General features: G+C 42.1%; 4 protein-coding genes across 11 annotated transcripts; 2 read left to right on the top strand and 2 right to left on the bottom strand.

Annotated features, from left to right (window-relative positions):
- Positions 1-10376: 10376 nt before the first annotated feature.
- Positions 10377-40746, bottom strand: ADNP (activity dependent neuroprotector homeobox). Of its 3 annotated transcripts, none has more exons than XM_081256899.1 (4): positions 40694-40746; positions 18767-18879; positions 16790-16882; positions 10377-14562 (listed from the first exon to the last, which is right to left on the bottom strand). In XM_081256899.1, the coding sequence occupies exons 2-4, from the start codon at positions 18872-18874 to the stop codon at positions 11455-11457; spliced, it is 3309 nt and encodes a 1102-aa protein (XP_081113025.1). In that variant the 5' UTR covers positions 18875-18879; positions 40694-40746; the 3' UTR covers positions 10377-11454. The 3 variants fall into 3 exon arrangements, with proteins under 3 accessions (XP_081113025.1, XP_081113024.1, XP_081113026.1); XM_081256898.1 differs by lacking the exon at positions 40694-40746 and adding an exon at positions 38499-38662; XM_081256900.1 differs by lacking the exon at positions 40694-40746 and adding an exon at positions 19187-19242.
- Positions 40450-55830, top strand: LOC308629280 (uncharacterized protein). Of its 5 annotated transcripts, none has more exons than XR_014017647.1 (3): positions 40450-40593; positions 41289-41366; positions 55286-55826. XR_014017647.1 is itself a non-coding variant. In XM_081256907.1 (3 exons), exons 1-3 carry the CDS (start codon positions 40757-40759, stop codon positions 55449-55451), a joined length of 450 nt encoding a protein of 149 aa, XP_081113033.1. In that variant the 5' UTR covers positions 40753-40756; the 3' UTR covers positions 55452-55830. The 5 variants fall into 5 exon arrangements, 3 of the variants coding, with proteins under 3 accessions (XP_081113033.1, XP_081113032.1, XP_081113031.1); XR_014017648.1 differs by having other exon boundaries at positions 40454-40593; positions 41292-41366; XM_081256907.1 differs by lacking the exon at positions 40450-40593 and adding an exon at positions 40753-40965 and having other exon boundaries at positions 41292-41366; positions 55286-55830.
- DPM1 (dolichyl-phosphate mannosyltransferase subunit 1, catalytic) lies at positions 41843-64515 on the bottom strand. Of its 2 annotated transcripts, XM_081256903.1 has the most exons (9): positions 64313-64514; positions 61288-61387; positions 55854-55887; positions 53655-53731; positions 53545-53570; positions 51657-51752; positions 48299-48367; positions 45522-45636; positions 41898-44632 (listed from the first exon to the last, which is right to left on the bottom strand). In XM_081256903.1, the coding sequence occupies exons 1-9, from the start codon at positions 64471-64473 to the stop codon at positions 44528-44530; spliced, it is 783 nt and encodes a 260-aa protein (XP_081113029.1). In that variant the 5' UTR covers positions 64474-64514; the 3' UTR covers positions 41898-44527. The 2 variants fall into 2 exon arrangements, with proteins under 2 accessions (XP_081113030.1, XP_081113029.1); XM_081256904.1 differs by lacking the exon at positions 48299-48367 and having other exon boundaries at positions 41843-44632; positions 64313-64515.
- Positions 64516-64758: 243 nt separating this feature from the next.
- On the top strand, positions 64759-66503 carry MOCS3 (molybdenum cofactor synthesis 3). The gene has a single exon (XM_081256901.1). The coding sequence runs from the start codon at positions 64795-64797 to the stop codon at positions 66160-66162; it is 1368 nt and encodes a 455-aa protein (XP_081113027.1). The 5' UTR covers positions 64759-64794; the 3' UTR covers positions 66163-66503.
- Positions 66504-71014: the final 4511 nt, after the last annotated feature.

Below are 71014 nucleotides of genomic sequence, written 5' to 3'. Positions count from 1 at the left end.
GCGTGGGCTTCTCATTACGGTGGCTTCTCTCACTGCAGAACACGGGCTCTAGGCGTGCGGGCCTCAGTAGTTGTGGCGTGCGGGCTCAGTAGTTGTGGCACGTGGGCTCTAGAGCACAGGCTCAGTAGTTGTGGCGCACGGGCTTAGTTGCTCCGCGGCATGTGGGATCTTCCCGGACCAGGGCTGGAACCCGTGTCCCCTGCATTGGCAAGCGGATTCTTCTTTTTTTATAAGCAAATCACTTGGCTTTCTTTTCTTTTTTTAAAAATTTTTATTTATTTTATTTTTGGCTGTGTTGTGTCTTTGTTGCTGCACGCGGGCTTTTCTCTGGATGTGGCGAGCAGGGGCTACTCTTCATTGAGGTGCACAGGCTTCTCATTGTGGTGGCTTCTCTTGTTGCAGAGCACGGGCTCTGGCCGCGCGGGCTTCAGTAGCCGTGGCACACAGCCTCAGTAGTTGTGGCACGTGGGCTCAGTAGTTGTGGCTCGCAGGCTCTAGAGCACAGGCTCAGTAGCTGTGGCGCACGGGCTTAGTTGCTCCGCGGCATGTGGGATCTTCCCGGACCAGGGCTCGAGCCCGTGTCTCCTGCATTGGTGGGCGGATTCATAACCACTGCGCCACCAGGGCAGTCCCTTAGGACAATTTTTTGAACTAAAAGATATAAGTGAACCCCTTGTTTCAAGTACAGCCAGCGTTTTGTGGAGATAATTGTTGCAAACATAATTCTTTATTTAAAAATGTCAAGACGTTATTTTAAATTATTGAAGTAAAATTTACAGACGGAAAGGTGCACCTAAGTGTATGGGTCACTGAATTTTCACACACTGAACACATCTGCTTAACCCTCACCCTGATCTAGAAACACACAAGCATCATCAGCACCCAGAAGCCCCCTCGTGCTCCCTTCCAGCCAGTGCCCCACCCCCATCCAAGCTAACACTACGCTGACATCGCGCAGCGTAGACGGTGCTGGTGTCGCTGGCTTCTGTACCTTGTAACTGGAGGCGGAGTGGCGTGTGTATACTCAGCGTGTCGGCTTTGTCCCTGGCTCCCCCGGCAGACACTGAGCCTGTGGCGGCATCCCAGTGACTGCTGACCGTTCATTGTCATGGCCGTGTTGTATTGATAGGGACTGTTTTTAACGAAGGAAGCTTAGATCTTCCCCGTGCCCTGGTCTGCTCAGGGAGGGCAGAGATTCAATGGAAAGTTCCTTTTTCAGACAAGTGGTGAGGACAGCAATTTCTGGAAAACCGGGTATATGTCGATTGCTGAAGATGCCCAGGCTTCTTTCTCCTTCCAGAGGCCGGACCAAGGGTCCAGCCGAGGTGAACGGGAATGTCACAGGATTAAGCCACAGCAAGAGAGGTGTCCTAAAATAGAGACCCACAGGACAGTGACTAAGAACTTATAGGCTGTGAGGTCAGCCTGCCTGGGTGGCGCCATCATCTCCTGCACATCTCAGCTGTGTGGCCCTGGGTTAGTTGCTTACCTTCTCTGAGACCAGCCTCAGTAAGATCTTCCACAGTAAGATACAGAGAATAATGGCACCTGCCTGTTGGGGTGTACTGGGGAGGAAATGAGATGACCTGTGTCAGGGCCCGGCGATGGGCACTGGGTAACAGGTGGCTGTGATGGTGACCAGGGTGGGTGGGGGAAAGGCCCACTGTCCTGCGTTTCTCAGTTGGCTCGTGGCATCCAAGAGCCTCAGCAGTGAGTGGCTTAGGAGCTGCCTTACATTTCAGAGTAAGAACGAGTCACGGGAGAGCGAGAGCTGCCAGAGTCGAACTCGCACTCTCTGGTTTTACTGTCCTGGGACTCTTTTGGGGACACCCCCCAACAAGGCAGCGAGGAGGGGTAAGGTTGTATGACAGCGTCTATGGGGAAAAGGTGACTAATGAGCTAGAACTGGCCTTTCCAAGTTTCCTGGAGTTTCAGTGCCAAACAATGAACTTTCAGGGACACTTGGAGCCACTTAAGGGGAGGGAAAGCCAGGACACAGAGCCTGCCAGGAATTCCTGACCTCAGTCCTCTGAGCTGCTGGTGTTCTGTCCTGGTGCCAGGTGACCTGATGGGCGTCCCCCTTTAGAGCAAGTGTCGGATGTGTCTCCTAGCAAGTCAGCGAAAGCCTTGATGCTGACTTGAGAGGGTCAAACCCAAAGCCCACTTTGCAGCCTACGAAAGGGTGATCGTTTTCTTTCTGTTTTTCTTTCATTGGTGGCTGTTTTGGGACAGGGGCGCCCGGGTATAGGCCATTGCAATTCTTCATAAGAGCAAGGCCCTTTGGTCGATCATTCCCACTTTCCCTGTGGATGTGAACTTCACGTCTGTTCAAAGTAAGAGGTTTCAAGACGGTGGCCCACACGTTGGCAGAACCGTATGGTTTGCCCTGAACTGTTTTAAAATTGTTTTCATGTTGAGACAACTGGGTAACCATCTGGAAAAAATAAAGTGAGTTCCATACCTCATTCTGTACACCAGGAACGGTTCCAAAATTCCAAATGGATTAAGGAGGAGTTAAATGTGTAAAATGAATTTATAGAATAAGGAGGCAGAAACATTGGAGAGTCATAAAAAAATCCAGAAGCCATAAAAGTTGAAGAATTGGATTATATTAGAAAATTTAAAATCCTCTGCATGGCAAAAACAAACAGAAAATTCAACCGAAAAAAAAAAAATCTTAGAACGACAAAATCCTAAGCAAATTCAAAAGACAAATGACCAAAAAGACAAAGGACAAACTGGGAAAATATATTTGCAGCTTGTATTACAAAGGGATAATCTCCCTAATATATAAACATCTCCTACAAATAAATAAGAGGAAACCCCCCAGAAAAATGGCAAAGGTTATGAATAGGTATTTCACAGAAAAGAAAATGCAAAAGTCATTTTAAAGATATGAAAAGATATTCAACCTCAATCTGTAAGTCTAAAGAATATTGAAATTAGTTTTCACTTATGCAGGCAAAAATAAAACGTTTTTGATGACACTGTTGGTGAAATTTTGAAGAAATGTGCATTCTCATATGTTGGTGGTGGGACATGATTCTCATGGAGGTCCATGGGCAGTACCCATCAAAATTAGAAATGTATATACCCTTAGACCCCTAGGGCCCAATTCCGCCCCTAGGGATCTAGCCTCCCAATATATACACACAAGAGAAACAATAAATGCAAAAGTTTATTCACTGCTCATTGAAATAGCAAAAGATTGGAAAGAACCTAAGTATCCATCAATTAGGGACTGGTTCAGTTACAGTACCTCCATACACGCAGGAATGGGTGGAATCCTATGAAGACGTAAAAATGGATTCGGAGTTCTTTATGACTTGGTGTGGAGATATCACAAAAGCCAAAGTGGAGGAAAAGGTACCTGATATGCTACCATCTGTGTGAGAAAGAAAAGCATTCAAGTCCTCTGGGAAGATAAACAAATATTTGAGAATGGTGAATATCTATTGTGGGTGAGCAGTGGACTTTCCATTTTATTTTAAACTTTTGATATTTTGGTGTTTCCCTATTCAAAAAATTCAATTAAAATCAGTTGCCAGCAATTAAAAATCAGGACAGTTCACATTAAGAACTGGATTTCCAGCTTCTCTTCAAAAACTAAAATAAGGCAATATGGGGCTCATTATCTTGCAAGACAACAACAAGCCAAAGCTGAGTCCCTTTAGCAGGGCCGCACTCTCTGGGTCTCTCTTGTATCTAAGTTATCTCACTGACTTCTTTACTGCCTGACCCCACAGGTATTTGCATTTGCAGAAGTCCTCAACAAAATAGCAGCAGACTGAATCCAGAAATATATAAAAAGGATTACACACCATGACCAGTGGGCTCTCTCCTAGGAATACAAGGTTGGTTTAACACCTTAAAATCAATCAGTGCAACACACTTGGATTAATAAAAGTAAAAAAACCCCACATGGTCATCTCAAGAGATGCAGAAAAAAGCACTTGACAAAATCCAACATCCATTCATGATAAAAGCTCTCCTTCTTGGGGTGGAAAGGAGAGTTCTCAGAGAAGAGGTTAGAAGCTAGGCAGACACCCCCAAAGGGGTCTTGTTCCAGGATTACCAGTTCTCTCGAGATGACCTGTTGACCCAGGCACCTGGAGGCATCAAGGCATTTCCTTCCCATCTTAAAGCAAAATCCTGCTTTGTCTTTTTTTAAAATAAATTTATTTATTTTTATTTTTGGCTGTGTTGGTTCTCCATCGCTGCACACGGGCTTTCTCTGGTTGTAGCGAGTGGGGGCTCCTCTTTACGCGGGCTTCAGTAGTTGCAGCACGCAGGCTCAGTAGTTGTGGCTCGCGGGCTCTAGAGCGCAGGCTCAGTAGTTGTGGTGCACGGGCTTAGTTGCTCCGTGGCATGTGAGATCTTCCCTGACCGGGGCTCGAACCCGTGTCCCCTGCATTGGCAGGTGGATTCTTAACCACTGCACCACCAGGGAAGCCCCCCGCTTTGTCTTATGGTCAAAAGCACAGCCATCTTTGGCTTTGAAAGAATTCAAAGCAATTCTGACTCGGAGCAGCTGTCACAGAATTTCCTCTGTGAGGCCTGTGTGCTCGCTGTGGATTTAAGAGCATCAAAATTCTTATCGGTAAGCACCAGCTGGATGCATTTTAGGCTTGCAAGCCGCTGGGGAGGGGCAGTGGTCTGAGGCTTATTTCTGCCTTCTTTGCGGGGACTTCTGGCGAGTGTGCTTTGCTGGCTGCCTGGGCTGCTGAGGTGGAGGAAGGAGTACGGAGCTGACTGCAGTGGGCAGGTGCACTTGGTCTGGATAATCACATGATTTCCTCAGAGAACCAAACCAGGCAAACGTGACTCTGCTGGAGGTCGACCCCTCAACCGGAAGGACTTTCTCACTGGGTCTTCCAGGGAGCAGTCCCATCATAAATGTAGCATTCGGCATTTCGCCAGCGAGGCTCTTCTTGGGGAGCCACGCCCGAGGCGCAGGAGAGGGAGGAGACCTGGGGGAGCGCCCTGGACGATGAGGTTTGTGCTTTTCCTTTTTTTTTTTTTTTTTTTTTTTGCGGTACGCGGGCCTCTCACTGTTGTGGCCTCTCCCGTTGCGGAGCACAGGCTCCGGACGCGCAGGCTCAGCGGCCGTGGCTCACGGGCCCAGCCGCTCCGTGGCATGTGGGATCCTCCCGGACCGGGGCACAAACCCGCGTCCCCCACATCGGCAGGCGGACTCTCAACCACTGCGCCACCAGGGAAGCCCTTGTGCTTTTCCTTTGTTGGCACCAGGACTGGGACTGTTTGCAGCGGTGACCCCGCTAGGGTGACCCGTGTAGGCCTGTGGTCTCATCATTGCTCCTGGGGAACCGGCGAGACATCAGGGCATTAGCTTACACGGGTAACATTGTTTTCTACACACAAGTTGCTTCTCTGGGTGTAGAAATGGGGGTTCTTAGGCTGTCCGGCAAGTGTGCGTGTTTGTTGAATGGAGAGAAATAGAATAAATGGTCTTAAACAGGAGACCACTGGCAGCAAGTACATGAATCAGGGGAAGGCTCACTCTGTAGCCTTGGTCGCTTGTGTCTTTAGAACGGTGGTTCTCAGGTTTGCCTGGGAACCACATTGGCGTCACCTGGGCCACAGCTCAGGCCAGTTGCATCAGAATCTCTGGGGGAGGGTCCCCGGCATCTTTAAGTGTTAAAAATCCGCAGGTGATTTCAAGATGCAGCCAGGTCTGGGAATCCGTGCTTTGGAAGAATAGCAGTTAAGAGATTTTTCAGAGAGGTTTCCTTTGAAGAATGTAGAGGCCCCAGTATCCGTCTCACACCCTCCTGAGTGTAGTGGGTAGAATCGGGTTTGAGTTGGTTTCTGGTTTGGGTTGAATTGATTGCACCCCAGCTCCAGCGATGGGTATTGCCTGATCTAAGCCCATCGAGGTAATCCTAGCTCACAGTGACTCACCGAGGCTTAGGTCTGGCCTAAGCCTACCAGCCACAGAAACTGGTTCTGGAGTGGTCCAATTAGCTCCAAGTTCAGGACTCTCCCTCTGTGGTAAGAGAGGGGAAACCCTCTCTCAGGGCAGGTGAATGGGAAGCAACACAAACACCAGGGTCCCTGCTTAGGATGAAGGTGACCGTGTGGGTGGCAGGATGGAAGCACAGAGGACCCGACACCCTGCTGACATCACTGAGCACCCCGCCCTCCTCGGCCACAGCTGTTACCTGTGTGCCCCCTTTATTAAGCCCCATCTGAGTTGGAGTTCCCGTTACTGCCAGTGAGAACCCTATTTCATAAAAAGGAGTCTAAAGCCAGGTAAGAGCTGGGTAATGACTGGGCAAAGGCTTCCCTGGGAAGCACTCTGAGCCAGAGCCATCTCTTGACAAATGGTTTGGTGCCACCTGGCATGCATCAGGTAACACGAGTCCATGGAGACACATCCAGTTCTTCCAGTCTCGTCTGGGCCAAGGAAAAAGCCTCATCTTGGTGCTAGCGTGCCCTGGGCCCCTCTGATTTTCCTTTTTAACAAACAGAGCAAGTCTCAGGCTCACAGCCCTCAGCAAGCAATGACAGGTGGCACATTTTTAGTCTAACGTTTTGTCTTGTATGTGTTTTTAGGGATGCTTTCATTAATGGCAAATTATGCTGGTTGTCCTTTTTTTGTAGAGATACAGTTTTCCCTTCCAAAAAGGGGAGGTGAAGCATACTAAGTATGTAAAGCAGCTGTTAGGCAGATGTGGCAAAAGTGACAAAATGGCAATGTGAACGAGTATAGTTTGGGAAACGCTGTGCCAGGGAAACTATGATGTGTTGGTTTAGAAACCAAGGCTCACATGTCTTTGCATTCATAGCAGGGAAAGCCTTTCTTAAGAGGGTAGTCTTCAGCCAAGATCAAGGCTGGATGGTGTGGCTGGGCATTCCAGGGGCTGTGGGCTCAGATCTCCTGGGTCCAAGTCAGCATCTCCCCTCTGCCAGCTGGAACCTTGGGACAAATTGGCTTCTCTGAAACTTCATGTCCTGAAACCCAAAACCTAGTACTAATACTCCCTTTAGAGGACTTTTTTTTTTTTTTTTTGGGGGGGGTGGTTTAGGGAATTGGGGCAGGACCGTTTTGAGGACTCAAATGATCTTGGAATCTAATGCCCTACAACTAGTCCCAGGAACACTTCTGTGATGTTTGGAAAGTTCTTGAGTAAATATGTACTCAGGATGTGTGCTGAGCTCCAGGCATTTTCAGGAACAGTGTTGAACTCCTAGGAAAGGTGTAATCTCACCCCTGGCCTGGAGGTCCCCTCCTTGGAGGGCTCTGTGTTTAAGCCTCTCTCGGAGTCCTCTTCCCAGGGAAGCCCGTAGAGCTGTGCCAGCAGTTGCAGCCACCAGCAAGTCGTGCAGTGATCTTTTCGCCAGTGGTCCCCAAGGCAAGGTCTTTTAATTTTTAGATTCCCAGATGGCTGCCCCACGTACACAGCTGTCACATTCTGCTCCAATCTAGATGGCAGCCAGTATGGCGCTGACATCAAATGCATTGGAAAAGCCCTTTTATTTCTAGGCTCCTGCTCTACCAGTTTCCAGAAGTTGAACAATTTACTTATTAGGCTATCCATTTTGCTTCACTTGGTAATAAGACATTCATAAAGGTACAGCAAGATTTTTATTGCAAAAACCAGTTTAGGTTTAAAATGGCCTTGCACCTTTCTAAGGTATACTGATAACATTGTACATAAGCTGGAACAAACCAGAGAATGTGTCCTGGAAATGACTATGGACTTTCCCTCCTGTGTCCTGTTAGCTGGAACACTTTGAAATCATGACTTAAGGATTTTCAGGATATATGCAGTTTTTACCTTATATGCCAGTTTTTGAACACAACTCCATTAAGCTGTAATTCCACTAGGATTTAAGTTATAGTGAATGTTAACTTTTTAAAGTGGAGTAAGTTGATGGGAAGTAGCAGGATGCAAAGAATTACCAAATGGTGATCCTCCTTTGGTGCAAGTTTGGATCCGTTTTTGAGCTAGACTTCTAGTAGTAGTTGGCAAAAAACACCTTTTTTTCTAACTTGCCTGTCTAGTTTCTCTCAGCTGAGTCTTTCCCTAGACCACGTTCGTCATGGTGGCCAGTTAATAACTGGTATGTTGGAATGCATTTCAGAATGGTGAGAGCAGCCTCTTCCTTTTGTTTTCAGTCCTCTGGGGGTTTAGGAGTTTGAAATGTTCCTACATGACACTTTGGTGAAACATGCGTGCAACTGGTGCCAGGCCAGTGACCTACAGGGTGGGTGGGCAGTTAGGGGTCACAGTGGGTTGAAAAGATCGTTGCCTAAGGGAGGGGCGGAATGCTGACCGGCTGCTCTGTGGAATCCAGATTCAGTATGCTCTACCTAATCTCGCTGGTGAAAAGTAGATCTTTCCATCACTCAAGCTAAGTGGTTCTCAAGCTCGCGTGGCACAGAATCACCTAGAGATGATTTGGGAGCCCCATCTCAAGGTTTGGGTGCTGGTAGCCCACAACGTGGGGAACCACCCCTCTATACGGCAGTACTCACTTGGCAAAAGCAAGTTGAATGGCCCCCAGGGAAGTGTTTCGGGCGGGCCATTCCCAGTCTCTGATAGAGCATTTTCAAATCTGGCACTTACTTTGTTCCCTCCTGAAGTACTGTGCGTCTTCACAAGTGGCTAGGCATTTCGAGTAGACACAAACACAGCCACAGGGGGGAAAAGGAGGCAGATCCTTTTTTGCTTGGAATTTAAGAGGGGACAAAGAGCTGTTTGCTGAAGACCCTGTACTCCTCAATGACAGGGAACCAAGGATGGGACAAGAAAATGCTTCAACGTGCTGAAAAGGGAGAGAAACCATAGTGCTACTCAATCTGAGTCTGAAACTCATGGCCACAGGAAATTTAAAGGGCAAAAAGTTCTCTGGAATTTTGTTTTTCCTTGTTAAAACAAAAGCAAATCTACAGGATTATTCAATCTACAGTTATAGACCTTCTCTAATTAGAAGATGGCAGAATGCCAGTTTTTATTTCCAGATTATTCCAAAAGCAAACAGTAGCAACAGCATTTTTTAAAAATGGCTTTTATTGAGACACTTTGAGGGCTTCTGCGACATTTCTACTTGGAAATCTTCTTTATTTCCAGTTCTTAGGTGGCTAAACTCTTCTCATATGCCAACAACGCCCACTCACACCACCTCAGCAAGAAAGCATACTCATCTATCTTTGTTCAAATGTCCAACCTGGAACGTCCTCCCACCCCGCCCCACTATTTTGCACAGGTCTCACTAGTACTCCATGTAGGCCTCATAAGCCCAGGCTAAATTCTTCCTACCTTTTAATTAGGCAGTCTAATTTCAAAACAAATGGGAGATGGCTTAAATGCAGCTGGTATTACTGTCCTCAAGGGAAAGAGACCTTCTCAATGCCAGTTTTTCTGATTGGGTAACCTGTAGCATCTTAACTTGGGGACATCCTGTCCTAAATGTTAGCTGGTGTCCACAGAATTTGTAATCTGTATAATGGATTTAAAGTAGCTCCATGCCAGCCCCGAACACCCTAAAGGTTCTAGTCTATTTTTGTGCTTTCTCCTGTATTGTTTTTGAGAGGCACGACTTTACATCTTAGGGGAACGTTGGTCAAACCTTTATTCCTGGGTAGCAAAAGCATTAACAAGGTGAACCTTCTGGGAAGAGTCTCAGCAATCATGGAAACTAGCCACTTCAGAACTCTTTAGGCCAATGTCCCTGAGAGGTGACTGACCAGCCTCTGCATGGGCTGGAGCATCCATCCCATCACTGTCCTAACTGCAAAAAACATCGGCCTAATTCTGCCTCTTTGTAACTTTCTGTTTAGTACGGGGTTGGCTCTTGGGAATCCATGCATAGTAAACACACCATACCAGCTCCTTGTATCTTGACAGCCCTCTGAACGTGTGATCTCCAAAGCCTTTTTCGTAACAGCAAGATGGTTGAGAGAATTATAACAAAAGCAGAGAATAGCTGACTGTTTAGTACAATTGTTCCCATTATAAGGTGAAAACTAACATTTACTTCATTTAGACAAAAGAACACCAGGGCATTAAGATTCTGCTTGCAAATGAATGCTAACTTATGTTTACATCCTTTTATCATCGATACATTTACATGTATAAGCAGGTTCTGCTCCTTAACAAAAGGGGAACTGAAGAAACTCCAGGACGTTTAGTTTAGCAAGGAAAAAGGGAAAAAGACAAAAACCAAACCAAAGAATTTGCAACAGGTGCCTTGAGAGAAAGCATTCTTTATGCCAACGGCAGCAAATCTTGGTCTTCCACAAGTTTCCTCAGTGGCTGTACCTCCATCTCTGATGAAAGAGAGCCATGGCATCAACTGGCACAAGACATAATGGACACACAGGACTGTAATGTGTAATAAAGCAAATATTTACATTAAGCACAATACAGCAATTTATTTAGATGCTTAAAATGAATACAAAGGGAAATAAAGATCACAAAATTATACATACTACAACAGTGTGTCATATATTAGATGGTATAAATGACTACACCAGGGTGGTGTTTAACTAAAGATAAAACTAAATATCCAAAAGACAGCAGTCATTGGTTTGCTGCTTCAACACAACACACTTTCATACAGATCTAAAAGGTGTCAAAATTAGTAGCTGCAAAGTCAATTCTTGCATGTGATTTTAGCTTAAAAGATTTCAGGAAACATCTGAAATACCAGTTTTTGTTTTTGTCAGCTGTAATGTCAAGGATATTCAGAACAAGAAAAATTCTATAATACAAGAGAGTCCAGATATATATCTTATGTGGCTGGCCTCTGTTGCGAGATTGTACAAGGTTATGTGCAAAAACTAAGTCTGTCCCGAAGTCCACACTAGCGTAGTTTCAGGCTTTTGCTAGGTCAACTAGATACAGCGCTTATTAACACAGCAAGGGCAACACTAAAAAAAGAAACAAATCTATGATGGGTACACAATAACAATATCATAAGCATCACTTGAATAGGTCTAAAAGACTGTACAAATATACATTTCAACTATTCAGAATGAATACATGAAAAAAAAAGTCAATTTCCCCAAAGTCTACTATACACATTGGACTGGTAGCTTGTATGTTGGCCCTACACTACCGTTTGAATCAAGAGAACGCTTCTCAAGGACATCCAACCAAACATTTTACAGAGGGAAAGAAATGTTGAGAAGGCAGATAAAATAAACCTCTGCTTTTTCTCGTGTGCGTTCGTGAGCCCCCAACTTACTGGTTTTTCACATTTAGTTACTGTGCCTGTCACAGCACGTTCTAAAGCAAGATCAGCCAATCATGTGTCACAGACTTAGAAAGAACCACGTGGATCGGAGTGGCCACATGTCCCCACAGCCTGATGACCCAGCACTCAGAAGGCAGTACCAGTTAGAATACAGCTTTGCAGTCATACTGAAAGGAGAACAGAGTTCCAGGCTGCAGCATCTGTCACCAATGCCAGAGAACCTGGCCCTCAGGCCTGCTGGCTGCTCAGTTTGACTCCGGTCAAGCTCCCGTGCATCGGCTCGGCTACTCCATCAGTCATGTTGTCAAACGGCTCCCCGTCCTCACTGTCAATCGTGCTATTCTGCCACTCAATCTGTGGGTTGGATAAGCGCTCATCATTTTCAGTTGCATTCTTCCATTGTGACTGGTCCTTGGACCAAAACCCTTCAACTTTTCCATAGGAACTATTCTTCCATTTCAACTGCTCTCTGTCACCTTGCACGGTAGCCTTTTTTTTGGCAGCTGGCTTACTGCTCCTTGCATCTTCACTCTGGGAAGACTCATCGGACCAGGTTCCTGTTTTCATCTCACATGTGTTGTCCTCGAAGTCTGACACTTGTTGGGAACCAGGGCCGCTCTCAGATGGAGAAGCACCATCCTTCCACTCAACAACATCATCTTGGTCCACCTCACTATCAGAGGCGTCATGCATTAGTTTGGTTGGTTCCTCAGTCAAATGAATAGTTCCGTATTTTGAACCATCCTCCTCTTTTTGGTCTAGCTTCTCAGACCCTAAAGCATCCTCAGAAATTACCTTCTGTACGTGTCCCTCTGGGTTATCATTAGGGATTTTAGGCTCAACTTCAAAAACAGGGTCAAAAGGGCTATCACTTCCATTGGATTCTTCTTCCAAATTTTCAAAACTGTCTGAGGAACTGTCATCTTCCTTCCCAAGGTTGAGCTTTTTGTCAGCAGTTTTACTAGCATTGACCCTGGAATCCTTCTCATCATGATTTTCAAATAGCCACTCAGCATCAAAATCCATCTCATGCTTAACTTTGTTTAGTTCCTTCATGTTGAAGCCCAGTAACACACCAGGCTTATACTTTTCACAGTCTCGGACACACTTCTTCCTCTTGTTACTAAAATGGGAAGCAATGTCACTCTTCCACAACCATAAACTGGCTGCCAGCTTCTCAATTTCTCTCCTGGTGGGATAGGGCTGCTTGTTGAAATATTTTGTTAGGAAGCTTTTCCTGGCTTCATAGGAATCATCTTCATGACCCTTGGGGTCCAAAGCTAAAACAACAGGCTCCTCAGGCTTCTCTTCAAAGAAGCTGGGCGAATCGCTGTCATCATCTAACTTCCGCTTTTTCAGCGAGGGAAATTCCATTTGCTCGTAAGTGCGCTTCACAGGGGCCAGGCCTGGTGACTGGTTAAGCCGAGAGGGTGCATTTGTCTTATCTTGGCCATTCTGGGTCTTTCCAACACCCCTGCAGTGGACCAGATGCAGAGTGATAGTCGAGGCGGTCATGTTGCTGGTATACACGCCAAGGCAGTGGATGCATTTGTAGGTGAGCTTTTTCTCCACTGGGTGAACCGTCTGAATAACCTGGTGCCTCTCTCTTAGGTGATGTGCAAGTGCATCAGATATGGGTCCTTTGAGGATTGAAAAGCAAAGAGGGCAAAGGGTTTTCCCGACATCCTTTTTATAGGGCACTGCAGCTTGAGGTGAACTTTTAACAGGAACATCTGCCTTTTCCTGAACTTTTGGCTGTGGCTTTGGAGGGACTGGAGGGTTATTTTGGGCATGGTAAGCAACAGATTCAGCAGGGGCATCCCTCAGGTTGTACGTAGTTACAAGGAGATGGATGTTAGTGTGACTGCCCTGCTGCAATGTCAAATCAAAACTCAGGGTCGAGTCTGTTTTAGGTCCCATCTCTTCGTCAATGTGAACCATCCGCATGTGTGCCGCCATCTTTTCCACATCATTGAAAGTTGAACGGCAATATGGACAAGACAGACCATGAATTAACATGTGGTTGAGCAGAGTGTCTGTGGGCAAATAGCGATTACAGTAGAGGCATTTGCTAGTAAAATTGTGTATTTTCATAATGTAGTTGGCTACTGCTGGGACTTTCTCAGCTTTATGTTCTTTTTCGAAGTGCACACTATAGACATTTTCAGGAAAAAGCTCATTACAGATTGTACATATTTTCCACTTCTGAGTTGAGGAAGTATTGGGTGGGGGAGGGCCAGTGGCAGCTGCCGTAGGTTTGGAACTGGACTGACCTAATACTCTGGATGCCTGTGACTGGGAGAGGGAAGGAGACTTTAACTGGCCCGATGAGAGAGATGAAGCATTTGGAGACTGCAGAGAGTATCTTGCTGGTGCCTGGGTCCTCTGCTCTGACCCAAGTCCATAAGATCTTCCATTTCCACTTGGAAGTAACTGCTTCACAGACTGAGACTGTTGAGGGATGGAAACTGGTGCGTTGCCACCTAGACCCAGTCTCATTGACTGACCAACGCCATAGCCCTGGCCTACAGATTTGACTCCATAGTTGTTCTGCTGTAGGTGAACATTGGACATCATGTTGACGCCTGTAGAATTTAAGTTAGGCTTTGGTATTGAGAGTCGATTCACCATCTGCTGTGATGGTAATGACCGGACGTTTCCAGAAGCGAGGGAACCAATTCTTGACTGGAGTCCCATGCCCTTCTTGTCTTGAGGTTTGGGAGCGATCAGCATCAAGGGTTTGGATCGGGGAACCACCACATTTGTGTGCCCAATCATGGCAGTGACCTGATAGCCTATGCGTTCATGGTCTTCAATGACATGCTGTACCAAAGCTTCGTAGGACTTTGGCATGAAAAGGCATCGCTTGCAGTGAATACTACTTTCTTCCCGGGCATTTGTGCCTAAGGGGACTGCACCATTGAGTGATTTTTCTCCTGCCTTTGCTATGTAAGGTGCTGCCACATGCTGAAAATGTTCCCTGTAAATGTGCTTCCTAACTATTTCATAAAGAGGATCTCGGTAAGTGCACTTCTTACAGTAATAAACAGCTTGCTCTACACTGTCAGCCTGCTTAGGTTTAAGGCCATCGCTTTTGCTTTTATCTTTGAAAGTGCTGAGGCTGCTACTTGGTGCGCTGGCGTTTGGAGCATGAAATATTTTAATGTGTGTTTCCAAAGTCTTTTTGTCTGCATTGAAGGTACAGTAGGGGCAATTAAGGAGAATCCTATTTTCAAAGTCTTCACTATGGACATTCCGGAAATGACTTTTGTAGGCAGAGAAAAATTTTGAAGAAAATGGGCAAGCACTGCAGCAAAAAGGTTTTGTCCGATAGTCCTAAAGAAAAGACAAAAACTGGAATCAGGATGCCACTTCAGATAAGCAGTAACAGGTTTCAGGCTTTTTCCCCCAGTCTTTTTGTACGCGGGCCTCTCACTGTTGTGGCCCCCCCTGCTGCGGAGCACAGGCTCCGGACACGCAGGCTCAGCGGCCATGGCTCACGGGCCCAGCCACTCCGCGGCATGCGGGATCCTCTCAGACTGGGGCACGAACCCACGTCCCCTGCATCGGCAGGCGGACTCTCAACCACTGCGCCACCAGGGAAGCCCCCCCAGACAGTCTTTAAGAGACATAATGCTATTTTTAGAACTGAAACTCTATAATGCACTGAGATTTGAGTATCATTTTTTCCTTTCGCAACATGCAAAATAAATTTATAAAATATTCAAATGAGAAAGCTGTTTTAAACTAAACGCTTGTTTTGGCATCACAGTGTAAATAAAAACTGCATTCAAAGTTCTTCCTCAGTGTTTTTAGAAAAGACCAGAGTCACATTTGCTCATTGGTTTTAGAGAAACCAAAGACAAATGGCTTCAAGATAAACATTTTAGTTAGAAAGGATAAGAATAAGCTAGATGAAATCACTACAATTACTCTGTGAACTGGTAAGTTGCTGAAGGCTTCAGATTCACTCTATAGTAAAACTCAGGGCCCAGAGTGTTGTAGTGCAATTAGGCAATATGATATAAAGACACACTTTCGATCCTCCCCATCATGGAAAAATTTTCATAGAGAAACAGGCTCATCTTCAAAAACCTCCAACATCTCCCCCCTCTGATCAAAGTAGAGTATAGTATTCAGGTTTCACTGAGATCACAAAACTAATGATTTGAAAAGTCGGCTTTCTTCTACAAGCCATGCTGTTCCTTCTTAAGCAAGAGCAGCTTCAAAGGAAGTAATGAAGTGACAGCTGCTTTGATTCGAATTAAATTAAAGACTGTGAGGAAAGCAAGGTGTTAAAAAGCCAAAAAAGAGTAAAGCATTGCAGAATATACCGGTATCAGGGCAACTTACAGCACCATATGCTCATTAACATCTGTGCAGTTGGTCCTTTGAAGACAGGTGAAACACAAGTGCGGTGAGAGGTGATCTGTTTTCCCCTAGAAACCTAAGAAACCTACCTTGTTTCAGATACCAACTCGAACCAAAATGAAATACTTCGTTTTTCCTTAAAGCTCAACCCTTCTTTGGTATTTGTAAAACTGAATTAACTAAGTGATGTGTCCCACTGGAAAGCTTTCATATTTTAAGACTGCTGGTTAATACCCTTTCTTGGGGTATTTCTAGGAAAGAAATAGATGACTATACTATCAATTTTTTCATCTTATTGGTGCTGAGAAGAAAAGGGATGAGAGTAGAGCCCAATTTTTTTCTTCCTGTTTGTCTTTCTGTCTTTGTTTTAAGTTTTGGTTCAGAAATAACTTCAAACTCACAGAAGAGTTGCAAGAATAAAGTGAGGTGGATTTTAAAAGTACTGATTCCCTGCCAACTATGTCCCAACAGATGAACAGATCAATAATCCAGAATTACTACAATCACTTGAAAGAAACAGTGGTACAGTTTGAATTGATAATCACTTCTCCCTGTGGGAAAAAACATCACCTATAACTCCATTTTTGTTGTATCATCACCTATTGATATTTGCCAGCATGGCTGGTACCCTTGATTACCTAATACTGTTTTTAATTCCAATGTGTGAAAATTAAGCTGCACCACTCTGCCATCCTGCAGAGCCACCTGTCCCATCCCCCACGTGCTGGCTTAGGCTACCCGGAGAGGTTGGGTGACAACACAGATGAGTAAGAAAACGTAAATGGAAGCAAGAGCCCTGTCTTCCCTCCTCTAGAAAAAACAAGGATTGCAACACAGAAAAATGATGGATACCCTAGATGAACAGAATGCTGGAGGGAACATTTTAGAATTAGAAGAACCAAAAAACTTCTGACAGGGGTTAGGGGAGGAGAGGGGAATGCTGGTATACAGTGGGCTCCGCAACTTTTAAGTAACAAACTTTCCTATTCTTCTTACACTTGAAGTTTCAGTACAATGACAAAAAAGACCAAAAGTTCTTCCTAATTTTCCCTACCTCTTAGGAAAATATGAAACAATCAGTTTCAACACTTCCCACGTTAGGTTGTTGCCTACAAACAATGCAATACCATGAAAGATGTAGAACTGAAAAGGGAGGATGCTGCCTTTTGGGGAAGTCTCCTGTGCCACTTACCTGGTTTTTTGTAAGTGAAGGGTCCCACAGTCCTACATCCTCCCATGTAGTGTTTTTCAAATAAAAGTCATTAGGTTCAAACTGTTTAAAATCCTAGAAAACAGTGAAAGAAGTTTCAAAAACATTGTATCAACTCTAGCTCAACTTTACATATAAATCCTATCTCTAACTAGGGTTGGGGAGATGCATAGGAAAATCGACACCACCGAGAACTAAACTAGTATCGATAAAGCTCTAGGAAATACAAAAGGCCACAAGGATGTTACATTGAACTTCTTATATCAACTAAGGAAAATCGACATCACCAAGAACTAAACTAGGATCGATAAAGCTCTAGGAAATACAAAAGGGCATATGGATGTTACATTGAACTTTTTATATCAACTAAACATTCCCCTAATGGTCACCAGGTTTCCAAAGAAACCACTGGAAGTTCTAACTAAGTGTAAAAAATTCAGCCACATATTAATACCAAAGCACCCTTCGTAAGAGTACTATAACTCATTAGTTGTAATATTAGAATGGAGTGTAAGAGAGCAACGTTCACTTATAGTGCTACAGATGAGATATTCTGGTTCTGTGCAAGAAAAGTCTTTTGTGGGAGATGGGGGTGGGGTGGGATTGGACTGGAATGAAAACTCAGGATTTCTGAACCCCAAAAGGAGGAAAGCTCTTCAAAGAAAGCAAGTAGTATTATGTTAAATTTACACTCTTGTGTAAAAATTTGATCCCCTCCACCCTGAGACAGGAACATAAAGAGTTTTATGGTAAAATTCCTCTTGTTCCTAAAAGGGTCACAGTTCAGTGTGGAAAATCAAGTACACATATATTCCAGAGTATGTAGTGGGTGCAGTAATGGGAGGAACAAATCAAATGCAGGATAGAAAAGGTACCTTTAACATTTGCATTATTTATTCTTGTGAAGATTACCCCACTGCATGGGAAGTAAATGGACTGTTTCATCAGGCAGATCTACCTGAACCTGAGGGACTGAACTGCCACACCAGGGACGACATAACTAGAGAAACCCAATTTTGAAAAGCTTCAGTCTTCATGATATACCCCTAAAGTAGATTTAATAGGAACCAGGAAAAGAAAACCTGTTGCATGAAGGAAATTGCTTTTTTACTTTCAATTCCATCCAAACATTTACTGAGTGCCTATTACGTGCCCAGCACTGTGCTAAGTGCTGAGGATACAAAGATGGACAAGGTAGTTAAGGTCCCTGGCCAGCTGGAACTTAAAAGGCTAGTGGGGAAAATAGCTTTAAACATTTCTTTCCAATCAGAGGTTGTTGATCAACTAACCACAAGACCTGGAGTAATGAGATCTAGAAGAGGAGACCACTGCACTGGCTATCCCACAGGGCTGTTAATAAAGCTCACAGAATAAAAAGGCTAGAAAAACAGTTTGTGAAGTCCAAACTGTTACCTAGGGGAAGATAATAGTCTACGATGGGTCAAAAGGGCCAACAAATGCTCAAATCCCAAGGAAAGAGACAACAAGCACCCAAACCACCACGCCTCAACAATCAGAAGATCAATCAGAACATTCAGTCATATCAGAATGAGAACAGGCTCTGGAGTCTCACAGACGGACCCTGCCACATGCTCAGCTGTGAGGTGGACCTATTTCTTTACTGGTTCCTTATCTGTAAATTGGAGATAAGAATTCCTATATCCCCCAGGGGTTGTTTTAAGGATTTGAATTTAAAGACCATTTTAAAGCCACCTAGTAAAAAATGACTGATGTGGTACGTTCTCAGTGGTAACTGCTTTTGCTCCAGGATGCAAAGATGAAAAAGCCCATTTTAGGGAGAAGGGAACAAGTTAGGCTATTTGAGAAAGCTCAGGCAAAGCTAACGCTGCAGTTAAAATACAGAATCACCCCTAAGAATTAACGATCCTGGCCACTGACACAAAGTAATGGATCAGAAGCTGAGTCATGTTAAAATTTTAAAAATGACATGCTACTTACTTCTATGTGTTCTTTACAGTATTCCAACCCAATGTCACTAAGTATTTTTTTCACAGTTTTCCGGGCTTTTCTTAAACTGCCAAGATTGTTGACAGGAAGTTGGAACATAGTTTCTATTGGAAAAAAAAATTTAAGTCAAGTCAAAACATGTACAACTTGTGATATTTACTAATTCCACTGATGGTAGGATCACAAACCCTGGCCCAGTCTGACAAAAAAGGTGAGTAGATATCCTTATCCAGCATGTTCTGAATACTTAAAGCAGGCAGGCAAAATAAGTACTCTCTGATCTTTTCTATTTTTAACAGGACATTTTATATCACAGGTAACATGAATCTAATGTGGCACAATTCTGATTAGACTTTTAAAAAACTAGTTTGGTGATGAGCTTATTTAGAGTTGAGAATGAGGTTTACATACCAACCGATTACTTTAAAATCAAGTGTGAGTGCTTTTCTCCTTGTGATGCTGAACCTCTGAAAACAGAAAAATGTTCACCATTTCAGCATCATTACCACGTAATTTTGAGTGCCAGGGGAAGTAAGTTTCTGTTGCCTGGGAGCTACCCTTCATACTGCCGTGGTATCTGTAAGTTTCTGCACACCACCCAAATGAAAGACAAGAATGGCTGTGTAACCTGCCCCCCAGCCAGCACCACACCTGGACAAAGGCACTCACTAATGCCACGGAATGAATGCTGAGATGGGGAAAGCTGGGCACTCAGCATCAGAGCAAATAGTAACTGTTATTACAGACTTTGGGGGGTCCCTTTTGAAAAATGAAAAGCTTATGTGTTTATGAGGGAATTGGAAAATTATTTAAATGACCCAATACATTAAAGTAGAAATTTAGACCCACTTTCCCAAGTTCCTTAAAAAAAAAAAAAAAGGTTAAGAAAATAAAATTAATAAAACTTGGGCAGCTGAGAATTTGTATGGCTTCCAATGTGACCATAAATGTTTCCTACAAAATAGTGTAAAAACTAATCATCGACTTAATAATCCAAATAAATTTTGCAGGATATAAATTAGTTCTAAAAATCAAAAACAGGCAGAAACAAAAGCCAATGCATCTGGATTTAAAATTTAGTATTCAATACATGAAAATCTGGTTTTCTAATTAATCAAGGCTGTTACTCTATTATAATACCACTACCATCTGTAAACCACAATCATAAAGTCAACTAATACACATGTAATAAGATATCATGTTACCTCACTTATTATTCAAATCCAAACATCAATATTAACTATGAAAAATGGAAAATAAAATGAAGCCTACCAAAAAATCCCAGCAACTTCTAGAAATTCTAAATCTGGATGTTACCAGAACTTAGCATACCTGAGGCCAAAAGATGCATGCAGTTCACTGCAAAACACATGCTCAGGATGGAACTCCTAGTTATGAAGCATGACTATGGGGTCCTCTGCACTCTCTGCCATCTAATAATCTGTGTATCGTTTACCTAACAGACTTAGAAGTCAGTTCTGATACAAATCAGTGTGCATTCAAGGCCAAATCCATTACTCCTTGTGGAAATTTTATTACTAAATTGTTCTGAACCATCTTTTTGATGGTTTAAAAAAAATCAGTTGCTTAATAAACTGATTAAAAAGAAAACTAGGTTCGCACAAACTAGGTCATTTAGAGAACCCCCGATAGAAAAATGTTTCAGAAATATAAGAAAAGTGTTCCAGAAATACAGGAAGTGTTATAGGCTAATTCTGAAGAGACCAGGCATCAAAATGAATGTCCATAAACACCCAATTCTGAAAAGAGACATTTTGTTTCTCCATTCATTTTATCAACTCTCCACGGGCCAAAATCCAGTTCTTCTGGAACATCCCGTGTGAATTCTGTTTCACTTCAGAGCACAGACGTGCCCCAAAGGCAGCCCTTTCTGGCTTTCCCTGCCTCCTGGATGAGCACAGCAAAACACACACAGAGATTTGGAAATGCCGCCCCCCCTTCTATACAGAAAACATCCTAGGGAGCCAAACTGCAGCTCAGAATAAAGGAAAACCCAGTTTCCTATGGAAAATACCAGGTGTTCTAAGTGCCGACCCACAGCTAACAAAGTTGTTTCAAGACCTCCAAGTGAAGCACCTCGCTGCTTCGCTGTACCCAATTTATCCACCTACGGTTCTGAACAAGTAAGAATATGCTCTAAGGGAGCTTAGTTACAAAAAACTTATTTACACAAGGTGGTATTTCAGCAATAGAACAAATCTTGAGTTTACTTATTTGAGTTGAATTAAACAGGCTTATAAATAATAGTTACATTGCTTATTTGAAAATGCTACAAAAAACAGTTATTTGTTCTATGATCAGCTAGGAGGAATCCAAGTTAAAGTTTACATCGGGACTTCCCTGGCAGTCCAGAAGTTAAGAATCCACGCTTCTGCTGCAGGGGGTGCGGGTTCGATCCCTGGTTGGGGAACTAAGATCCTGCATGCCATGCAGTGCGGCCAAAAAAAAAAAAAAAACAGAAAAAGTTTACATTGAAAAATGTAGAATATTCTGAGTTAAGGTTATAACTGTCTTCATAAGCAGATTTCTGACATTTCTAATGACCTTGGGAATTCTATCATCTGCCCCTTTCCCCAGATGGAGGTACCCTCCACGGAAGCCATTTCCAAGATTTTGTCCATCTGGAGCTAGAGTAACACATTCACATGTGTTAGCATCCTCAAAAGCACTTAGAGATTCTTCTGGTTTTTCGCTTATCGAATAAAACACTTCTCTCAGTATATAAAGCAGGTATAGGAATATAATAAGCAAAGAAGGCTCCCTCCTACTCCCATCCTCCATTTCCTGTGTCTATTTCTTAAGCTTTTCTATGCCTGTAACAGGCCAAAGTTCCTTGTAAGAAAGTCTCCAACAAACTCTTACCCGTTAATGTTAGAATCATTATGGGTGATAAGAAAAAGAACTCAAGGGCCCTATGTTGTTGTTTTTTTTTCAGCCCACCACCTGCTGTTAAGAAACAACTTCAAATCGACAGCTGCCTTCAGGGTTCATTTATGTTATCTACCTGATTCTTGGGGCCCACACCTTCCTATTTACTCTGTTCTTAACTGAGGGGAAAGGACAGAGTAAATAGGAAGTTGACTGCCTGAGATTAAGGGGTGTTCCTCACTTTTGAATAGGAAGAGATGAAAACGAATTCTTTCAATCCTTACTCTTAGGGAGGAAGATGTCTTACAATGTCAAAAACTGTCTAGAGATGGGCATTGAAAGGAATGCAGAAGGGTGGGATTACTTTCCACATTTGTCCCCAGTGGCTAAACCTTTCTCTTGAGCCTCCCTGGCTATCAGGATGGCCATTTTGACGAGGTCAGCACCATTTCCCAATACCAAGGAGAGCTCCCTTGAGCCAAACCATAAACGTCTCAGCTCATGGCATAAAAAAGGGAAAAACATCCAAATTAATAGAACGAAACCACTGTTCATCCATCATTTTTGGAGCACCCTGCCCAATAATGTGCTAGAAACAGAAAGGTGAACAGGACACAGCTCTTCCCCTTCAACAGTCCATCGCTTTGGGGTATACAGCAGGCACTGGGTCACTGGAGTAAAGATGCTTGCTTCTCCCTGCCCGACTTCCTCTTGGAGCCACTCCTGCCGCAGTGGAGGTGCTGTCAGTTAAGAGGCCCTTCCTCCACCGCCCATACAACACAGGTTAACCAATTAGTGTTCTATCTCTGCAGACACTGGTTAGTACAAACCTGAACATGTGCCCCCAACAGGGCGGACAGCGATGATGCGAAAAGCACAGAAAGGGAAACACTCCTGCTGATACTGCTTAAGGTCCTCAATCTAGCTGTGCCTGAAAGATAGCCCCCTTGAACCATCCCTCCCCCAAACTTTTCATAAACAAGAACAAAAACACATGATAATTTCTGCTTAAGTTTTGGTTCATGTTACTTGCAACCAAAAGTTCTGGTAGACCCACTGGGTAGTGGGACAGAGAAGAGGGAGTGAAGTGAATAAGTAAGGGAAGATGGGGAATTTTATGCAAAATAATTATTCTTGTGAATTGGGACTAGTAGGAAGAATAGGAATTTGTCAGGGAGATACAGTTATTCTGAAAGAGGCGTTGGCCCATCGTTTCATTAATCAAAAACACTGTATGGAAAGAGTAAAACATTTTGTAAATTCTAAAAGCACTTTGGGGAAAGCTCAAACCCATTAATAATGGAGTTAACGTCTGCGTTTTATTAACTGAAGTAGTAACCTTTGGTTAAGCATATGCTACCTGATGAACTAGACTTGAATTATTGATTTTTGAGAATGATTTAAATTCACTGTTGAGTAATTCAGCCACACTCCTTATCAATCTGCAAATTATACCCACACCTACTAATTAGGGCCAAAACATTAAAGTTTTACCAATAATCCCGGCCAAATTCCCACTCAGAAAGCAATTCCTTCCTCAGAAAGCAAGAATCAGATGGCTGAAATGAAAATCTGAGATCTGTAGCCATGATGACTTAAAACCATATAAATTATAACAATACGTAAGACTGATCAGATACATGTACCTCTTTTCTCACCCAATACGAAAAGCAAAAGTACTCCTTTACACCAAGTACAAAGAGGGTAAATAAAGGCAGAGAGAACCTGTCTCACGAGGAAATATCTACAGGCCGAATCTGCGTAAGAGAACTGTACAAGGATGATGATACAACATCAATGACTGTGAACTTCATTTAGGCAAAGAGGTCATTAACTGAGAAACGTAATTATAATCATTTATGAAACCAGAGCTCTGCCAAAAGGCTTGGATCTAGTCAGGGGCTGTCCTCAGGCTCATCTGGGTCAGGAAGATGGAGGGGAACCCAACAGATGACAGGACTAGTTTAGCAGGCTTAAGGCAAGATTTGCAGGACCTAATGTACCAATAATCAATGGGGCTTGTCTGTGTATCGCAGTCCCTCTGCAAAGCCACCATATCAAGGATGGCATCGTTTAGTCCCTGCTTCTAGGGGTAGAAGAAAAGTATTTATAACTGTGCCATCAGAAAGTAAAAACAAAACAACAAAAAGAACCCCCATAAAACCCAATCTTAAACCTTTGACTAGGCACAGATAATCAAGCCAGGAGAAAAAAAAAAGCCTCCAAATCAAACTTCTACAGATTATATTTTAAACGACTCCAAGTATGGATCTAGCATAGCATTTTCCAGTATACAAGTTCTTCATATTTTTACATGCATTCTTGTATGTTTCAAGTTCCTAATAAGAACATATGGTGCTAATTTAACATGCCAGTAAATACGCCAGTAAATATGATGGTGTGTCCTAGTTTCCATCACCTGCAGGCATAACCCTGCTACTTTCTAATATTTGGGAACTGAAATTTGAACAAATACCAGAATGAAAACTACTGCATCAGTTATACTGTGAATGCAAATCTAGAATTTTCATAGAAAAAACATTTCTAACACTGTACTGAGAGCTAGACCAGGATAGATACTTCTTCCTGCTAAAACCTAAACACAAGTTACTTAGACTAAACCAGTGGTTTCCACCACCCCACCTGACCTTAAAAGGAGTGAAATCCTTGTTTTTAAAGAAATCTTAGTTGAAATATAAAAAAGATAAAAAGTGGATGGAGGGGCTCAAGTTGATGGAAAGAGGAAGAAGGAAAAGTTCTCCATTTCCAAGTATCTCCTTGAAATAGTTACTTGTCTAAACTAAGCTCATAATGCAAATTTATGCCAAGGCGGCAGACTACTGAAATGTAGAATCTGGACCTAGTGGACAGTCAACCAAAGCATGATGTTTGATGGCTACAGCAGAATTCCAATAGTTCACTGAAAATCTCCCCTAAATTACAGTTTGATCAGAATATGGTTATAGGAAGCCCACAGTAAGCCTAAGGATTAGAACACAGTTTATACTCTGTTGTTTTTTAAACATTTCTACATTAAAGCTGTGAAGAAAGATACAGCCTCTCTGGAAATACCTTTTTGGTAGGGGGTGGGGGAGAATCAAAGGCTGGAAATGATGCCATTACTAGTGAAGAAAAAAGGCAGCGATATTTTCTAAGTTAATAAATTAGGAAGACTTTCAAACTACTACAATATAAACAATTTCATTTTTGGTACATCATCAACCCAAATTAATATGTAAGAAATTCAGATCCTCAATACTTAAAACAATACTCCACTTAATGCTGGTGCAAGTATTTATATAATCCACACTGGGGTTTAAAAGTCAGATATTTGAGGTTTCTTTAAACCACTGATCTAACTAAAAATATTAAGTTATGCTATTTTCTAAGAGACGCAGGCATTTTAAGAAGATTCTCACGAAGAGAATCAAAGCATCAGTTACTTCACTGCTACCCATGATAGCACTTAAAAAAATCTGTGATATCTCTGTGGATTTTGAACACATTAAGTTAAAAACTATTTAGGCAGAAAGAAAAAATCATTCCTATATTTCTGTTTTCTCCTCCTGCCACCCCCTCAACAACATATTTAATACCTGTCAATATCACTCACTGAGTAAAAAAAAAAAGTGTGGTCACTGTAAAACACTTTCTTTTTATAACCAGCAAGTGTTTATCTTTCCTGACTATTCTGGGATCCAAAGTGGTGAACACAGACACCTTATTTGCTTTTCAGGATGTCACTAGCCCTACATTTAAATTAAACCAGATGTAAAAAGCTTTATGTAATATTTGTATTTGAAACAAAATGAACCTTGTTAAGTCCTTCTAGAACCACCCTCCGATGAGTGAACACATCGAGACCCTAGAGCCTACGTTCAGTCTGGAAGCAATCACCCTACTCAATCTTCTTCTAAAACACAGTCCTGAACAGAAGCAGCTTATCTTTCAATTTCCTATAAGGTTTGGCAAAAGACCTTCTGGATGCCAGAGGCTCGGCTCTTCACATAAAGGCAGCTCGGTCTCCTCCTTTTCCTCTCTTCCTCAATCCCAAATACCACGAAACAAGTAACGGTCTGACTATCCAGGGGCAGAAAGCTCTTCCGGATTAGCAGATAAAACTGTGCAGCATGACAGAGGTAAAAAAAAAGCAAAGTTTTAGTCTTCCCTCTCTTCCATCTCACCAGAAAATGTTCAGTAGTGTTGAGGCTAAAAAAGGGAGTATTTGGAAAGCCCAGAAGGATTAGAAAGAGAAACTACTTTGCCAATGAAGACACACTTGCACCAAAAGCTAAATTTAAATAATGAACATCAATTATGTTGCTTAGGATAATCATATTAGAACACTGTTAATAAAGACAAGAAGCAGGCAGGAAATGTAACTAATTTTTCTTCTGTTCTTAACTACTAACTGCATTAATTTTTTACTATTCTTTCAGTTTGGTAATAAAAGAAACCCAATTAACTGAGTAAAGTGTCAAATATAAAACTGCCTCCACTTCAGAAAAAAAAGGTTTTCTTCAAGTGTTTAACCAAATCAATTATTAAATTCCTTATAATTGTTTTCGTAACTATTTCTTTGGTAGGTAGACTATATTTATGCAAAGCAAAATGAGTGTATTTATCTACATACAGCATCCTGTACAAAAACGTTTTATCACAGTAATACTTTTGGCCACTTTCTATAAACAATGTGTGAATCCTTTCCACAAACAACCCTGCTCTAAGAGACTCTCTGCCTGATTACTTTGTGTGAGGGAAGCACAAACCCCACCAGGCATCTTGTCCCACACTGGACAGCTCTGTTCACAAGTCTACTCTTTACAATGCTCTGTAACCTGCCCACAACTCTCAGTTCAGCTACAGACGTCTAATTACATAGCCACCTAACAGCCTTTCAAGTTTTTAAGACACTTCCTCCTTCCCTCTCAAGACTTCCCCTTCTCCAAGTTAACCATGCTCAGTTCTTTTCACCATTCCTTCTGTATCGCCTACGTCAATCTCCAATAAACAGGCTCCAGTTGGTCAATCTCTGTGGTGCCCTGAATAAACTGTTATTCCAGATGTGACATAATCAGGTCAAGTGGGACAATACTTCTCTAATTCTGGATATTATTTTTAAATTAATGCTCCTAAAAGGTGCATTTGTGTTGGTGGCAGCCACTTTACACATGTAACTACAATCAATCCTTTTTTTTTTTTTTTGCATATGTGCTGCCTTTTTCAGCATTAGCTGGTTTAGCTGATGAGAAAAAGATATGCTATTCTGAATCCATGTCTGGTTAGAAGAGAAATAACTATCAACAATCTTTAAGTATCTTCTCAATCGAAGGGGCATGAACATTCTAATTCCAAAATGAAAAAGAACAAAGTACACGCCTTAGGAGACAAGAGATTGAGATTCATATTCCAACTAAAATCAGTTATGAAAAAGCAGCACTTTGAATCACTGAAAAGAACCTAGGGTTTTGCCTAATCTAAACTCTTCTCATTTTACAGATTAGCAACTGAGGTGAAGCAACTGGCTTAAGGGTGATGAGTGTGTCAATGACAGAGCTGGGTCTCAAGGTCATCTCCAGACCTAGAATGCAGTGTTCTTCCCATTACCCATGCAGATGAAGCTCTGATCTCTGACATTAATTAAAAGTAAACAACAGCATGTTATATACACACATCTGAAAGTGCCAGAACTTTAATACCCAAGGTTGAAATAACCATAAATAATTCAGCCAAACCAGCTCAAGTGGAGATACGGAGATTAAGAATACACACAGGGCTTCCCTGGTGGCGCAGTGGTTGAGAGTCCGCCTGCCGATGCAGGGGACGCGGGTTCGTGCCCCACTCCAGGAAGATCCCACATGCCGCGGAGCGGCTGGGCCCATGAGCCATGGCCACTGAGCCTGCGCGTCCGGAGCCTGTGCTCCGCAGCGAGGGAGGCCACGACAGTGAGAGGCCCGTGTACCGAAAAAAAAAAAAAAAAAACACACACACATATCTCAGGTCAGATGGTCCCATCATATCCAAAGAAGTGAAACATGAACTCAGCTCTGAGACCCCCTGCCCTAAAGCGCTTGTAACATCACCGTGGATGCCAACAGTCACTAGTGGTCACATCTGACGGATATCTTTCTATCCAAACTGTAATGGTAATATATATATTTTTTTTAATTAAAAAAAAAATTTTTTTTTAAATTTTTTGGCTACACCGTGCGGCATGTGGGATCTTAGTTCCCCGACCAGGCATCAAACCCATGCCCTCTGTAGTAGAAGCGAGGAGTCTTAACCACTGGACAGCCAAGGAAGTCCCTGTAATGGTAATATCTTACAAAATGAAAACCACAATTTTAGAATCCTTCAATAAAACAATACATTTTCAAAAACCAGATATATCCTATGTCTCTCCTACTGATAATGGACCAGTTATCCATTATCAATACTCAAAGCACAGTCTTCTGAAAACTGCTTGGGAAAAGCAGAGGCTTTCGTCATCTTTTTTCCTTTTCTAAAGGGCAGGGGTAGGCAGGAGACTAGTCGGCTCTCAACTAACTACCTCTTAGTCTCCTTTCCCCTGCCAAATTCCGTTCATTCTTGTTACAAAAGCAACTGAGGAATGAAAACATATGCCCACACAAAAACTTGTACACGTATGTTCTCAGCAGTCTTCATAATATCCGAGAAGGAAAATCAACCCAAATCTCCATCAACTGATAAATGGTTAAGTAAAACATGGTATTGATACAATGGGATATGATTCAGCCATAAAAAGGAGTGAAATACCGATATATGCTCCAACATGATGAACCCTGAAAATATTACACCAAGTGAAAAAAGTCAGTCACAAAAGGCCACTTATTGTATGACTCCGTTTATATGAAATATCTAGAACAGGCAAATCTCAAAAAGAGACAGAAAGGAGATTAAAGTTGCCTAGGGCTGGAGGAGATAGGCAGGGGGAATAGAGGGTGATTGCCAAGGGGTACTGGGTTCTTTGTCAAGAAAATATTCTAAAATTAATTGTGGTGATACGTGCACAACCCTGAATATATTAGAAAACACTGAATTATACACTTTAAATGGGTGAATTGTATGGTATATGAAAGATATCTTAAGCTGTTAAAAAAAAAAAAGCAATTAGGCCTAGTATAAGATTACAAAATGTAGATAAGGCGAAGAACACAAATAATTTTACCCAAAGACAACAGTAAATACTGGGGTATACTTATCCTTCCAGATTTTATGCATGCATAATTTTTCTCAAATAAAAAGAATAGATGGGGCTTCCCTGGTGGCGCAGTGGTTGAGAGTCCGCCTGCCGATGCAGGGGACACGGGTTCGTGCTCCGGTCCGGGAAGATCCCACATGCTGCGGAGCCGCTGGGCCCATGAGCCATGGCCACTGAGCCTGCGCGTCCGGAGCCTGTGCTTCGCAACGGGAGAGGCCACAACAGTGAGAGGCCCACGTACCGCAAAAAAAAAAAAAAAAAAAAAAAAAAGAATAGATGTATTTACTCAAGCAGCAAGAAAACCAATGTTGCTTGAAAATTTTGTAAATTCATTTTTATTTTAAGAACTATGCTTTCCAAGACGGCAGATACTAGCCACAAATGGCTATTAGGCCCTAAAAATGTGGCTAGTCTGAACTGAATTGAGGTGCTTTAAACTTTTATTGTGCTAACATCACCGCCATCCATCTCCACAACTCTTTTCACCTTGCAAAACTGGAACTTTATCTCCATTAAACAGTAACTCCCCATTTCTCCCCACCCATTTGCACCTGGCAACCACCACTCTGTTTTGCCTCTATGATTCTGACTACTCTAAGTACTTCACGTAAGTGGAATCGAAGTATCTGTCCTTTTGTGACTACTTATTTTACCTAGCAATGCCTTCAAGGTTTATCCAGTTGTAGCATCATGTCAGATTTCCCTTCCTTGTACGGCTGAATAATATTCCATGCTATGTATATATCACATTTATCCATTCACCTGTTGGACACTTGTTCCACCTTCAGCTATTGTGGATAATACTGCTATGAACATGGGTGTGCTGCTGGATCACATGGTAATTCTGTGGTTCTACCATTTACACTCCCAACAGGGCACAGTGTTCCAGTTTCTTCACATCCTCACCAACACTTTTTTTTGACAGTAACCATCTTAATGGGTGTGAGATATATTTTCATTGTAGTTTTAGTTTGCATTTCCCTAATGACTAGTGATGTTGAGCATCTTTTCATGTGCTTTTGGGCCATTTATACATCTTCTTTGCCCATTTGAGATATGCTTTTAAGCATAAAATATACTTGGGATTTCCAAGACTTAGTATGATAAAAATGCAAAATATCTCATAAATACCCTTCCAAAAATAGACTGCACGTTGAAATGACAATACTTTGGATATATTGGATTAAAAATTAAAATTAATTTTACCTTTTATTTTTAAAAAAGTAGCTACTGGAAACATGGATAATCCTCAAAGATATTATGCTAAGCAAAATAAACCAGTCACAAAAAGACAAATATTACATGATTACACTCATATGAGATACTAAAAGTAGTGAAATTCATAGAGACAGAAAGTAGAAGGGTGGTTGCCAAGGGCTGGTGGGGAGGGGAGAATGGGGATTTACTGTTTAATGGGGAGAGTGTTTCTGTTTTGCAAGATGAAGAAAGTTCTGGAGATGGACAGTGGTAACTGCTGCACAACAATGTGAATATACTTAATGTCACAGAACTGTATACTTAAAAGTGGTGGGTTAACATGATAAATTAATTTTATGTTATGTATATTTTACCACAATTAAAAATAAAGTTAAAAAAAAAAGTGGCTACTAGAAAACGTAAGACAAGAGTAGTGAATATGGAACCAGATAAGGCTGCTTGTAATTTTATCAGCAGGGCAGTCTGGGTTCAAAATCAGTGACATGTATCACTGATGGGTCTCTTTGCCAAAACTATGAATATTAAGCATCTGTTAAGACTGTTTAAGATTCCTTTGAACAGGATAGATCCTCTAGAGCAAGTCCTGGATGTAAGAGAACAACTTTGAAGGCCTTTACAAATTTCCAGACCATTTTGGACAATTTTAAACGAGTGACTCTATGGTAATATATCAACAGCCCCCAAACTATTAAGCACTTAAAAAAAAAAAAAATCTTAGTAGAGAGTTCACTTTCCTGGCAAATCTGCTCCACTCCAAGAGGCCAGGAACAGAGGAATATATCACTTTTGTCAACGTCAAAGGCCCAAATTCACTCTGCCTTAATTAACAGATTAATCCAGCTAGAGTTACTTTAATGAGTTCAATTATTTTTAATTTTGCAAACTTGAAATGATTCTAGAGCATGAAGCAGCAGTACAGAAATGATTTTCACAGCATTTCCATGTATTAAATTTTCAAATCACCTTAAGTTTCTTTCAAACAGTTACAGGATAGAGCTGTAAAAGGGGAGAGGTCCCAGGAAAAATAAAACAGGAAGCCTTTTCAAAGGTTAACAGGAAGATGAAAAATTTAATTTCAGCCCTTTAAGCAAGTTTTATTTTCTTTCATATTGGTGTGGCTCATTAATAACAAACCAAGAATCTAATGGGAAATAAAAAGCCTGGTTCACCACATTATCAATCACCAAAATTACAATGACACTGTGACTTAAAAGTTTTAATTTATTTTAAATGCTCATCACAGGTGATCTCAAGAGATTTAGTAAAATATGACCTGAAAGTATAATTCATACAACTGGTAAAGAGATATTTATGTCTTTAAATTAGAATCACTATGAATCATTCTTCAGCACAGATTAATTGTCCTGATCTCAACTGATAGGCTAACTAGAACCCTTAAAATATGCAGAAGGACAAGGATGCCATCTCACTATTCAAGGCAAAGAATGTCCATTACAAGGACCCTGTTTTTTTTCCCCCTGCTATATTCTCTAACACGTTCTTCATTGGCTGGCACATAGCAGGCACTCAGTAAGTGTAGAATGAATGAACAGTCCCTGCCTACAAAGGTCTTATAGAGATGACACCCCATAAATATATATAGGAAAAGATGCAATATGTCAGATGTGTCACAAACTAGATGCTCTGAGGCTCTGTAAGAGAGACAGTTCATTCTCAGCAGGGGCAGTGAGGAGAGGGCGGAAGTAGCTGTTGAGCTGCGGCCACTATGTTAGGTTGGAGAATCTGCACTCACTGCGAAAAGTCTCACTGGCACAGTTCCAGAGGTGGAAAAGCAAGGAGTTTTAGGAACTACTGCAGAGAGTCAGAATGGCTGCTCTGTCAAGCTTCTGAGTAGTAATGAATGACAAGGTTGGAAAGGCAGGATGGGGACAGAATGCAGGCCTTGAGCGTGAAGCTAGAGCCTGCCGCCATGTCTAGCAGGCACTGAGGAGATGCTGCAGTTACTGGAGTAGAGAAGTGATACAATTTTAATGGCGCTTTGAGAGAATCCATCTCGTTGTGTTTGGCAGGTCCCATTAAAAAAGGTCTGGAGTAAGTAGATTAAGTACAAGAGTGGATACCAGACCTAGACCTAGCCATTGTCACAATCACCTGAGGGAGCTTACACCCATTCCAGACCTACCTACTCAATCTGAAACATCTGCAAAGTAGCCAGAACTTCAGGTATTAATATAACAAGCTACTGAAAATGATAGCACAAGGATGGGGAGAAGAAGTTCAAGTATAAAGCCTACAGCCAACAGCAAAGTTTGTGGTTTCCAGTAGGACTACACTGGTTTCATGAACAAATATGTAGGTTACCTGTCAGCCACATGTAAACATTTTTTCCCTCCTAACTTTAAACTTCTATAATAAGTAGGGTGACACAGTACAGTAAAGCTTTCCCCTGCTAGAAAAGAAAGACGGCACAAGGCAGTAAGAAAGAATACAGCTCTAGAGCTGGACAGACCTGTGTTTAAATCCTTGCTCTGCCACTTACTAGCTTTGTGACTCTAAAAATCTTACTTCTGGAGGTCTGTTTCCTATGGTATAACCAGTATAACACCATTCTACTGTTCAAATGTCAGAAGGATTAAATAAGATGATGCCAATTAATACTTAAAGCAGTTGTTATTATTATTACCTTAAACCAGGTCAGATTTTGGATCACTCTGAAAATTATGAGTTCATATGAGGATATAATCTCTTAAAAAGCACCGACTATCATTATTCCTGAGAATCAGATGTGGTTGCCACACATCTGTTCCTGTACACATTACAATGTGCATTTATACTTACACATGAGTGTTTTTTATATATTTGTGTGAGCCATTCATGTTAGACTTAGCGTATTAACTTTACAAGCTCTGTGGCACTTATAATGGTTATGCAATAGAACATTCGCAAGTACCCAAAATAAACCTAGGTGACTTAGAAATATAAAGGTGTGACCTAGAGTTTGCTTATTAAATACATATATATTTATATAATATAAAATTTGGGTTACTCCTCTTTTAAGAAGGCTTTCAGACTAAAAAACTAGTGCCTACAACTAGGAACTGTTATTATGGTTGCTGCTTATCCTGTTGCTTTTGAGTATTTAGATTTCAGACAAGAACCCTAGCTGTGACCGCCAGAACTTCTAGAACACTAATGGAACCAATGGTTTTCAGGGTGTACTTCTCAGAGTGTGCTGAGAGACTATAAGAGATATATACAGATGGAGGGGAAGTTGACATTTGAGGGACAACGTGAAAGCTGCCCCTTTAATCAGTTTTATATACTAGAGTTCACACAAAATTTTACATGAAAGGGGGAAAGATGCCTCACTACTTAAAAAAGGACAAAAAGGATTGAGAACATTTCTAACATCCCAATCTAGCTTCAGGGAGACTGTGAGATGGGAAGCATTTCCCAATTTACTCTATTTTAAATAGGCATTCCAGCAAGACATACTGTGGGAGTGATTCCAACACCATGCTGCCTACAATAAGAACTCCATAGACTTAGCGCTGCTTGCTGTCAATACAGGTGAACAACCTGGCTTAAGAGAAGTGTGAAAAAGGGAAATCAATTAACGAGCAGGCCTAAGAGAACATCCAGATATGTCCATTTATAATCACTCCAGAAGCATGCTTCTGGTCTTCATCTAATTGGCCTAAGACAAAAAATAGGTTATTTTCAATCCCTTAATAAGTTTTCCATGCTGTCTCAAAACTACTCAAAATAATTTTCCCATAGTAATGGGAAATATATTTTTCTCACCATTCTTGAACAACAAAATATGTAATTTATTTGAACCACCTTCTCACGTTTTTCTAAGCTATCTCCTAGAGTCAAGGCTTAAGCAAAGGCATTATTCTTAGAGCAGGTTTTGCCACTTGATGGCTCAATCCTTACACTTTCCACACAAGTTTTATTTATATTCTTCTGATCTCAAACCAGGATTCTAAGCACTCCCTGCATTAGGACACACCCAGTCTCAGTTCATCTCTTTCACAAGAGCAAGAATTCTAATTGTTGACTTAAACGTACATTTAATAAATTCCACCACATTTCCACTAGATAGAAGTTTCTTCAGATATATCAGGTTTCAAGAGACCACTCATATAGGTCCTCAATTGTTGCCAGCTCCCATCAGAAAAGGAAAGCCTTACAGATTTTTGAGATATCAGGAGAAGCACAGGTTTCCACAAGCTCTTAAATGGGGCATAGAGGGTTCAGAAAAAGAAAAGGCAGAGGGCAAAAGCCAGCAATTATCTGTCTAAGCAAAAATAACTGCTCAGAGGAGAGAAGGAACAAGACTGCCCTAAACCAAAACACTGGGAAAAGCAATGGACCATAAACAAACTTTCTTTTTAGATCCTTATACAGGCAACTTCAAACCTTATACAGTTGCTACTTCAACTAACTACCACCAGCACAATTCACCGGTAAAGAAGCTAGTGAAGCTAACTGCTTTAACTGCAGAGCCCACTTGGGATCCTTGGCTGTTAGCTAACATCCAAGCACAAAACATCACTAAGAAGTTATGAAGCACTCATGTGGGTCTTCATTAGCCAAACAGCTCACAGGGGCACTATAAAAGCCTGTGTTCCAAACACAGACCTGGGAACCAGCCCAGACATATTCCATGGCTCACTTCATCACTGCACACAGTAGTGCCTTGATTTCCCTACTTGTGAAATCAGTCCTGAGAGAATTGAGAATGGTTTATGAAGTGCTTAGAAAATGACACCAGTATTATTAATATTATAATACCATAAAGGCCAGCAAGGGGGCCTTTACACTTATAGTTCATCCTTATTAAAGACATCAACCAAGTCATATGAGAAGTGACAAACACAAACAACCCAAAGCTAAGTGACTCAAGTACAAATCTATACCCTTACTGGAGAAGGAATCAGGATGTGGAGGGATTTATTTTTAATTCTAAGAGATGGTCAAAGCAAGAGTCTCTCACAGATCATGTTGTGCATGTTTTCGAATAACAACTCAATCTTAAACTGTGGCATATGTTCAGGGCAGCCTTCCCTTGGTAATTCTATTCAAAGTCTTTTATGCTCTTAATTTCCAAACCTTTATTTCTGGAACACTGCTGGAATTCTTGAGATATCAGGATTTCTCTCGCTGCTGTCTTGGAACTAAGCTAGGGATCAATAAAACCAAAGAGGACTGTGAGTGCATCTCAAAGAAGTCCTAAAGGCAAAGGACAGGAACACATACATGGAGATGAGAGAACCAAGCACGGAAACAGTGAAAAGAATTTTGCATTTTACACGTATTAGAACAAAAATGTGCACCCCTAAATCAAAACTCACTTTACATAGTTGGCTCACATTTTATCCGTGACTTCCTATATATACACGCATATCCCCATATAATCAAGTTGATATATATATATATATCCCAATATGAGAGGCCTGTTAATATGTAAAGAGCCTTCTCTTTCCAGTGAGGCAGAATGTGGATTCTCATTTAAGCCGACCTCTAAACTGGCAGACATCAAAGGTAGGTCATGACCAAAACAAAGGTATAAGGGGTACTAAGACAGCAAGAGACTGAGGGAGCACAATCATCCTTCTCCTCACTTTCTAATGGACAAGATCAGGCAAACAAACAAACAACAACAACAACAAAAATGCAGTCACATGGAACTGTGGCCACTCATGCTGGGCAAAACATGGGTGACTGTTCTTATAAAGTGTCTCAACGATCAAGGTGGAAAGTGCCAGTGTAAACAAGAAACAGCCTCTACATTCAAGATACCAATTCAGTTAATTAGTGTGGGGCTTTGGTTCATACCAGTTTCAAACGCCAAGTTTCCAAACTAACAACATAAAATGTATATGCACATCAGCAAAACATGGCATTTGCTCCAGACTTAATACGACAAGTTCTCACAAAACTAGGGGAGGAAAAACTTTTGTAAGTTCATGTGATGCTAATAACACGTCAAGCTCTGTGAATCTAACTAAAATTATTTACATAGGTGAGCAACATTTTTCTTAATGTTCATGCCTCTTAGGCAAGCAGATGAAAGTTACACTCTTGTGGAAAATATTTTACCTTCTGGAAGACATAACAGACTTTATGAAATTCTTTAAAAGTGAAAGTCCTTTGGAAGTCTAGGTTGAACAAGTAGCTCATTACACAACAGTACTGGGCACCTTGATGTAAACTACAAATTAGGTTCTAATAAGAATTTCAAAAAAACTTTTGTAGTTTCACATCATTTTTAAAAAGTTTATCTAAGATTTAAACATTAAAAAAAACCCCGACATTTAATTCTGATTTTTTTCCCCGCACAAATGTATTGTTTCCAAACATTATCTCCAATATTTGCACCTTTTATTTGTATTTAATGTCATTTCAACTCTAAAAAAGTGAACTGTATTTTATGTATACACCCACCCAGCCATTAATAAAGTCAAGGTCTACAACTTATGCAATTTGTTATTTATGCATGGTTCTCAAAAGAAAAAAATACTACTTAAATTCTGAAGTTTTTCTTTTATTTTTTCCCTATCTAAGGTAGGGATCCCTACTTGCTCCTTTGTAACAGAATAGCTCTATGTTCCTTGTTAAACTGTAATTTTCACAATTAAATGTGAAGTCACAAAATGTGTACATCACCTTAAATATATTAACCACCAGGTTGCTAAATATTTAACATTTCACAATTCTAAAAATTATTTTTAACATTTTCCAAAATTTATAAGTAGTTACTTTTATAATGTACCTAATATAATTATGCTTTCAGCAATCAAATATAAATAATAAATGTAGGCATGTATGTTAATAATAAAAATCAAAATTCATTTTTACTCGATAAAAGCCTACTGATTATTTGGGAGCAAGTACATGTTCACGGAAAGGTTTGTTCTGATCAGAGAATGTTCAAGGTTTTTAGAAGCTTAGCAACTCTTGAGACTGGGTCATCAAAATAACAATAATCAAGAACTTACTTGACACTTAGTCTGTTCAACATGGTGGCGTTTTATTTTTAATATAAATAGTATTAGAACTTTTCCTGCACTCTGGTTTAAGGAAAAAAAGAGAAATTTAAGCAAAACAAATTCACAATGGATATGTTTAAAATCAATGACTTTCAGGATAAACAGGAACAAGGGTCTTTAGAGATTCACAGCCCAATCTCCTCTATTTCCTACACAGAGACTATAAGAGCCAAAAAGCAAAGATTTAGTTAGTTCGAAGTATAGCAGCCTCTAGTAAGGCAGTGTTAGGAAATTTTCAACAAGGGCCAAGACAAAGAAGGAACTTCTACTTAAAGTTCAAATAAACAGAATACCCATTCCCCACCCTCTAGTTAATTGAGGCTTTTTAATGAACCCTCACAGTTTACCTAAATTCCAGCCTTCAAGTCCAATTGTTCCACCTTTTTTCTTTTTTGGGGGGTGGGGGTGGGGGTGGGGAGGGAATGCCAAAATCAGGAAACATGTGAAATTGCAGAATATATGCTTTTTAAGAGCTCACAGTAAGTTTTCCCGTAGGGGGAAAATGGCTATTACCACTAAGAACATCAGTTAACATTATATCTTACGTATAATTTGCTAAATCAAACGAAAGCACCTTCACAAACTACCTCCAACACACCCTCAAAGAAGAAATGGTATTCGTATTACTCATTTAAAAAGTCGTATAATTCTGTATCAAACACAATTCAAGTCAAAATTATATCTGCTTAATCCTAAGAAGTATTTAAAGATTACAATACCCTTTAGATCATATATCTGATTCTTCTGATTACTAAACAAATTGTAAAAGCAATTAGTTAAGTCTCTAGTGGAATAACTGAACCAAGCTGCCTCCTTTTCACTCACCAAAATGTTACTTGGTAGCAAATGTCCAATGCAAATTCTCCCCTAAGCACCAACTGGTTAACTATGTATCAAAGAATACACCGGTTCATTTTCCCATAAATTTATCTTGGTGTATCTTTATAAAATACCTGCAACAAAGTCTTAAAAGTACCCTTAAGTATCAACAACCACTGTCCATCTTTGGTAGCAAGTACCTGTTCATGGAAAGGCCTGTTCTGAGCAGAGAATCTTTAAGGTTTCTAAATGCTTAGCAACTCTTGAGATTGGGTCATCAAGATAGCAGTAATTGAATGCTTAACATATTTTATACACAAGAGTGCAAAATGCAAATGATTAAAACAATATTAGCAACTTCAACATTTTCTCTTAAACAAGCCACAAGTCATTTCTCTGTTCAGAACCCACATCTGCAACCAGCTCTAACCGGTTCCTTGAGGAATGTGGCTAGGCTGAAATTTTGGAAGTGTTGGCTTTGGTGGTGAGCAAGGAGGAAGAAGTCTCTGGCTTCCCTGTTGCTGCAGTTCCCACCCTCCAAAATGAATATACCCACCGGTGTGAATTGACAATGTGGTCCAAAGAGCAAGGCAGGAACGGAGTCCAGATCCTCAAAATGGTAGTACAGGGCATAACCACTAGGCCACCTATCAGTTCAGTACAAAAAGTACAACCCTGTGCATCATGGTGCAAAAGCTGGGGCCTAGGTTTCGCATTGTGCATCTCACACCTATGGAAATAACAAGAGGAGTAAAATCTATAGAAATCAACACACCCTAAGAAAGTGGGTGCTCACAGAAGACTGGTGTCAACACTTTTGCAAAGGCGGTTGGCTACTGAGATAATGAACAGCAACCGCAAGTCCAAAGTTGGAAAGAAAGAAAATTTTACAATCAACTCTGTTGAGTCTGACGATGAAGAACTCAACATGGGCTTGATGTTTACCAACGAGGCTTTGCAAATCATGACACCCATCTACGTACTTACGAAAATTACTACCCCACTAAAATCTAACATCCCTCAAGGATTTTCAACTCTCAAAGAGTTGAAAAGGTCGGGGCCACGAAGAAGGGATGTCATGAGCGATTCCCCCAAACCTGTTCCTCTCAGGTTTTCAACTTTTCCCTTTACCACCTGACCCTGGGAAGATACGGTGACACATTCAAAGCTTAAGGCGGGAGAATTCCAGAGAAGGGGATATCTGTGTACCAAGGATGTGCCAAGATGACTCCTCAAGAACAAACGTGGATTGTCTAAGGGCCAACAGTTTTGAAACAGTCACAAGAGGGAACTTCGCAAACGCAGGGTGGATTCTTGAACAGACACAAAACCACTGCTCTTGACTCGCTTGATCCTTCCCCAGGCTGCTGTCCGCTCACCAACTAAGAGTGTGCGAGTGTGTCTTGCTGGGTCCATTTCCCCATGGTCTGTAGAAGGCGCTGTGGAGCACATCCTGTTCTAGCTCTGGGGCCCTTCCCCCCTCTGCAGCCTTACCCAGTGCGGGGAATGCGCCCCCTACTGACTCCAACACTCATCGCCTTTAGCCGACTTGGCTGCGGTGCATTTTGGGTGGGGGCTGGTATTTTCTTCAAGGCCATAAACCAGAAGCAACAATGCGGATTTATAAGGAAACTGTATCAAGCTACCCAGGAGTTTTTTTGGCTTTGCTTTTTCCCCATTCTGAAGGTTCAAGACACTGGCACAAGAAGCATCAGGGAAAGAGACGGGGTGTGTGGGGATGGACAGCATCAAAATGGCAAACACAGGAAACAGTTTGGTTCTTTTCCCTCCTGAGCCTTTGTCTGAGAAATGGGGTTATGGCAAGAACTGTCCAGAGGAATTGGGAAGGCAAGAACATCAAGAGGACTCAGTGTGGGTATGTGTGTGGCTGAAAAGACTATTGGACCTTAGCGCCTGGTCTTGGGCAGAAGAGGAAGAGAAGCAATCGCGCCTTTTCCAGCAGACAGGCATCCAGGTCTGGGGGGAGGGGAAGGCAGGCAGGCAGCCCAGAGGAAAGAAGAGGTGAATAAAAGGGTGCTCAGAGAACTACTCCCCATTCATTGCACACACACACACACACAAAGAAAAAAGAAAAAAATCTTTCGCAGCTTTCTGGATTTCCATTTTTTACCATCTTACTGCAAAGTTGGGGCTCAGAATGCTCGCAAGAGGTCGTGCTGACCAGGCAGCTGCGATTGAGAAAAGGGGGTGGTGGAGGACTCCGTGGTCAGGATAGGAGGGGAGCTGGCTTGTTGGGGAGGAAGGATTGCACAGGGGAGGCAAAGACTTTCACTCCGTGCCATGCATGCTCCCCGCCCCCCAATCTATTCCCCCCCTCCCCCGACTAAAGGTGGGTAGACCTGGCAGAAGGTTCGTCCCAGGGATTGGGGGTGTGCGTGGGGGGCTCATTTTGGGCGGGGGGCGGGAGGAAGGAATTAGTTCCAGGGATGGGAGAAGCTCGATTCTTGCTGGGGGCGGGGTGGAGGGAGATGCCACTAGCCGCAAAAGCTCCGGCGGCCAGGGCGGCTGCTGGCCTCCGCGGGCTCACGGGGCGGGGAAGGGGGGTCGGGCTGCAGGAGGAGGCGCCCGGACCGCGGAGCAAGAGCCCGGGTAGCGGTCCGCGCCGGGGCGGGCGCTCCGTCAGCACCGGAGTATGCAAAGGAGCGTCTGCGGCCGGAGGGCTGGCGGTCTCAACAATAATGGGCCCGCGGGGCCGGCCGTGGGTCCGCGCGCGGCGGCCGCCGGGCTTACCTTGACTCGGCCTCGAGGCGCGCGCGGGGCCGGCGTGCTCGGGGGCCGGGCGGCGGCGGGCGGATGGCGGCGGCACGGCGCTGGCGGCAGCGAAGGCGCGCCCGGGGCCTCGTCGCGCTCTGGCTCGGCGGCCTCGGCGGGGTCCGGCTCGCGCCGCGGCCGCGGCTGCTGCCGGGGGGCGCGGCGGGCGCAGCAGAGCGGCGGGCGGCGGTGGCGGCGCGAGCGGCTCCCTCCAGTCCCCGCGCGGGCGGCGGCGGCAGCGTCGTCGAGCGGTGCAGACAAAGGAGGGGCGGAGGGAGGAGACGGAGGGTGTGGGAGAGGCGGCTTCACCGGCGCGGGCAGGCGGGCGGCGACGGCCGCGCTCCTCTCACTCCTCAGCAGCGGGGACCGAGAGAGGGAGCTGTATCTGAGGAGACGCCAAAATCCCCCTTAGCGCTGCCCGCGGGAGGGGGAGGGGGCACAAGATGGCGGCGGCCTGGGGGGCGGGAGTTCAGTTCATGGATCCCGGCGGGCGGCGGAGGGGAGACCGGGCCGGCGGAGGCGGCGGCAGCAACGGGCGGGGGAGGGGGGGGGCTGATCCCGCGTCTCCCCTCAGCAGACAATACAAGCGCCTCGGAGCGAGTCCCCGAACCTGCCCTAGCCAAAATGGCGGCCGAGAAAGAGCGGAAGTGACGTAAGTACCTCATTAGCATAAGAGGACTCATTGTCCAGCTAACTAAGGGGGGCAGTGGGGGACAGTACCCTTCCCCCCCATAGACAACTCTTACTCCCACCTGTGTTTGCTCCTAACTTTTTCTGAGGGAGGGTGGCATCAGCACCCCCACCCCCACCTAAGGGACATTATATAATCCCCACTGAGGGGGAGCTCTCGCGAGAACCAAGAGGATTTGCCATTGACCCACTAGGAGGCGCCGCGGATAATGGCCGCAGTGCGCCTCCATGGCCCGTGTGCACGGCGGGCGCCTTCCTCTGGCCACAGCGCCGGCGGCGGAGGCACAAGCAGAGGGCCGCAGCACGCGCTGCACTCAGTCAGGTGGCCGCGCTGGAGATCCTTGCGCGGGCCCAGCTGGGCCTGGACTACATCTGGTGGGAGGGGGCGTGCACGCAGCCCCGCGGCTCCACGTGCTGGGAAGCCCGCGCTCTCGGGCTGGGCAGCAGCCGTTAGGGCAGACACACCTGGCCGGTCATGCCCGACACCTCCTTCTTTAAATGAGGTGTGAGGGCGTCGTGCTTCACACACCGACTTGAGATGAGACCCAACCCCATGGATGCTTGGCCCCTTGCGGGTGGGGTGCACTATTCAGTGGACAGGCCTGCGTTTTACAGAAGGCCGGCTGTTGCCCTGGGACTGGACATTCTTCCGAATCAGTGATGGACTCTTCTCTTTGGCCTGAAGAAAACAAGTGGGATCCCTATCGTTTGAGGCCACTGGGCTAGTGAAGCCCGAGGATGAGAAATGATGTTGCCAGTGGGCCTCCACAAGATCCTTAAAAACCACACAGGCTGTAGTCCCAAGCCTTTTAGTGCTCCCACAATTTGGACAGCACAGGACACAACGTGGGCCTTTGTAAATTTAGGTCAACCCCAACCAACACATTGTCTTCTCAACATTCTTGAACCCACCTTTTATAGTTGAGTGCATATGAGTGTCTATCACTGGCTAGACGTACTTACAAGTAATAAATGTCAATTGTGAAGGATTAACCAAACCTGTTAAGATGTGCTCTGTACATCTTACACTTATCTTTTGCTGTTTCTCTAAGAATCATGCTAAAATAGTTTCAAACCATATTTAACATCCACAAAGAATCTGACTTTACTGAAAACAGAACAAATTGTGGTTACATATAGCTCAATGTCTAAGGCTTCAGTTAGCAGGTTTAACAAGCTGTTTCATCCAACACAGTATTCCGTTAATTTCTGAAATTGTGATAAACTATATCTTTAAAAGCCAAATCAGTATTTCAAGGGAAAACAGCTGAAAAAAGTTGTAAAAAGGAGGAGGGGACCCAAAACATTCAATTTAGAGAAAGAAAGATGAAGAAGCTAATTCCATGTTGCAGAAGACAGGCAAGAACTAATATGAAATAAGCAAAATAATTTTAAATTTAGTTTTCCTTAGATACACTTAGATTTCATACAGAGATAATACCAATACAAAGGGAGAACATCTGGATTTCATCCTTGGCCCCATTTACAAAGTAAAAAGGGATGCTGGATTCACATGTAAATGTTTAAAAAGATTTTACAGTGTTTAAGTCACCAGATTTACTACAAAAATGCATCTAAATAGTCCAGATTCTTTTCTAAATAACTTCCAAATGGTGAAAGTTTTCACTGCTCAAATAATTTACTGTAAATAATGACAGTGTTGTAATGATTGTGGGAATAAGAACCAAAAGACTAAACAAAGGCAAAAGGTACCTACCCTAGTGAGGTCTGAGAAGACTATTTTATAGTGGGCTCTGAGGTGGTTATTTAATCTCTACTCCACAGAGTTGACAATGAAAATTTAACTTTGGGTTCAGACGAGAAAGAATCTAAACACTCAAAAAAAGTATTTTACATCAGTGGTAATAAATTTTCTAGTTGTTATTAGTGATGAGAGAAGTCACTTCCCCAAGGAACAGGGGTCCATGGTGGGCCAGCTGTTCAGCTCTGCATAAAAGGGAAACAGAATAGTAGAGGCCCTAATTGGAATGTGTTCTATGGATTCAACTATGGGAATAGGTAATGTTCAAAACGACACCAAAGGTTTTATACTCTGGTATTCATTTTTGGTAGGATCTGTTAGAAATGCAAATGGAAAAATCAGACTTTAAGTTTCTTTAGCAGCCAAATTAAGCCAGGAAAATGCAGTAGTAGGAATACTGTTCACTGAATATGCTTATTAAATGACTTAGAGACGCCCCTTCCTTTTACTTGCAAAGGAAAGTCAATTTAATCTTAAGCTTATTTGCTCAAAGTATGCCTTACTGAAAATTTTAAAAGACACTGCGTGATCTAAAAGCTATGCTATACTTGGAAATTAATCTTTTTTGCAATACCCACTTAAGGTGGGTAAATAGAATATTTGTGAGGGCTTTACTGAACATTTCAACTGGCAGAACAGTTTTCTCAACAGAAGAGCTATAGGGGATTTAGTCATATTACTAAAGATGTATGCTTTGTTAAGGGTCCTGAAATAACATGAAAAATATTTTGAGGAAAAAAACATAGTTGTTTAAAAATTACTACAGCTGGCAATTCCCTGGTGGTCCAGTGGTTAGGACTTGGCGCTTTCACTGCTGGGGGCCCAGGTTCAACCCCTAGTTGGGGAACTAGGATCCCACAAGCTGTGCAGCACAGCCAAAAAAAAAAAAAAAAAAAGGGGGTGGGGGCAGAGGTGTGTATTTCTTTTTTAGTTCATATAGAAACAGCCATGTATCATATGTGTATTTCATGAATATAATTAGCACTCCTCTTCTGACATGTATTAGGTATGAATCCAGAGCTATGAATAGTTTTTATAAAGAATATTTCAAAATCTTCCCCATGTAAGAAATCCTGCATTTGCATACACTAATGAAAGCATTATTTTTATGCAAAAATTTCATATACATTTATTTATAGGTCTTAGTACAGCAAAATGTAAACGAAAATTGAGAACACTGCTCATTTTTCTAATTTAATTTGACATATAAAATGGAGTTTCTCAGGAAAAAAGATTTGCATGAAATTTACCTTACCTTATGATTTATGTTCTAAGAGTACATTTTATAAAAATCAGCAACCAGGCTTCTTTTATGTTTAAATTGAAATGAACATGATTAAGTATAAATGAATAACTTTCTTTTATGTAGTAGCAAAGAGAGTCAATAGTCCTTTCAAGAAAGAGACTATTTCATTTCCTCCCAACTTGGATTCACCATAAACACGATCCACAAATGATATTGGAACCTAGTTAAAAAAATATAAGTTAAGTGAGTCTTCAAAAATATTAGAAAGGAAGCATAGCAGGCATACAACAATTACTCATACAACAGAAACAAGATTAGTCCGCTGATAGCAAGTCCTTCAAGGTAAATCAGAATTATGGGATTCTTACAGTAACTGTGTGCACCTCCAAGTCTTCAAAATTAAACATGCATTTTACTATCTAAAATTAGGTCATCCAGCCAAAGCTACAACTCTTTTGAAAAGCATTGATCCTGAATATTAAGTTGGTTTACTCAAGCTTCCAAGAAAAATTGTATGCCCGAAGTAAAATGGCCTTTCACCTACTTTTTTTCAGTAGTCCATCAAATTTAGCTGTCACTGTTTTAGCACTAAGTTAAAAATCTTATAACTTCCCCAACAGTAGTAACATTCTAGTTAGCTAGTTTCTTGTTCTGAATAAGAATACTATTGTTAAACGAGGAGAGTCTTCCCTAAGAACTTACTAGCTGGCTGTAAATGTTACAAATCCCCTCTGCTCCCCCAATTCCTGCCCTTTGCAACGGGCAAAAGGGATTCACCACGCATTTTTAAGTAGGGTGGCTGATGGCTGAGACAAGGGGAAAAGCAGCAGACTTATCCCATAATGCTGAGTGGTCAGAAGAAAGGGAAAGGAGGAAGAAGATACCGGTAACTTTCATTTATTTAAAAGGGAATGCTGCCTTCTGTTATGCTTTAGATCTTGGTAAGTCAAATATATTAATTTTAAAGAACTGTGAATTTTCACCCTTTTGCATGGACACCTGGAAGCCTTCCACATTTTTTAGTAGTTTATGAAAATTAACATTTTTATGATAAAAAGTAACCCTATTGTTTCTTTATGAGGAGTATAACACACTATTATTCACCATACCTCGCCAACAGTATAATTCAGCTGTCTCGCCCGAACAATCATCTCCATCTGGAAGACGTAGCCTTTAGAAACACATTTTTCTATTAATCTCTGTAAAACTTCTTTTCGGTATAACCTGTAAGAAATTAAAATGTATATGAACACCTGGATAAATATACATGCCTACATGTATCCTGACCTTTCAAAAAGTTCACTGGTATTTATAAAACCTTAAACTTTCACCAGCCATTTGTATCTAGAAAAGTTCTCACAGTTGATGATTATGATACATTTGTCCTGAACTGGAAAGGCCATAAAAATATTTGGTAAATAATTTGGGACGATTTTGAAAATGAATTCTTAGCATCTTTTGGAGAATTATCTTCCTATCACACTATCAGAAATTATAAAAATATGGTGATAAAGTGAATCATGTGGAGCAGAACCCCCCCATCGTTTGTAGTTTTTAAATTTTTCTTAAAATTTATTTTTAAAGCTGAAAGGGGAGAAACTGTTTCAAATACTGGAACAACAGAGTTGACAGATGATGAAGCAACAGTATAAACTAGGTAACAAGAAAGAAGTAGTTAACAGGCATTTCCTCATAAATGTCTATGAAGTTCCTATTTCCTGAGATCTAAATAAATTCCTGAGATAAACTAAGTCCCTCTAGGATGAGCTTGGTTAAGCTAGGTTAAGACAGGAAGTAGGGATCACAGGATGAGGCAGTCCTGGTGGGAATCAGATATCAGCAACTGAGGTCACAGTTAGACACTTAAACTGGGCGAATGCACAGCCTAACTTTAGATGGACTGCAGGCCAAAGGCAAAGCTCATCAGATTTACAAAGAAAGACAGGAGCTGGGAAGTCCTATGGGTGAACTCAGTCACGTTCTTCAGGAGCTCCCCATTTTCAGTCACTGAGGTTAAAAAACAAAAGCAACCCCTGAGCCTCAGTGAGTAGAAAGGCAGCAGTTTCTACCTCTTTCTTCTTGCTGTTTTTGTTTTTGAGAAAGCTAGGTGAGGGAGTAACTTTGTTCCCTTGGTAGTTAAAGCCACCTGGAGCTATAACGCCAGAGGGTTTTATAGCTGGAACTCACATATTTTCTCAGGCTTCCTTTCAGGTTATCCCACCTTTTGGTTTTCCAAGCTTTTAGGTGGCTATAAGACTAAAGCACAGTCCTGAGAGGAACCTGAGGGGGATTAGTGGTATGCACTCCTTTACCCATACAGTCTCCATCAGAACTCAAAAGAATAAGTCTGGAATAAATGTGAAGAAAGGAGATTCTGATGGTAGTAATATTCATTCAATAACAAATGTTTATTGAGGAACCTACTGTGTTTCAGGAACCTTTTCATGTTTGGGGATTTTAGCAGTAGAAACTAAAGATATATGTCAAGTGATGTTAAGTAGGGGAGGGAGGTCTGGGATGATGGGAAGAACTATGACGGTGGGATAATGGAATAAGGTTTCAGCAGTACCTTTAAAACTAGGATTAGGCTACGAATTCTTTCCCTGTAAGAGTCACTTTATTCCCGTAAGAGTCACTTTGTAAGATTTATTTCTCTTCATTGCCACCCCTGTCTCCTCCACCACAATATCTTTTTTTTTTAATTACAATCTTCTTTTTTCCTCTGGAAATCAGAGATCTTTATAACACATTATTCATTTGCCTCGAAGTGTGGAACTGAAGGGATGTATTTATGGGGTCCCTATCTTTTTTTTTTTTTTTCCCCCCGTATGCGGACCTCTCACTGCTGTGGCCTCTCCCGTTGCGGAGCACAGGCTCCGGATGCGCAGTCTCAGCGGCCATGGCTCAAGAGCCTAGCTGCTCTGCGGCATGTGGGATCTTCCCAGACCGGGGCACGAACCCGCGTCCCCTGCATCGGCAGGCGGACTCTCAACCACTGCGCCACCAGGGAAGCCCCCTATCTATCTTTTATACACCAAATTGTGCTTTCAAAACAATTTACATTTTAATTCTGGAGAGGTTTCATTTTCATTGTCTGACCTCTAATTTGCGATGGCTCCTCTCTTCACTTGTGACTTGTCTTACTATCCCTGAACTGCTATCCAACAGACGTGCAGTGGCACTAGTGGTACTAGTTAACCCTCAACAGCCAGCTCCTGATTTGTGTGTTTGTGTTGCTCTAATGAAGTATGGAAGAATCAACATTATTTAATGGATAGGAGCAAATATCAAGTAATATAAAAGTACTAACCAATGCATGGGTCTCGGCCTTAAAGCAGATGAACAGAAATTTTATAGTTTCAGAGATAATACACACCCCCCAGAAACAAACAAAAATTTAAAAACCCCAAGGACCTAGTAGGAGGCTTTGCTCCATTTAAACAAGAATTTTTTTAATAAAAAACATGGAGAATAAGGAAACTGAAAAAGCTATATATAAATATTAAAGATTTTAAAACTTTTCTGTGGACAATGCTATAAACTGCAGAAAATTACCGGAAGAGGCACTGTTTTTGAAGCCCATCTCAGTAATGTCCTGAATGAGCAGTCCATGGTCACCTCAGGCCCCTCAAGGGCTGAGCAGTGACACTAATGTTAACAAGCACACTAACCTGTCGTCCATACTCTTTAAAAAGTACAATATTTTCCCTTAAGATGCTTAGGCTTCATCAGCAGCTTCTAAGCAACTTCAGTCTGTCTTTTTTAGCGTTCCAGAACAAAAATGGGATAGAAACGAAAAGTATTTCTTTAAGTCATTATAAAGGAAGAAATTTAGGCAAGAAATTGTAAATAGTAGAAAACACACAATCACAGGTTTTCACTGTACCTGAAACTTCCTGTTAGGTCAGACGCTCCTGGTCTCAGCAAGATCTGAGTTATAAAATTTGCCCCACGGCTGCCAAATAAAAGATTTTCTTTATAAAGTACAATTTCTAAACAAAAGAAATACACCCAAGTGTAGAGTGCTAAAAATGCTACACTAATTTCATAAATGCAACACTATTTCACAAGAATGTTAATTCTATGGAACAAACAGAAATCACTGAAAGGAGATCTGGTAGTTCTCCTTTTTCAGAAAACAGGGATTTTTCTTCTTGGAATGTGACATGTAGAAGTGACCATAAAACACTCTTTCTTCCAAACTCTAGGTGAGAATGGTAATAGATTTTTTAACTCAACTCGCATATTTGCCAACAGTCATGATTTAGAATTACAAACATCTGTCAAGACAGCAAAAGTGATCTATCAGGGATCTGGAGTTTCGTTTTCAGATTCATATCGCCAAGTGATGGCAGTTTCCAACTGGGTAATAGGTCAGTTTGCATTAAAATGGCTTTTTTTTTTTAAAGGTGTGCAGGTGGGAGAGGGTTTTGGTTTTTGGCAATCTCTGGAAATTGACCAAAAGTTCCGTTCTGAGACTTTCTTAGTCTGCTTGGGCTTCTATAACAAAATACCATAGACTGGGTGGCTTAAACAACAGATATTCAATTCTCACAGTTCTGGAGGCTGAAAAGTGCAAGATCAAGGTGCTGTAGACTTGGTTCCTGGTAGCCTACACATGGTACGTTCTTGCTGTGTGCTCAAATGGAGGGAGGCAGAGGGGCTGAGGGTGGGGGTAGGAGGAGAAAGGCCAAGCTTTCTTGGTTTCTTCTTGAAAGGGCACTAATCCCACCAAAAGTGCCCCACACTCAGGACCTCATCTAAACCTCATTACCTCCTCAAAACCCCACTTCCAAATACCAACACTCCCTGCATAAGGTACTTTAACACATGAATTCTAGCAGAAATATTCAGTCCATAACAATGACTTTAGGATCTGTGCTTCAAACACAACTAGGTATCAATCAACTATAATCTATTACTGACTAATAGCCATTATTAACATTTCAAAAAGATGTGAAGTACACTTGGAAAAAACGACTTTGGTACTGCAGCTATAGTTTGTGGGCTCAGATTATTTTAGAGTGTTCAGATTCAGAAAAAAAGTGGGTTCTTTTTTTTTTGGCGGGGGTGCGGAGGGCAGCAGGGGAATCAGCCTGGAGAAAACAGTTTCTCCCCAAAGCCAGGGTAACCATCAAGGCACTCCTTAGGAGTGTTTCTTTCTTTCTTCCTTCCTTCTCCTTCCCCCCTTCCTTCTTCTCCTTCCCCTCCCTTCCTTCCCCGTGCCACACAGCATGTGGGATCTTAGTTCCCTGACCAGGGATTAAACCCAAGCCCCCTGCATTGGAAGCGCAGAGTCTTGACCACTAGACGGCCAGTGAAGTCCCAGGAGTGTCTATTTCATATAAATAACATGGTTAGGGATATAGCTGGCATAATGGCTAACAGAAACATTTTACCGTTCAGTTTGCTTCTAATAGCTACAAAAAAATTCCAGGACATAGTTTACCCACCAAAATGGGTGTAATCAAAGGAATGTGAGTGTATATGTATTTATGTGTATGTGTGCATGTGTGTATGTATATATTTGTACATCTATTTAAGGTAATGCATTTTAAAATTGGGGTCTTTTAATTAAAATGCAGCAAGAGTCAGACAGACTTGGGTTCAAATTCTGGTTCTGGACCATACAGATGAGACCTTGAGCAAGTGATACAGACTCTTTCTCAGGAGTTTATACTATAAAGTCAGTGCAGACATTAACAACTAATGACAGATACAACCCAATGATCCAACTAAACGTTGTAAGTTGTCTCTGACCGGGACTCCCTGATTTTAAATAATAGCTTTAATGACCAAATTCAGAGAGGCCTGAGAGATCACTGATTTGTTGCTCTCAACCTTGGCTGCACCACAGAATCATCTGGGAGCCTGTGAAAAATACTGATGCTCTTGCACCACCTCTGGAGATCCATTCAAATGGTCTGCAGTATGTGTGTGCACAAGAAAGGGAGGACAAACAGGGAGCAGTTGTGTATAATTTTCCCCCTACATGACTTCAGTGCTCAGCAGGATTGAAAACCACTGACTTATCCGACCCCTTCATTTCACTGAAGACTGAGGCTCTTACATGTTTGAAATACTTGCCCAAGGTTTAACAGTTAAGAGGCAAAAGTGACATTAACCTAAGAACCTTCAATAGGAATGAAGTGGGTGATAAAAAATACTATCAGTAAGAATTTATATAAAGTTATGTTGTTACACAAAAAGCAATAAGCTATATAGATCCTTTAGAGATAGAAACATCTTCCCAACAACCTAGGTGCCATAGATTAAATATGGTCAAAAATTCTTTGTGGGTCTTCCCATCAAGAGGTGGATTCTATTTCCCCATCCCTTGATTATGGGCTTGCTTTGACCAAAAATTAATTTGGTGTTAGCCCCAGAGCTTAGGACTCAAGAGTCCTTGCAGTTGCAGCCTTGGTACTTTTGGGTGCTGCCCTTAGGATGCCATGTAAAGAAGCTGATCTAGCTTCCCAGGTAAGTGGCCACATGCAGGAGAACTGAGATGGCCCAGCCAACAACCAGTACCAACTGCCAAACATATGAATGAGGCCATCTTGGAGCCTCCAGCTGAAGGAAACTGCATGAGTGAGCCCAGGTGAAGTCAGCAGAGGAACCAGTAGCCAAACGAAAGAATTGTGAGAAATAATAAATTGTTGCTGTAAGTCACTCAGTTTGGGGATGGTTTGTTACACGGTAATAGAAAACTGAAACAGTCTGTTTCATTTCCATCTTATCATGAGGAAAGTAAAGCCTAGAAAAGGTAAAATATGCAAGGGGACACAAGTAATTAAAAGACACAATCAGGATTTTAACCTAGGTCTGCCTCCAAAGCCTCACTACTTTATGCTGCTTAGTAAACGCTGAAATCATGAAGTGTCTTAAATTATTGAAAAATACATATGGAAAAAATTACATATTTAGTCCAAAAATATAGATGAATAGTTCACTTAAATCAAAGCTGGAGGTCCGGAAGAACAAACTGTGCTGAATTAGACCATTTCTACGAAAGGTTCAAAGGTTTATGCAGATTTTTCCCAAGTGAAAAACATCCAAAATTAAATACTCTAACACAGGAAAAACTGTGCGTAAGAAGCTATCTGGGAATACTTTCTGGAAATTACAATCTGATCCCACAAACTCCAAGGCAGCATGGTAATTTAATCCAAATACCTGTTAAAAACATATTTCTAGTAGTTACACTAAAAAAATAGAGAAATCATGAGCACATACATATATACCTGATTATTTTCCTTTTCAAATCCCAGCCATATACACCTCCATTTCCTTTGTAGCGAGTTCCAGAGACAATGTCAAAATTACCCTCCTTTTGCTTCCTGCAGAAAAAAAATAAATTAGCTGGCAATTAGAAAAAGCTGTTGAGCTTTCAACAGAATTGCTAAAGCAAAGCTTATGAGTATTTTTAATTCTAACAGATATCACCAGAAATTACTTTCCAAAAAGGCTGTAGTAACTCATACTTCCTCCAGCAATATCCATGTTCATTTTCTATCATCTTATTGGTGCTGGATGTATTGTTCTATATGTCTTTAATTTTGAAAAACTAATAGTAACACACGGTTATTTTAATTGCATTTCCCTGACTACATCCCAGGGTGAATATCTTCTCTTAGGTTTATTAGCCATTTGGATTTCTTCTACACATGGCCTGCTTGTATCTTTCACCCATTTTCTACTCCACTGGTTCTACTGCCTTATCAGGTCAAAGGAGCTTTTGTGTATTGGTGATCTAAGCAGAGAAGGTATTTCTGAGGTGACTTTTATGCAGAGATCAAACAAGGAGAAGTAGTTGGCCATTAAGGAGCAGTGAAAGAGCACTTCAGGCAAGGGGGAGGGGCACAAGATGAGTTCAGAATGCAAGGCAGGGGCCACATCACGAGTGGTTTGAGGGGCAAGTAAAGGAGTGTGGATTTTTCCCCATGTGTTCACAGGAACTCCTGGAAGTGTTCTAAGTAGGTGAGTGACATGATCTGATTCTGTTTTTGTGTATTTAGCTTACATTCAGAACAGCTTCCAAATTCTTATTCTGAGAGGTGTCATGGTCTCTTGGGTTTTCTAAAAATATAGTTACATTACCTGCAAATAAATGTAATTTTGTATCCTTTACCAGTATATACTAAATTCTTATGTTACAACATTACTTAAAATCTCCATGTTTTATGATAGGTGGTACGCCTATAATCATTGATGAGTTTATTGGAAATGACTCAACATTTCACCATTTAATAAGACCTTTGTGGGGAAATTCCTTGGTGGTCCAGTGGTTAGGATTCTGCTGAGGGCCTTGACTAAATCCTTGGTAGGGGAACTAAGATCCTGCAAGCTGTGCAGTGAGGGCAAAAAAACCAAAAACAAAAAGTAAGACCTTTGTGTTAGGACCAGGTTGTCTTCAGTATGTTTAAGTGGTTTCCTTCTATTTCTACATTAAAATTTTAATTAGAAATGGCTAGTAAATTTTACCAAATACGCTTTAGCAGCTATAGACTTAATCACGCTTTTCTTTTTTAAAAATATTTATTTATTTGGCTGTGCCAGGTCCTAGTTGCAGCACACAGGCTCCTTAGTTGTGGCCAGCAGGCTCCTTAGTTGTGGCATGCAAATGCTAAGTTGCGGCATGCATGTGGGATCTAGTTCCCTGACCAGGGATCCAACCTGGGCCCCCTGCATTGGGAGTGCGGGGTCTTAGCCACTGGACCAACAGGGAAGTCCCCAGTCATGCTGCTTTCTTTGTTAATGTGATAAATGAATTTTTTTTACCGATTCCTGATTTTAGCATTCCTGGAATAAACCGCAGCTATTCATAGTGTTTCACCCTTATGATGCAGGGCTTAATTCCATTTAACAGGGAAGTTGCTTTTCATATTTTTCTGTAGTCTGTAAGAATTAGGTAATAAAGGAATTATCTGTTGATTACTCCTATCAGGGCTCCTAAAATATATCATTTAGTCACATAACTAAATATTCACATGTCTCAAAACTATACCTTGGTTTCATTTTTGATAGCAAACTTAGAATAGCATGAGTATTTTTAATGAATGAAAAATGAAAAGTACAAAATCAATAAGATAAATGATTTGAATAATTCTTTCAAATATTAGAAATACCTACCTAATGAATTCAGGAATAAATTTTGGCTGAAATTTAGAAAGAATAAAGAGTAGGTCAGTAAAACAGGCTAAGACTGTCATAAATAGCCTCTAAAGAAACATACTACTCACGTGGTGTGAGAGATCAGCATCCATAATGATTATGTAGTTTCCTGTGGCATGTTTCACCCCATGAATATATGCAGTTCCTAAAAATGAAAATATTTATATCCATTAAAGGAAATCACCAGAAATGCTTAGGTATACATCTGAACAGGGAAGAAACTGCTAAGCACCTCTGAAAAGCATACATTAGTCCTCTAAAGTCCTATTTATTACTCTCCATCAAAAACATCTCTCGGGCTTCCCTGGTGGCGCAGTGGTTGAGAATGTGCCTGCTAATGCAGGGGACACGGGTTCGAGCCCTGGTCTGGGAAGATCCCATGTGCCGCGGAGCAACTAGGCCCGTGAGCCACAACTACTGAGCCTGCGCGTCTGGAGCCTGTGCTCCGCAACAAGAGAGGCCGCGATAGTGAGAGGCCCACGCACCGCGATGAAGAGTGGCCCCTGCTTGCCACAACTAGAGAAAGCCCTCGCACAGAAATGAAGACCCAACACAGCCAGCCAGCCATACATACATACATACATACATACATGAATAAATGAATAAAAAGACCAAGCATTTGAAGCCCTTAAAAAAAAAAAAAACTCTCAATTTCATTCTTTCGTCTCCAATTTCACTTTAGTCCCGGGCACCATCTTCTGATGCCTGGATCCCTACCTAACCAGTCTCTCTGCTTCTGCTCAGCCCATCACCCCTGTCCCACAAAAGCTACGCAGTGAGTGTCTTCTACACTGTAAGCCTGGTACACTAGAGCCCTGTACCTGGGGCCAAAGGTGCAACTAGCAATTACTTAGCCACCCTCATGCCTAAAAATTCCTCGGGGACTTGGCAGGTAAGGGTGACTGGTCAGGAACACGATGTGGGAATTCCTGCATTCTCTAGCCCCAAATCACCACAGTATCTTATTAGAAAGGCAGAACTCTTCTGACTTCTTTTGTTAAGAAGTGACTATCCAGGGACTTCCCTGATGGCGCAGTGGTTAAGACTCCACGTTCCCAACACAGGGGGCCCGGGTACGATCCCTGGTCAGAGAACTAGATACCACACGCATGCCGCAACGAAGGAGCCTGCAAACCGCAACTAAAGAGCTGGCGAGCCACAACTAAGGAGCCCGCCTGCTGCAACTAAGAGCCAACCAGATTAATTAATAAATTAATTTTTAAAAAACGTGACTATCCACAGCTTTTTGGATTTCCACTGACGGGTTAGTAATTCTTGGTGGCTTTCACGGCAGTTTCAAGATTATTTCAATCCCAAAGAACCTTCTGGATTCAGATATTCAGAACATTTGATCATGCCATGAAACTGAGGGTCTTCAGGACAGCAGATACTCAATTTTCAAGAACTGTGCTTCCTCCATGCTCCCCCAATTTTTCAGTAAAATTATACCACTTTTCAACATAAAGCAGCTGTGAACAACAATAGAAATAAAGGCATTCAAGATTTTCATCTCAGAATGACTGACCTCATCTCAGCTTTTCTATAACCCCTTACATTTTAAAGCTGGAAAAGCTTCCTTTTTAAAAACTAAACACCTTTTAAAAACTTGTAACTTCAAGAACTGTTCAAGACTTACAGCTAAGGGAGTGTGCTGGTCTAAATGTTTGCCCTTAGATCCCTTCTCTGTTCTATATTGCAGGGTACTTTGTTTTCTTGTCCACTGGTTTCCAAGCAGCTTTGGGAGGCACAGGAAGAAGGAAGCACTCAAGGAGAAGGGGAGAAGTCCAAGTGCCCTCCCCTTTCCTCTGCCTCCCGGCACGGACCAGATTCCATCCACGGCCCCCGCTTCTGCCAAGCATCCCTGACTCCACCCTTCTAGCTCCTCTGGGCAGCCCGGGTTCCCAGCTCTAAAAACACCATCTCCTCCATTGCTGCTCCAGCCCAGGAGCGGTAGTGAGCTCCAGCTGCTACTAATCTCTGAGTAGCCCCACTGTTCCATTTGGCTTCTCAGCAATTCCTTCACCTGTGTAACCAGATTCTCTGTATTAAACTCCCTATATTGAAAGAATTACAGTGGTTTCTGTTTTCCTAAGTGGGCTTTGCCTCATACGGGCAATTCAAGTTAAACCATCTGAATATCATTAAGATCATTAAAAACCATCACAGGAGGTCACTGTATTTTGGCCCTGTTCCAAACTGGGGAAATACATACTGGATAGTCTTACCAAGGCAAGGAGCAGGCATGAGGGGTGAGAGGTTCTACTTACCTAGTCCCAACTTTTGCTCTCGCGGTCTTAGAAGCTGTAAGAATAAGAAATGGCATTTTAACACAATTAATCGAAAATCTGACTAATAAAAACTTTTTTAATAAGTGCTCACTCATTTAAACAGAAATACAGCCGCATTTATTAGACCTTAAAGCAGAATATGCTTAACATTTTTTGCCAAAGTAAAAAAAGCATTTAGTAACAAATCAAATAATTTAATAGCTTTCAAGGAAAAGTAACATTCTTTCACCCAAACCCCACAGACCAAATCTTAAACTCCGCCCCCCGCTGCACCCCAGAGCTATCCACCAAAAAAACTTTTTTTTATGTCTATTACTTGATTTATCATTTTAAGCAATATCTATTGATTCCTTCCTAGGAAAACTGAGTATTTAACTCACTTATTCTATACCTTTTTGGAATATTTGATAGCCATGCTTGTTTTCTCAATTCCCTTTGTGATTTTAAATGTTGATACTCCATCCACTTATCTTGACTCTATGCTTGGATGACCTCATCTTATTCTCTATTGGTCCAATGACATGATTTCAGGTTATATTCCTAAGATTAAATTCTTTCTCCTTACAGTTTGTCAATTAATCTTTTTACACTTCTTGCTTCATATATAAACACTGACTTAGTTGTTATTTCCTTTTTTCTCTAAATTTCTGGAAAAGTAGAATGCCAAGGTTTTGACCCTAAGTTTCTGAGGTAGGGGGCTCAAGTAGACTAACTACCGGGCATTTCTTATCCTCCCTCCTCCCCCGCCCCCCGGCACTTGCCAGTGGGTAAGCAGGTTGCTTCAGACTGCAATCTCCAAAGTATTTGCAGTTTAATTTAAGCAGGATAGATTTTCTTTTTTTAAAAAACTACACACAGCTGCTATAGGTCTAGGGGAGGGACAAAGATAATAAAATACATTCCTACCCCATTTTTTTTATTAGTTTCTGCTTTATAACAAAGTGAATCAGTCATACATATACATCTGTTCCCACATCCCTTCCCTCATGCATCTCCCTCCCTCCCACCCTCCCCATCCCACCCCTCCAGGCGGTCACAGAGCACCGAGCTGATCTCCCTGTGCTCTGCGGCTGCTTCCCACTATCTATCTACCTTACGTTTGGTAGTGTATATATGTCCGTGCCTCTCTTTCGCTTTGTCACAGCTTACCCTTCCCACTCCCCATATCCCCCATGAGTTTTTACATAGAGGAGAACTAGACATTCAATCATCTATAATAATTACTATTCACTGAACAAAATCAAACCAGACATGTCAGGTTTTATTTGATTTTGTGCTTGACTGTTACTGACAAAATACTGACCTCATCTGGTATTTGCCCTGAAAAAGCAAATCCTTTAAAGTTCATCTTAGATTTCCTATAACCCTATGTTTTAGCTAAAAAAACTTTCTTTTTTTCAAACAAAGGATAATTTTGTTATTTATAATTTTCAGAACGTTCAAAAGTTTATATAAAATACAAACCACGTTACATAGATAGGGTATCATGGAGCAGTTAAAAAAATGAGGTAATCTGGTGACAAAAAACGACCAGGGTATAATTAAAGAGTAACAGAGGGCTTCCCTGGTGGCGCAGTGGTTGAGAGTCCGCCTGCCGATGCAGGGGACACGGGTTCGTGCCCCGGTCCGGGAAGATCCCACATGCCGCAGAGCGGCTGGGCCCGTGAGCCATGACCACTGAGCCTGCGCGTCCGGATCCCATGCTCTGCAACGGGAGAGACCACAACAGGGAGAGGCCCGTTTACCGCGCAAAAAAAAAAAAAAAGAGTAACAGAATGACACAGGAAGACTGCATTTATGTTCAAAAACAAAAGCACACATATAAAACCACATTACCTTGTTCTATAGATGTAGACACACACACACACACACACACACATGTGCACAAAAAGATTTGGGGTAACATATACCAAAATGTGGACTGGGGTCTCCCCCTGGAGAAGGGACTGGGATGCAGATCAAGAAATGCTCATCAGAGGCCAATTCAGTTTTACTGGTAATATTTACATTTGACAATATACTTGTTTATTTCTTATGTAATAAAAAGTTCAAATTGTTTCATCTCCTGTGCTTTACTTTCAGACCCCTAATTCCACCCCTCTCCTTTTTTTCCCTCCTTACATCAATATGATTGCTTTTTCTTACATATGGCAGGATGGCTTAGTAGATGACTATGGAACCCCCCTGCTAATTTGCTGTGTGACCCCAGGGCAGCAATGGGCACACAGAGCTCACCTCACTCAGTCGTCATCAGAAAAAGCTGTGAATTCGTAGAAAGTGCGTGTAAGGGTACAGGGCACATATCCTGAAGAATGCTTACCACAACTGCTTAGAAAATACCATACGACACTATGATTTATTTGACAAAAAACTTACTTTGTAAAAATCTTTATCATAGAAAATCATGACACTTCAGAAAACTGTATCCATTTCCACTAGGATCAACACCATTTGAGTGGATCTGTTTTACCGTACTCTTGAAAACGGGTTGGGAAAAGAATAAAAATAAATCTGCAGCTAAGAAAAGGCTAATCGTACTCTCCTATTTTGCAATTCTTATCAGTGAGGCTCATATTTTTTTTTTTTTTTTTTACTTTTGACCATCTGTAGTTCTTGTTTTTATGAATATTTCTGTACAGTTGATTAGGATACTGATCTCTTTGTCAGAGATAGTATGTTGGTATTTGGGGATGAACCAAATATTTTTAAGTAGTCAAATCTCTCAATCCTATAGTTATGCTTGACATTTTAAAAGTAATGAATGTGTGTTACACTTCATTATCAAAACAATTTTTAAAAATACTAAGCTATAAATAATGACAAAATATAGATGAGTCTCTCTGATCTCAACTTGGGTGATGAAACAAGCCATGTACATCAAATATAATAGAAGCCCTCCAAATCTCGTATCTCCCTGCCCTGTGATCATTGTTAACAGTTCAGAATATGTGCCTCCAATTTTTCTATGGTCCCACTCCTGCCATTTATTAATTACCTATGTACTCTTAGAAAGTCACTTAACCTCTAGTCTGTTTCCTCACCTCAAGAGTTAAATATTTTTTTTCTTTAGCTTTTTTTCTAAAATATTCATTTCAGCCAGTTTGAAAGGCTAACAAAGCATCTGTGAATATTTTATCTGAGGTATTGTAAGGTGGTTCCTAATTTTCCCCCAACTAAATATATGTACGTCACCTAAAAAGCAAGCAAGTGCCCTCCCTGGCATAGCTTGTTATTGGCGCGTGTGCACGCGCACACATGTAATTTTCTAGTTTAAATGACCTAAAAGTGATAAAGTAATGAATGAATAGGGAATTTCCCTGGTACCACACAGAAATCATGATAGTAAATGCTATTTTTTCCTCATTATTTTAACTTTTATTGGATTGACGGAAAAAGTGGAACACTTTGAAGACCGTGTTGTTTTAGAATTTGAGGAGATCAATTCATCAGGCATTCCTTAAGATCAATCAACCACACCTCAAGGCTGAGGTTCTATGACAAAATATTCAAAACACTGTTAGGTTGATGTTCCCAGATTAAGTGGAAGTGCATAATGAGGGTATTCTATACATTATGTGAATCAGTAGCCCTGGCCCAGAACTTAATAAAAACTGAGGAACTGTTGGCCAAAAATATGAACCTAGCATTATCGGAAGTCACTGCTAGAAGGATGAAAATCTCAGTTTTTATCTCCTCTGTACACTTGTACATCTGGAGACATTCAGAGAGGACTGAGGTGTGCTAGTTCTGTGAATTGCTCATCTGAGAGATAGAAAGAACCTCCAGTACAGGATAGATTTACCATGTATATAAGAGTAACACATTTCTTTAAACGCTTCTCACCAACTAAGGTCTCCTCCAACTGCACAGAAATTATTTCATTATTGGGACTAATCAAGAATATCTGGACCCAGAGCCTATTCATTCATTCATTCATTTATGGCTATGTTGGGTCTTCGTTTCTATCCAAGGGCTTTCTCTAGTTGCGGCAAGTGAGGGCCACTCTTCATCGTGGTGCGCGGGCCTCTCACTATCGCGGCCTCTCTTGTTGCGGAGCACAGGTTCCAGACACGCAGGCTCAGTAATTGTGGCTCATGAGCCTAGTTGCTCCGCGGCATGTGGGATCTTCCCAGACCAGGGCTCGAACCCGTGTCCCCTGCACTGGCAGGCAGATTCTCAACCACTGCGCTACCAGGGAAGCCTGAGCCTATTCTTTTTGATGCTTAATTGTCATTTCTTGAAATGCAAATATCAATAAAGGTTCTCCAAGAGACTTCTTTGTTCCTTTTTATGGCCGAGTAATATTCCATTGTATATATATGTGCCACATCTTCTTTATCCACTCCTCTGTTGATTGACATTTAGGTTGCTTCCACGTCCTGGCTATTCCAAGAGACTTCTTTATTCCTATACCAATCGTTCTCTGTGGAAAGAGGGGACAATTTTGCCCGCAAAGGGAGGGACACTTGATGTTATCCAGAGGTATTTTTGGTTGCCACACTGAGGAGGGGGGCTGCTGCTGCTGCATCTCGTGGGTAGAGTCCAGGGATGATGCTAAACATCCTACAACATACACGACAGTCCCTCACAGCAAAGACCTATCAGGTCCCAAGGTCAGGAGTGCTGAGATTGAGAAATTCTGGTCTATACAAATTACAAAATACCCAATGCCTGGAATGTGTTTTCTAATTAAATCTGGATTTAATGTATGCTTTTGGCCCAAGAATTAGCTGAAGTGATCTCACAAGTATGCTCCAGCATTTATAAAGCCAAAACACTGAATCAAAAATAAAAATTACAAAGCTATTACAAAATGAACTCTACATCTGCCTAAGTTACTCCTGTAGAAGAACAACAGGCTTTAAGGCACAGTGGGAAAATCTAAAGTTTAAGACTCAGAAAGTCAATCTAAATACTTCCAGAAGACTGTTCTACAGATAAAAATAAAAATGCCAAGTTCTCTGAAAAATCATGTTTCACATGAAAACAATCAGTCACCTTTCCCAGCTACAAGCTAGCTGTAGGCAGGATTCTCTACTGAAAGTATGAGAATACCTAAAGAAAGGGAGCGAGAAAGATCCGGACACACATTACTAACTGCAACCTAGCTCTATAAATATTCCTTCTCATTTCAGTATCATGCTTTAATTCTGCCCTTCAAGGAAACTGACTTGCAGAGTCAGACATAAAAACAGAGTTCATCCAAAGGCTCACTATCTTGCTGTGAACCTACCACTGACTCAACATATCAAAGACATGTAAAACCTCAAGCACAATGAAAATGCATCTAAACCCCAAGTGTATAAGTTGCTCTTTAATTTTTTCAGTTTCTAGACAGACTGAATTTAAGCACTGTTCATTCATCATCTTTCCCCAATATAAACATAACTAATATGATAAAAAAATGACTTACAATTTTGTCTGACCCATAGATCTTCTCCAACTGTTCAGCAACATCCCTTGTTCCATCTGGGCTTCCATCATCTATGATTATAATTTCATAGTTGAAGCCACTAAAATAAAAAAATTTAAATGTGTACTGCTTGGAGACAGTAGTCTCAAATGAAAAAATGATTTTAAAATCACTAATTCCTCCCCAGTATAACTGGAAATTTATTGCCATGTTAAGCGCCAAGGAAAACTTCAATTATCAAATGAAATAAATGTCAAATATTTACTATGTCACCTCCAAACTACGTACATTGCTGTAAAATGCTACTATACAGTCCTGAGATGTTAAAATTCTCACAAAAAACATACTCTTTTGTTAAAAAAATTATAGTGATCATATATGTTATATATGATAGGATATCATATAAAATTTTATACCTACTTGGGAAATGGAATTGTGAAACTTTAATATCAAGTCTTAGTTACATAAAATATTTCAAAAATACATTTAAAGATATCAAGTCAGCTGAGTAGCTCTGGGTGATTACTCTTTTTAATTTAATCCATGAATAAATAAATCTGATTTAATTTCACCCTTAAAAAACCCACTTGAGAATGGTGACAATCTTTTATGTCACTATTTCAAACAGTTATACCCATTATCCCACACTATCAAAAAAAAAAAACCCCAAAACCAAAAGAGCATAGAATTACAAAAGATGTCAGTGCTTCAAAATTAACGTCTTTTCGTTGTTCCCATTAACTTCATGTGATAGTTTTTATTCTAAAAACAAGCCAGCACAATACTTGGATGTACCTCTGATCACCATCACATCTCTCCCCACCTCCCTTTAAAGAAAACATTCTTTTTGTTAACTTTATTGGGAAACTTAAGGGGAAAGAAAAGGAGATACACACAAACCCCCGAAACGCACGACTCTGCTTCCTCTGGTCCTGCTTGAAGAAACAAATGCGAGGAAATCAACCAGAAAACACATTCTATTGTTAAAAGCTTAAAAAAAAAAAGTCGGCCCCAGCAAACTTGGAAGAAAGCGAAACCCATCCTATCTCATCCTATCTTCTAAGAGTAGATAAGATGACTTCAGTTTCCCACAGTGCATTAAATTTGGTTCGTAAAGCCAAAAAAAGTTAAGATGTTGGACTTCCCTGGTGGTCCACTGGTTAGGACTTTGCCTTCCAGTGCAGGAGGTGCAGGTTCCATTCTTGGTCAGGGAGCTAGGATCCCACATGCCTCGCGGCCAAAAAACCAAAACATGAAACAGAAGAAATATTGTAACAAATTCAATAAACACTTAAGAAAAATTTAAGATGTTAATTCTAGTTGTTGTTCTGAAAGATATACTTCATAAACAAATGGAGTCATTCATAAGCAAAATTACTGCCCTCTCCACTTCAAAGCACCCACACCACCTGAGGGTGAGGTAGTTAAAGGAATCAAGCTGAGCAAACTTTAGGTAATTTGACTGCCACCTGAAAAGAAAATAGTTGTTTCCGTCATTAAACTTCATTTTGATTAAAAAAATATCCACCCAGAAACTACTGAAAGATAAACTGCACTACATAAAAAAATTAAAGAATAGAGCAAAACATATTGTATAATCAGAAGACAAGCTGGAACAAGATCAGCTACATGACAATTTCTCTAATCTGGAAAGAGCTTGAGAAATCAAAATATAACTTGAAGAAAAAAGGGTTAAAAGCTACGGATAAAAAAACTTTGGAAAGCCGTGAATGTGAGGATAGTTATTTCATTCAAAGAATTATAATCAAAACAGCAGTATCTTTCACCAATTAACATTTCCAACAATGTAGGTTTAATAAAACTGGTTGGTTGGTGGGGAAACGGGCCCTCTCTGATGAATGTTGGAAAGTCCTAAGCCGGTACAATCTATTTTGAGAGGAATTTATCATTAACTATCAATCTAAGCACATCTCTGTCGACTCAGCAATTAAACCACAAAGACTTTATCCACGGTATACTAGTAAAAGTAAGAATGTGTAAGGAGCACTTCTTATGTGTCAAGCACTTTTCTCGATGCTGTTAAATACGTTGTGAACAAAGTCCCTATTCTCATTTGTAAAGTTAAAGTCAAAAAAGAAAAACAGAAAAACTCTGGAAATAATCCGTGTTCATTGATATGACCCGGTTAGAAAAATTATAACACAGCCATGTGATACTACCCAATTTTCACAATAATTTGCGAAGTTTGTATACGGAAAGATCTTCAAAGATTTACACATGATCCCATTGGTGGTACAAGTTACTTCGTACTGATACGACGATTTTCTGAAGTTTAAAAAAAACTGTATAACTCTTTCAAATTCAACTCCAAAACCTCTGTTTCTAACAATCACATCAAACATCCACCAGCGAATCTGCCCTTCTGCCCTCTCCAGAAAGGATGTCCAGCCCAGCAGCAGCTCCCTAACCCACAGAGCCCAAACCTCATGCTTACATAACCCCTCAGCACCCGGGCGGGAGTGAGCGGCCTCACTGAGAGTCCTGGCTCCTGCCGCAGATCCTGACCACCTAGATAGAGGAAGGAGTGAAGCCAGGCTTTCGGCCTCGCAGTAATTAAAAGGGTGGCTAGGGACTTCCCTGGCGGTCCGGTGGTTAAGATTCTGAGCTCCCAACGCAGGGGACATGGGTACGATCAGGGAACTGGTCAGCGAACTAAGATCCCACATGCTGCGGGCGCATGCCAAATATAAAATAAAACAATAAAAACAAACAAATAAAAGGGGGGCCAGCCCTTCTAAGAAAAAAGCGGGGTGAGGAGTATAAGGGAGTGTACAATAAAGGAGTGTGTCACAAAACCCAAGGGCAGAGATAAGAACTCGAGACACAGAGAGAACCCGGGAAGTATTCGCCTCCTTCCTCGTAGGGTGCCTTCCTCCCCAAGGCTTCCAGCGGGAGACGGAAGAAAAGCCAGGCAGGGGGGCCGCCTCTCGCAGCCAACTGCCGACACCCAGGCCGGGAAAGCCAGCTCATCTCATTCCTCTAGAAGGGCGGCCGGGCGCGCTACCTCTCGGAGAAGCTCTTCACCAGCAGCCACACAATGAGCGGTAGGTTCTCGCGCTCGTTGTAGGTGGGCAAGAGCACCGAATACTTGTCTTGTCGCGGGGTGCGCGGCTCTGGCTCCCGCGGAGACCTAGGAGACGATCCTCTCGCTTCCCCGGAGTCCATGGCAGAGCTGCGCCAGGCGCCGGAAACGGAATGACGTCAACGCGCCGCGGGAAGAGGACGCGTCGGAACGTACCAAAGCCGGGAGGAGGGGGATGGTCCGGGTGGCGAGTTCTAGTCCTCCTAAGGCTCTCTGCGTAGCTCCATTGGAAACAGTCAGGACTTGTGACTCTTTCAAGTTGAATCTGACGGTTGCTTCAGAAAAATACATATCTATTTATCACCTTTCCCCAAGCTCCATAGAACTGTTTAGTTTATTCCAGTCTCAAGACGAGGGAAAGCCGGAAACGGAAATGCCTTTGACAACCTCCCAAAGAGGCTGCCATGGCGGCCAGGGAGGAGGTGCTCACTTTGCAGGCTGAAGTTGCCCAACGTGAGGAGGAGCTGAGTTCCCTGAAGCAGAGGCTGGCGGCGGCTCTTCTGGCCGAGCAGGAGTCAGAGCGGTTGGTTCCGGTGTCTCCCCTGCCGCCAAAGGCCGCCCTGTCCCGAGATGAGATTTTGCGCTATAGCCGGCAGCTCGTGCTGCCTGAGCTGGGTGTGCAGGGACAGCTGCGCCTGGCGACCGCGTCCGTGCTGGTCGTGGGCTGCGGGGGGCTCGGCTGCCCACTGGCGCAGTACCTGGCAGCGGCCGGCGTCGGCCGCCTGGGCCTTGTGGACTACGACGTAGTAGAAGTGAGCAACCTGGCCCGCCAGGTGCTGCACGGCGAGGCACTGGCCGGCCAGGCCAAGGTCTTTTCGGCCGCCGCTACACTGCGCCGTCTCAATTCGGCGGTGGAGTGCGTGCCCTACGCCCAGGCGCTTACGCCAGCCACGGCGCTAGACCTGGTCGGCCGCTATGATGTGGTGGCTGATTGCTCCGACAACGTGCCCACTCGCTACCTGGTTAACGACGCCTGTGTGCTAACCGGCCGGCCCCTCGTGTCGGCCAGCGCCCTGCGCTTCGAGGGCCAACTCACAGTCTACCACTACGGCGGCGGGCCTTGCTATCGCTGCGTGTTTCCGCAACCACCTCCGGCGGAGACGGTGACCAGCTGCGCGGATGGCGGGGTGCTTGGTGTGGTTACCGGGGTCCTGGGCTGCCTGCAGGCGTTGGAAGTGTTGAAGATCGCTGCAGGTCTGGGCCCCTCTTACAGTGGCCGCCTGTTGCTCTTTGATGCCCTCGGAGGTCATTTCCGCTGTATTCGGCTGCGGAGGCGCAGGCCTGACTGTGCAGCTTGCGGGGAGCGGCCCACTGTGACTGATCTGCAGGACTACGAAAGCTTCTGTGGCTCCTCGGCCACCGATAAGTGCCGCTCCCTACAGTTGCTGAGCCCAGAGGAGCGAATTTCTGTCGTCGACTATAAGCGACTTCTGGATTCCGGGTCACCCCACGTGTTGCTGGACGTCAGGCCTCCAGTGGAGGTGGACCTGTGTCGGTTGCCTCACTCCCTACACATCCCTTTGAAAGATTTGGAACGGAGGAATGCGGAGAGCCTGAGACTCTTGGGAGAAGCAATCCGGGAAGGGAAGCAGGGCACACAGGAAGGGGCATCTCTCCCCATTTATGTGATCTGCAAACTGGGCAATGACTCCCAGAAAGCCGTGAAGATCCTGCAGTCCTGGACAGACTTAGACTCTTTAACAGTTCGGGATGTTGTGGGAGGCCTCATGGCCTGGGCTGCCAAAATCGATGGAACGTTTCCGCAATACTGAGATGGTCGGTAGTGTGGGTTGTCATGTTACCTAAAGTTTTTTTGCCTTTATGAATGTATTTGCATTTTTTTCAGTAATGTACGGAAGAGCCTGGGATTCTCCAATATCTGCGGATAGGTGGACGTCTTTTTATAAGGAGCTTTTTAATTGCTTCTTACTGGGTGATGTGGCAGTTAAGGGGTTATAACACTGTTCCTCTGAACTGTCTTGTGTTTGCAGCACTTGGATGGTGTGTTGAACCGATGGGATAGAATGTAAGTGACAGGACTTTGTGTTTTGAACTGCAGGTCATTTGCGTGTCCTGCCTTTTTTTTTTTTTTTTTAAATCTCCCAATTAAAAAGCTCTTTAAAGTTGTCCATTTTATTGCTTGGAAAGGTGTAATATACTTACTGAATTGATCACGGATGATATAGTTAAGATAAGTTTATTGTTTACTAAGACATTCTATGGGTGTTATTTCTAATTCAAATGATGGAACGTGCCCTAGAGAAATCAGTGTTTAAAATGTAAATTGTTAAAACATTAAAATGAAAATTAGCTGGGAAGTGGTCATTCTATTAAATATTTTCAATTAATAGCCAAGTAAGATATTTACAGTCTAGCAAGATAGAAACCACCTTTGTAGCATGTCAGTTTCTTTTATAAATTGCTGATTTTTTCTTAGACTTAACTTCAGGGTCCACCTTATGTTGTACACATACAGAAATTTCTAAACTGTATGGTTAGGCTTGCTTTGGAATCTTCAAGTCCCAAGTCCCAGCCTTCTCCCCTCCTTTTGTCCCTGTCCAACCTGTTATTTTTATTTTTGTCTTTACTGTATGGCCAGAATGCCAAATACAATATTGAATTAAAGTGAAATAATGAACATTCTTCTCTCCTTTGCAGTTTCAGGTGAAGAACTTTGAATATTTGGCCAATATTACTTGTTATTGCTTTACTGTAGATAAATAGCCTCTATCAGATTAAATAAATTTCTGTTTATAGTTCTGCATTTTTATGTGCTTTTTTTCTTCTGTTAATGTTGTGAATTACATTTTTTTTTATTGTGGCAAAAAAAACCCCACATAACATAAAATTCACCCTCCTGACAGTCGCCACATGTACAATACAATATTGTCAACTCCGTGCACATGCTGGGCACCAGATTCCAGAAGCCTCCATCCTGCATGACTGAGACTATTTATACCCACTGAACAGCTCCCCATCTCTCCCCTTTAGTTTACCTTTTCTATTTTGATTTAATCTATTCCAGTATAAAATGTATACTATTATCCAGTATACTATTATAACAGTATAAAATGTTGGTGTTTTTATGTTTGTGTACTTATTAAATAGCGTTTTCATGAAATGGCATGTAGTATACCCAACTTCCAACGTATTATGCAACAAAATTAAAAGCAAAAATTTGGTATGTGAGTATATAGTACAGGCAAATTGAACAATCCATGACATATCAAAAGGGGGCCTCTATTCTCTAGCTGATTGTTGCATGGCAGGCCTATAATCGTCAGAAATCACAGATGTAAATGTAAAATGTTTGTATCTCTGAGTACAATTTTTAAAGATTAAAAGCATTGTGGGCCAGACAAAACCCTCTGCAGGTCAGAATTTCTCACCAGTTTGCAACATCTGACACAGACTCTTGTTTTATGATAAAAGGATGGTATTGTTTAATAATCAAATTCAAAATTAGACATCACTTTTTGAGTGTGAGACATATTATAGCTCATTTTGGAATAGGCATGCTTAAAGTATGATAGGCCTTTGTTATAAAGACAAAGCAGGTTTCTTATGACTGCTTCTCCCAAGGAGAGGTGGAAATAAATGACAGACCTGGAGAGGAGAACAAAGATGGCTGGCCTCTGTCACACTTCTTACTCCTGGGAAGTGAGCTAATTCATATATATATCAGGAAACAATCAGGTGGACAGAGTAGGAACTAGTTCATACTGTAAAGACATGTCCTAAAGTTAGGCAGTTTTGCTAGTTCCTGCAAACCTGGTTGTCAGTGGGACAGGCAACAGAAGTTGACCCTGACTGACTGAGAGAAGGGCTTATTAAAGCTATCTGAGGGCTTCCTTGGTGGTGCAGTGGTTAAGAATCCGCCTGCCAATGCAGGGGACGTGGGTTTGAGCCCTGGCCCGGGAAGATCCCACATGCCGCAGAGCAACTAAGCCCGTGTGCCACAACTACTGAGCCTGTGCTCTAGAGCCCATGAGCCACAACTACTGAGCCTGCGTGCCACAACTACTGAAGCCCACGCGCCTAGAGCCCACGCTCTGCAACAAGAGAAGCCACCGCAATGAGAAGCCCGTGCGCCAAAATGAAGAGTGGCCCCCGCTCACCGCAACTAGAGAAAGCCTATGCACAGCAATGAAGACCCAACATAGTCAAAAATTAATAAAATTAAAAAAAATTTTTTAATAGCTTTAAAGTGATCTGAGGTGCTTTTCAGAATTTGGGGGAAGACTCGAAACTGTACTTCCAGGAACGATGCCCAAAACCATGCACAGAACTGACCTGAGAACTCTGTCTATGCTGTGCTGCCCCATCTAGTACTAGAGGAAGCTGCCAGCACAGCCTCACCAAACTCACTTGACTTGGCTCCATGCTCTTCCAGAAAGCCCAACACCTCAGCCACAGCTTAGGAGCCAGAGAGCAGAGTTGCTTTCCACCACTCTTTTCTGAGTCAGTCTTATGAGGGTGTCTGGTAAGCAGAGCCTGGTCACATGCCTTCATCCTAACTGCAAGAGCCACTGGGAATTTGAGTTCCAACATCTACAGTAGGGAGGCTGAACTCGTAACCTGGGATTTTTCTCAAATTAGGGAAAGATTTTTCAGAAGATTGGTTGTTAAGAATATGACAAGTATCTATTACAGGACCCAGATCTTTTTTTTTTTTTTTTTTTTTTTTTTTTGCGGTACGCAGGCCTCTCACTGTTGTGGCCTCTCCCATTGCAGAGCACAGGCTCCGGACGCACAGGCTCAACGGCCATGGCTCATGGGCCTAGCCACTCCGCGGCATGTGGGATCTTCCCGGACCGGGGCACGAACCCGTGTCCCCTGCATCGGCAGGCGGACTCTCAACCACTGCGCCACCAGGGAAGCCCAGGACCCAGATCTTTTTATTCTTTGAAATTCTCTTTTCTCTTGTAGCTGGCTTTTTACAATCAGATGGGATTTGAACCAGATAACTTTTTTCCTTTTCATTGAACATCAAGTGTACCAGTTACCATTCTAAGCTCTGGGATAAAGAAAGATGAACAAGAGGGAATTCCTTGGTGGCCCAGTGGTTAGGACTCTGCACTTCCCCTGCTGGGGGCCCAGGTTCAATCCCTGGTCAGGGAACTAACATCCCACAAGCTGCGAGGTGCAGCCAAAAAAAAAAAAACAAAACGAGATTTCCTATTGCTATGGAGTTTACATTTAAATGGGCAGGGGGAGACAAGTCAACAAGTAAGTTAGTGATAAGTGCTATAAAAGACATAAAACTATGTGATGTATTGGAGTGGGGAGGGGAAGCTATTTTGGATAGATTCAGAGAAGGGTTGACATGAAACACAAAGCCTGAGTGGTGAGAAGAAGCCAGTTAGGTCTGGGAGAACATCCCAAACTGGAAGGAATACAAGTGGGAAGACCCTGAGACAAATAAACCTGTAATGTTCGAGAAACTTGAAGTGGCAGGTCAGGCTGTGAACAGCTGGGGAGAGTAGAACAAGGTGAGGTTTAGGGAGATAGGGAACATACCATGTAGGTTGTAGACCATAATAAGGGTTTTTTATTTTAAGTAAAATAACAACTAACATTTATTGAGCACTTACTGGTGATTTGGGATTTGAACCCAGGTTGTCTGGCTGGAGAGCCTATGCCCTAAGCAGTATGCTATGCTGACTCTCAGTGAGAACTTTGTAATTGTTGTATATATTTTCATTTTTGAAAAACAACCTATGCCCTGATAATCTCAGAATGGAAAGAGCTTGTATTTCAGATGCAACAGAATTGTACTCTGATGCACTTGGTTTGCAGACCTCTCTCTAGGGAAGGAACCCCAGAGTGAAATCCCTGGGAGCCCTCTGACACACCTAAGCAATAATGTCCAGTTAATCAGGAGCCACTTTGGTCAGGGAGAGTGAGAAATAAAGTCTCAGCGTAAGGGGTCACAGCTAGTAAATGGAACGGTGGCCAAGGAGGGGGGTCAAAAAAGGGCAGTAAGTCGCCTGAGAATGTTCCCATGGGAGATGAGGTGTTTTTTTTTTTGTTTGTTTGTTTTTGTTTTTTTTAAGCTTGTTTATGTTTAATTAGCTGCTCCCTCCCACAGAAGCAGAGGGTCCTCTGGGAGCCTGAGGTCAGGTATGTGGCCCAGTTTGCTCTGCCCAGGAGATTTCTTTATTTTCATAGGTGTATTTTCTCAGGGTTCCATATGTAACATGAGGTAGACCTGTCCAGGTAAAAGTAAAATCTCATCACTAGAAATCATGCACCTGCCTGAAGATTCAGGATAATTCTGGAGTTGGTTGGGAATATTAGAAAGACTACTGTGGTACAGGAGTGGGAAAATATTTTGCAATAAAACAGTAAAAGGGGTTAATTCATACCTTTGATGAAATATAATTTCCAAAGCACTCAGGATGTGGGAGAAAGCTAATCAAATCAGCCCAGAATTTGGATGATAAATAGTACATATACAGTTTACTATAATTCACTATGAAGTCCTATATATTGACACTGATTCTGGTTTCTAATCTTTAGTCCAATTATTCAGAATTTAAAAAACAACAAATTGTGACTTACCCAGGTGTTTTGTTCCTGACTATTAATGCCATTTGTTGGAGACGTTGCTGAAGAAAAGGA

Source organism: Mesoplodon bidens, assembly GCF_964165515.1.
Source record: "Mesoplodon bidens genome assembly, chromosome: 15".
In the NCBI taxonomy this organism is placed as follows: domain Eukaryota; kingdom Metazoa; phylum Chordata; class Mammalia; order Artiodactyla; family Ziphiidae; genus Mesoplodon; species Mesoplodon bidens.
This window is presented reverse-complemented; position numbering and strand designations above follow the sequence as displayed.

Coding starts and splice junctions, on each gene's coding strand:
- LOC308629280 (XM_081256905.1), top strand. CDS start 40,757: ATGGCGGCGGCACGGCGCTGGCGGCAGCGAAGGCGCGCCCGGGGCCTC.
- ADNP (XM_081256899.1), bottom strand. CDS start 18,874: ATGTTCCAACTTCCTGTCAACAATCTTGGCAGTTTAAGAAAAGCCCGG. Junction 16,883..18,766: donor ACTGTAAAGAACACATAGAA/GTAAGTAGCATG, acceptor ACTGTTTTCTAG/GATTTTAAACAGTTTGAACC. Junction 14,563..16,789: donor CTTCACTTACAAAAAACCAG/GTAAGTGGCACA, acceptor TCTTTTCTTTAG/GACTATCGGACAAAACCTTT.
- DPM1 (XM_081256903.1), bottom strand. CDS start 64,473: ATGGACTCCGGGGAAGCGAGAGGATCGTCTCCTAGGTCTCCGCGGGAG. Junction 53,732..55,853: donor AGAGCAAAAGTTGGGACTAG/GTAAGTAGAACC, acceptor TTTCATTTTTAG/GAACTGCATATATTCATGGG. Junction 48,368..51,656: donor TTGAAAAGGAAAATAATCAG/GTATATATGTAT, acceptor TTTATTTGGCAG/CCGTGGGGCAAATTTTATAA.
- MOCS3 (XM_081256901.1), top strand. CDS start 64,795: ATGGCGGCCAGGGAGGAGGTGCTCACTTTGCAGGCTGAAGTTGCCCAA.